Source organism: Heptranchias perlo, chromosome 5 (assembly GCF_035084215.1).
Source record: "Heptranchias perlo isolate sHepPer1 chromosome 5, sHepPer1.hap1, whole genome shotgun sequence".
Taxonomy (NCBI): domain Eukaryota; kingdom Metazoa; phylum Chordata; class Chondrichthyes; order Hexanchiformes; family Hexanchidae; genus Heptranchias; species Heptranchias perlo.
This window is the reverse complement of record NC_090329.1, coordinates 477,805-548,692: the sequence shown is the minus strand read 5'-3', so window position 1 is coordinate 548,692 and position 70,888 is coordinate 477,805.

Here is a 70,888-nt window from a genome sequence, read left to right as displayed (position 1 = left end):
GAGAGAAACACAGCGGGGAGGAGAGAGAAAAACACTGGTGATGAGAGAGAAACACTGGGGGAAGTAGACAGAGAAACTATGGGTGCAGAGAGGGTGAAACACTGGTGGGAGAGAGAGAGAGAGAAACACTGGGGGGTGGAGAGAGAGAAACACTGAGGAGAGAGAGAGACAAACACGGGGGGGAGAGAGAGAATCACTGGGGAGAGAGGGAGAGAGAGAAACACTGGGGGGAGAGAGAGAGAAACACTGGGAGAAAGAGAGAGAGAGAAAAACTGTGGGGAGAGAGGGAAACACTGGAGAGAGAGAGAAACACTGGGGGGAGAGAGAGAAACACTGGGGAGAGAGAATGAAACACTGGGGGTGGAGAGAGAAACAGTGGGGGAAGAGAGAGAGAAACACTGGGGGGGATAGTGAAACACTGGGGGTGGAGAGAGAGAGAAACACTGCGGGTAGAGAGAGAAAAACTGGGGAGAGAGCGAAACACTGGGGAGAGAGAGAAACACTGGGGAGAGAGACAGAAACACTGGGAGGAGAGAGGGAGAAACACAGGGGTGAGGAGAGAGAGAAACAATGGGGGGAGGAGAGAGAGAAACAATGGGGGGAGAGAGAGAAACACTGGGGGGAGGAGAGAGAGAGAAACACTGGGGGGAGAGAAAGACAAACACTGGGGGAGAGAGAGAGAGAAACACTGCGTGGGAGAGAGAGAGAAACACTGGGGGGGGAGAGAGAGAAACACTGGGGGGAGGAGAGAGAGAGAAACACTGGGGGGAGAGAAAGACAAACACTGGGGGAGAGAGAGAGAGAAACACTGCGTGGGAGAGAGAGAGAAACACTGCGGGGGGGAGAGAGAGAGAAAAACTGGGCTGAGGAGAGAGGGAAACACTGGGTGGAGAGAGAGAGAGAATCACTGTGGGGAGAGAGATAAACACTGGGGTGAGGAGAGATTGAGATACACTGGGGGAGAGAGTGAGAAACACTGGGGGGAGAGAGAGATAAGCAATGTGGGGAGAGAGAGAGAGGAACACTGGGGGGGAGAGAGAGAAACACTGGGGAGAGAGAGAGAGAAAAACACTGGGCGGAGAGAGAGAGAGAAAAACTGGGGGGAGAGAGAGAGAAACACTGGGGGGAGGAGAGATAAAGAAACAATGGGGGAGAGGGAGAGAAACACTGGAGGGAGAGAGAGAGAGAGCAACACTGGGGGGAGAGAGAGAAACACTGGGGTAGGAGAGATTGAGGTACACTGGGGAGAGAGAGAGAAACACTGGGGGAGAGAGAGAAAGGAACACTGGGGGAGAGAGGGAGAGAAACACTGGGTGGGAGAGAGAGAGAGAAGCACTGGGGGGAGAGAGAGAACAAAACTGGGGGGAGGAGAGAGGGAAACATTGGGTGGAGAGAGAAACACTGGGGGGAGAGAGAGAAACACTGGGTGGAGGAGAGATTGAGATACACTGGGGGGAGAGAGAGAGAGAAACACTGGGGGGAGGAGAGAGGGAAACACTGGGGGGAGAGAGAGAGAAATACTGGGGGGAGGAGAGAGAAACACTGGGTGGGGGAGAGAGAGAGAAACACTGGGTGCAGAGAGAGAGAGAAACACTTGGAAGAGAGAGAGAAACACTGGGGAGAGATAGAGAGAGAAACACTTTGGGGAGAGAGAGAGAAACACTGGGGGAGAGAGAGAGAGAAACACTGGGGGGAGGAGAGAGAATGAAACACTGGGAGAGAGAGAGAGAAACACGGGTGGGAGGAGAGAGATAAACACTGGGTGGAGAGAGAGAGAAACACTCGGGGGGAGAGAGATAGAAACCCTGGGGGAGAGGGCGAGAAACACTGGGGGGAGAGAGAGAAACACTGGGGGGAGAGAGAGAGAGAAACACTGGGGGGAGAGAGAGAAATACTATGTGGGGGAGGAGAGATTGAGATACACTGCGGGGAGAGAGAGAGAAACACTGGGGGGAGAGAGAGAGAAGCAATGTGGGGAGAGAGAGAGAGAGGAACACTGTGGGGGGAGAGAGAGAGAAAAACTGGGATGAGAGAGAGAAACACTGGGGCGATAGAGAGAGAGAAAATATGGGGGTGAGAGAGAGAGAAGCAATGTGGGGAGAGAGAGAGGAACACTGCGGGGAGAGAGAGAGAAACGCTGGGGGGAGAGAGAGAGAAGCAATGTGGGGAGAGAGAGAGAGGAACACTGGGGGGAGAGAGAGAGAAACACATGGTGTGGGAGAGAGAGAGCAACACTGGGGGGAGAGAGAGAAACACTGGGGGGAGGAGAGATTGAGATACATTGAGGGGAGAGGGAGAGAAACACGGGGGGGGAGAGAGAGAGAAGCAGTGGGGGAGAGAGAGAGAGGAACACTGGGGGGAGAGAGAGAGAAACACTGGGGAGAGAGAGAGAGAAACACTGGGGGGAGAGACAGAGTGAAACACTGGGGCTAGAGAGAGAGAAACACTGGGGGGAGGAGCGAGAAAGAAACAATGGGGGAGATAGAGAGAAGCACTGGGGGGAGAGAGAGAAACACTGGGGGGAGAAGAGAGGGAAACACTGGGTGGAGAGTAGAGAGAAACACTGGGGGGAGAGAGAGAGCAACATTGGGGTGAGAGAGTGAAAAAAAATTGGAGGAGGGAGAGAAACACTGGGGGGAGAGAGAGTAACACTGGGGGGAGAGAGAGAGAGCAACGCTGGGGGAGAGACAGAAACACTGGGGGTAGGAGAGATTGAGATACACTGGGGAGAGAGAGAGAAACACTGGGTGGAGAGAGAGAAACACTGGGGAGAGAGAGAGAGAGAAACACTGGGGGGAGAGAGAGAAACACTGGGGGGAGTTAGAGAAACACTGGGTGGAGAGAGAGAAACACTGGGGAGAGAGAGAGCGAGAAACACTAGAGGGAGAGAGAGAAGCACTGGGGGGAGAGAGAGAGACACTGGAGGGAGGAGAGCGAAATAAACACTGTGGGAGAGAGAGAGAGAAACACTGGGTGGGGGAGAGAGAGAGAAACACTGGAGGGAGAGAGAGAAGCACTGGGGGAGAGAGAGATAAACAATGGAGGGAGGAGAGCGAAAGTAACACTGTGGGAGAGAGAGAGAGAGACACTGGGTGGGGGAGAGAGAGAAACACTGGGGGGAGAGAGAGAGAGAGAAACACTGGGGAGAGAGATTGAAACACTGGGGAGAGAGAGAGAGAGAAACACTGGGGGGAGAGAGAGAGAAACACTGGGGGTAGGAGAGAGAATGAAACATTGGGGGAGAGAGAGAGAGAAACACTGGGCGGTGGAGAGAGAGAGAAACACTGGGGGTCGAGAGAGAGAAACACTGGGGGGATAGAGATAGAAACATTTGGGAGAGAGAGAGAAACACTGGAGAGAGAGAGAGAAACACTGGGGGGAGAGAGGGAGAAACACTGGGGGGAGAGAGAGAGAGACACTTGGTGGCGAGTAGAGAGAAACAATAGGGGGAGAAAGAGAGAGAAACATTGGGGTGAGAGAGAGAGAAACACTGGGAGGAGGGAGAGGAACACTGGGGGGAGAGAGAGAGAAAGGAACACTGGGGGAGAGAGAGAGAGAAACACTGGGTGGGAGAGAGAGAGAGAGAAACACTGGGGGGAGAGAGAGAAAAAAAAACTGGGGGGAGGAGAGAGGGAAACAATGGGTGGAGTGAGAAAGAGAAACACCGGGGGAAGAGAGAGAAACACTGGGTGGAGGAGAGATTGAGATACACTGGGGGGAGAGAGATAGAAACACTGGGGGGGGGAGAGAGAAATACTGGGGGGAGCAGAGAGAAACACTGGGTGGGGGAGAGAGAGAGAGAAACACTGGGGGTGAGAGAGAGAAAAACTGGGGGGAGAGAGAGAAAGGAACGCTGGGGAAGAGAGAGAGAGAAACACTGGGTGGTAGAGAGAGAGAGAAACACTGGGGAGAGAGAGAGAGAAAGACTGGGGTAGAGAGAGAGATAAACACTGGGGAAAGAGAGAGAAGCAGTGGGGGGAGAGAGAGAAACACTGGGGAGAGTGAGAGAGAGAGAGGGAAACACTGGGAGGGAGAGAGAGATAAACACAGGGGAGACAGTGAGAGAGAAACACTGGGGGCAGAGAGACAGAGAAACACTGGGGGGAGAGAGAGAAACACTGGGGAGAGAGAGAGAAGCACTGGGAGGAGAGAGGGAAATATTGGGGGGAGAGAGAGAAACACTGGGGGGAGAGAGAGAAAAACTGTGGGGAGGAGAGATTGGGATCCACTGGGGGGAGAGCAAGAAGCATTGGGGGTGAGGGAGAAACACTGGAGAGAGAGAGAGAAGTACTGGAGGGAGAGAGAAACATTGGGGGGAGAGAGAGAGAAACACTGGGGGGAGGAGAGAGAATGAAACACTGGGGGAGAGAGAGAGAAACACAGGGTGGGGGAGAGAGAGAGAAACACTGGGTGCAGAGAGAGAGAGAAACACTTGGGAGAGAGAGAGAAACACTGGGGAGAGAGAGAGAGAGAAACACTGGGGGGAGAGAGAGAGAAACACTGGGGGGAGAGAGAGAGAAACACTGGGGGGAGGAGAGAGAATGAAACACTGGGGGAGAGAGAGAGAAACACAGGGTGGGGGAGAGAGAGAGAAACACTGGGGGTAGAGAGAGAGAGAAACACGGAGGGGAGGAGAGAGATAAACACTGGGTGGAGAGAGAGAGAAACACTGGGGTGGAGAGAGATAGAATCCCTGGGGGAGAGGGAGAGATACATTGGGGGGAGAGAGAGAAACACTGGGAGGAGAGAGAGAAAGAGAAACACTGGGGGAAGAGAGAGAGGAACACTGGGGGGAGAGAGAGAGAAACACTGGGGAGAGAGAGAGAGAGAAACACTGGGGGTGATACAGAGTGAAACAATGGGGGAGAGAGAAACACTGGTGGGAGAGTGAGAAACAGTGGGGGGAGAAGAGAGGGAAACACTGGGTGGAGAGTGGAGAGAAACATTGGGGGGAGAGAGAGAGCAACATTGGGGTGAGAGAGAGAGAAACAATGGGAGGAGGGAGAGAAATAGTGGGGGGAGAGAGAGAAACACTGGGGGAGAGAGAGAGAGCAACGCTGGGGGAGAGACAGAAACACTGGGAGTAGGAGAGATTGAGATACACTGGGGAGAAAGAGAGAAAGACTGGGAGGAGAGAGAGAGAGAGAAACACTGGGGGGAGAGAGAAAAACACTGGGGGGAGGAGAGATTGAGATACACTGCGGGGAGAGAGGGAGAAACACTCGGGGGAGAGAGATAGAGAAAAGCTGGGGGGAGAGAGAGAAACACTGGGGGGATAGAGAGAGAGAGGAAATATGGGGGAGAGAGAGTTAAGCAATGTGGGGAGAGAGAGAGAGGAACACTGCGGGGAGAGAGAGAGAAACACTGGGGAGAGAGAGAGAAGCAATGTGGGGAGAGAGAGAGAGGAACACTGGAGGGAGAGAGAGAGAAACACATGGTGTGGGAGAGAGAGAGCAACACTGGGGGGAGAGAGGGAAACACTGGGGGAAGAGTGAGAGGAACACTGGGGGGAGAGAGAGAGAAACACTGGGGAGAGAGAGAGAGAGAGAAACTGGGGGGAGAGACAGAGTGAAACAATGGGGGAGAGAGAGAGAAACACTGGTGGGAGAGAGAGAAACAGTGGGGGGAGAAGAGAGGGAAACACTGGGTGGAGAGTAGAGAGAAACACTGGGGGGAGAGAGAGAGCAACATTGGGGTGAGAGAGAGAGAAACAATGGGAGGAGGGAGAGAAATAGTGGGGGGAGAGAGAGAAACACTGGGGGGAGAGAGAGAGAGCAACGCTGGGGGAGAGACAGAAACACTGGGAGTAGGAGAGATTGAGATACACTGGGGATAAAGAGAGAAACACTGGGGGGAGAGAGAGAAACACTGTTGGGAGAGAGAGTGCGAAACACTGGGGGGGGAGAGAGAGAGAGAAACACTGTGGGGAGAGAGAGAAATAGAAACATTGGAGGGAGAGAGAGAAACACTGGGTGGAGAGTGAGTTACACTGGGGAGAGAGAGGGAGAAACACTGGGGGGAGAGAGAGAAACACTGGGGGGAGAGAGAGAAACACTGGGTGGAGAGAGAGAAACACTGGGGAGAGCGAGAGAGAGAAACACTGGGGGGAGAGAGAGAAACACTGGGTGGAGAGAGAGAAACACTGGGGAGAGAGAGAGAGAGAAACACTGGAGGGAGAGAGAGAAACACTGGGGGAGAGAGAGAGAAGCACTGGGGGGAGAGAGAGAGAGATAGAAACACTGGGGGGAGATAGAGAGAAACACTGGAGGGAGGAGAGCGGAAGAAACACTGTGGGAGAGAGAGAGAGAAACACTGGGTGGGGGAGAGAGAGAAACACTGGGGGTAGGAGAGAGAGAGAGAAACATTGGGGAGGGAGAGAGAAACAGTGGGGAGAGAGAGAGAGAGAAACACTGGGGGGAGAGAGAGAGAAACACTGGGGTTAGGAGAGAGAATGATACATTGGGGGAGAGAGAGAGAGAAACACTGGGTGGGCGAGAGAGTGAGAAACACTGGGGGGAGAGAGAGAGAAACACTGGGGGGATAGAGAGAGCGAAACATTTGGGAGAGAGAGGGAAACACTGGGGAGAGAGTGAGAGAAACACTTGAGGGAGAGGGAGAGAAACACTGGGGAGAGAGAGAGAGAAACACTGGGGTGAGAGAGAGACAGAAAAACACTGGGGGGAGAGAGAGAGAGAAACACTGTGGGGGGAGAGAGAGAGAGAGAGAAACACTGGGGGAGAGAGAGAGAGAAACACTAGGGGGATAGAGAGAGCGAAACACTATGAATAGAGAGAAAAACACTGAGGGAGATAGAGAATCAATGGTGGGAGAGAGAGAGAAACACTGGGGGGAGAGAAAGAGAAACACTGGGGGGCGAGAGAGAGAGAAAAACATGGGGAGATAGAGAAACACGGGGGCGGAGAGAGAGAGAAACATTGGGGAGAGAGAGAGAAACACTGGGGGCAGAGAGAGAAAAACTGCGGGGTGAGAGGGAAACACTGGGGGGAGAGCGAGAGGAACACTGTTGGGAGGAGAGAGAGAAACTATGCGGGGGAGACAAAGAGAAACACTGCGGGGGGAGAGAGAGAGAAACATTTGGGGGAGGGAGAGAGAAACTCTGGGGGAGAGAGAGAGAAAAACTGGGGGGAGAGAGAGAGAGAAAGACTGGTGAGAGAGAGAGAGAAACGCTGGGGAGAGAGAGAGAGAGAAACACTGGGAGGCGAGAGAGAGAGAAACACTGGGGGAGAGAGAGAGAGAAACAGTGGGGGGAGAGAGAGAAACACTGGGGAGAAATAGAGAGAGAAACAGTGGGGAGGGGGACAGAGAGAGAAGCACTGGGGGGAGATACAGAGAGAAAATCTGGGGGCGAGAGGGAAACACTGGGGGAGAGAGATAGAAAGACTGGGGGGAGAGAGAGAGAGAAAGACTGGGGAGAGAGAGAGAAACGCTGGGGAGAGAGAGAGAGAGAAACACTGGGGGGAGGGAGAGAGAAACACTGGGGGAGAGAGAGAGAAACACTGGGGGAGAGAGAGAGAAAACTGGGGAGAGAGAGAGAGAAACGCTGGGGAGAGAGAGAGAGAAACACTGGGGAGAGAGAGAGAGAAACAGTGGGGGGAGAGAGAGAAACACTGAGGAGAGATAGAGAGAGAAACACTGGGGAGGGGTACAGAGAGAGAAACACTGGGGGAGTTACAGAGAGAAAATCTGGGTGGCGAGAGGGAAACACTGAGGAGAGAGAGAGAAAGACTGGGGGAGAGAAAGAAACAGTGGGGGTGAGAGAGAGAAACACTGGGGGGAGAAGGAGAAACACTGGAGAGAGAGAATCACTGAGGAGAGATAGAGAAACACTTGGGGGAGAGAGAGAAACACTGGGGGGAGAGAGAGAGAAACACTGGGGGGAGGGAGAGAGAAACACTGGGGGAGAGAGATAGAAAGACTGGGGGGCGAGAGAGAGAAAGACTGGGGAGGTAGAGAGAGAGAAACGCTGGGGAGAGAGAGAGAGAAACAGTGGGGGGTGAGAGAGAGACACCGGGGAGAGAGAGAGAGAGAGAGAGAAAAACAGTGGGGGGAGAGAGAGAGAGAAACACTGGGGAGAGAGAGAGAGAGAGAGGGAAACACTGGGGGGGGGGAGAGAGAAACACTGGGTGGAGAGAGAGGAACACTGGGGAGAGAGAGAGAGAAACAGTGGGGGGAGAGAGAGAAACACCGGAGAGAGAGAGAGAGAGAAAAACTGTGGGGGGAGAGAGAGAGAGAAACACTGGGGGGAGAGAGAGAAACACTGGGTGGAGAGAGAGGAACACTGGGGAGAGAGAGAGAGAAACACTGGGGGGAAAGCGAGAAACACTGGGGGGAGAGAGAGAAACACTGGGTGGAGAGAGAGAAACACTGGGGAGGGAGAGAGAGAGAAACACTGGGGGTAGAGAGAGTAACACTGGGTGGAGAGAGAGAAACACTGGGGAGAGAGAGAGAAACACTGGTGGGAGAGAGAGAAGCACTGGGGGAGAGAGAGAGAAGCACTGGGGGGAGAGAGAGAGAGAAACACTGTGGGAAGAGAGTGAGAAACACTGGGGGGAGGAGGGAGAATGAAACACTGTGGGAGAGAGAGAGAGAAACACGGGGGGGGGGAGAGAGAGTGAAACTGGGGGGTGAGAGAGGGAAACACTGGGTGGAGAGTAGAGAGAAACACTGGGGGGAGAGAGAGAGAAACAATGGGGGGAGAGAGACAGAGCAACGCTGGGGGAGTGAGCGAAACACTGGGGGTAGGAGAGATTGAGATACACTGGGGAGAGAGAGAGAAACACTGGGGGGAGAGCGAGAAACACGGGGGGGAGAGAGAGAAACACTGGGTGGAGAGAGAGAAACACTGGGGAGAGAGACAGAGAGAAACACTGGGGGGAGAGAGAGAAACACTGGGTGGAGAGAGAGAATCACTGGGGAGAGAGAGAGAAACACTGGTGGGAGAGAGAGAAGCACTGGGGGAGAGAGAGAGAAGCACTGGAGGGAGAGAGAGAGATAAACACTGGGGGGAGAGAGAGAGAAACACTGGGGGGAGTAGAGAGAGAGAAACACTGGGGGGAGGAGAGATTGAGATACACTGGGGGAGAGAGAGAGAAACACGGGGGGGGAGAGAGAGAGAAGCAATGGGGGAGAGAGAGATAGGAACACTGGGGGGAGAGAGAGAGAAACACTGGGGAGAGAGAGAGAGAGAAACACTGGGGGGAGGAGAGAGATAAACACTGGGTGGAGAGAGAGAGAAACACTGGGGGGGGAGAGAGATAGAAACACTGGGGGGAGAGGGAGAGAAAAACTGGGGGGAGAGAGAGAAACACTGGGGGGAGAGAGATCGAGAAACACTTGGGGGAGAGAGAGAGAAACACTGGGGGGAGGAGAGATTGAGATACACTGCGGGGAGAGAGAGAGAAACACTGGGGGGAGAGAGAGAGAAGCAATGTGGGGAGAGAGAGAGAGGAACACTGGGGGGATAGAGAGATAGAGAAAATATGGGGAAGAGAGAGAGATGCAATGTGGGGAGAGAGAGAGAGGAACACTGCGGGGAGAGAGAGAGAAACACTGGGTGGCGAGATAGAGAAGCAATGTGGGGAGAGAGAGAGAGGAACACTGGGGGGAGAGATAGAGAAACACATGGTGTGGGAGAGAGAGAGCAACACTGGGGGGATAGAGAGAAACACTGGGGGGAGGAGAGATTGAGATACACTGGGGGGAGAGAGAGAGAAACACGGGGGGGGGAAGAGGGAGAGAAGCAATGGGGGAGAGAGAGATAGGAACACTGGGGGGAGAGAGAGAGAAACACTGGGGAGAGAGAGAGAGAGAAAAACTGGGGGGAGAGACAGAGTGAAACACTGGGGGAAGAGAGAGAAACACTGGGGGGAGAAGAGAGGGAAACACTGGGTGGAGAGTAGAGAGAAACACTGCGGGGAGAGAGAGAGCAACATTGGGGTGAGAGAGAGGGAAACAATGGGAGGAGGGAGAGAAACACTGGGGGGAGAGAGAGAAACACTGGGGGGAGAGAGAGAGAGCAACGCTGGGGGGAGAGAGAGAAACACTGGAGGTAGGAGAGATTGAGATACACTGGGGAGAGAGAGAGAAACACTGGGGGTAGAGAGAGAAACACTGTTGGGATAGAGATAGAAACACTGGGGGGAGAGAGAGAGAAACACTGGGGGGAGGGAGAGAGAAACACTGGGGGAGAGAGATAGAAAGACTGGGGGGAGAGAGAGAGAAAGACTGGGGAGGTAGAGAGAGAGAAACGCTGGGGAGAGAGAGAGAGAAACAGTGGGGGGTGAGAGAGAAACACCGGGGAGAGAGAGAGAGAGAGAGAGAAAAACAGTGGGGGGAGAGAGAGAGAGAAACACTGGGGAGAGAGAGAGAGAGAGAGGGAAACACTGGGGGGGGGGGAGAGAGAAACACCGGGTGGAGAGAGAGGAACACTGGGGAGAGAGAGAGAGAAACAGTGGGGGGAGAGAGAGAAACACCGGAGAGAGAGAGAGAGAGAGAGAGAAAAACTGTGGGGGGAGAGAGAGAGAGAAACACTGGGGGGAGAGAGAGAAACACTGGGTGGAGAGAGAGGAACACTGGGGAGAGAGAGAGAGAAACACTGGGGGGAAAGCGAGAAACACTGGGGGGAGAGAGAGAAACACTGGGTGGAGAGAGAGAAACACTGGGGAGGGAGAGAGAGAGAAACACTGGGGGTAGAGAGAGTAACACTGGGTGGAGAGAGAGAAACACTGGTGGGAGAGAGAGAAGCACTGGGGGAGAGAGAGAGAAGCACTGGGGGGAGAGAGAGAAACACTGTGGGAAGAGAGTGAGAAACACTGGGGGGAGGAGGGAGAATGAAACACTGTGGGAGAGAGAGAGAGAAACACGGGGGGGGAGAGAGAGTGAAACTGGGGGGTGAGAGAGGGAAACACTGGGTGGAGAGTAGAGAGAAACACTGGGGGGAGAGAGAGAGCAACATTGGGGTGAGAGAGAGAGAAACAATGGGGGGAGAGAGACAGAGCAACGCTGGGGGAGTGAGCGAAACACTGGGGGTAGGAGAGATTGAGATACACTGGGGAGAGAGAGAGAAACACTGGGGGGAGAGCGAGAAACACGGGGGGGAGAGAGAGAAACACTGGGTGGAGAGAGAGAAACACTGGGGAGAGAGACAGAGAGAAACACTGGGGGGAGAGAGAGAAACACTGGGTGGAGAGAGAGAATCACTGGGGAGAGAGAGAGAAACACTGGTGGGAGAGAGAGAAGCACTGGGGGAGAGAGAGAGAAGCACTGGAGGGAGAGAGAGAGATAAACACTGGGGGGAGAGAGAGAGAAACACTGGGGGGAGTAGAGAGAGAGAAACACTGGGGGGAGGAGAGATTGAGATACACTGGGGGAGAGAGAGAGAAACACGGGGGGGGAGAGAGAGAGAAGCAATGGGGGAGAGAGAGATAGGAACACTGGGGGGAGAGAGAGAGAAACACTGGGGAGAGAGAGAGAGAGAAACACTGGGGGGAGGAGAGAGATAAACACTGGGTGGAGAGAGAGAGAAACACTGGGGGGGGAGAGAGATAGAAACACTGGGGGGAGAGGGAGAGAAAAACTGGGGGGAGAGAGAGAAACACTGGGGGGAGAGAGATCGAGAAACACTTGGGGGAGAGAGAGAGAAACACTGGGGGGAGGAGAGATTGAGATACACTGCGGGGAGAGAGAGAGAAACACTGGGGGGAGAGAGAGAGAAGCAATGTGGGGAGAGAGAGAGAGGAACACTGGGGGGATAGAGAGATAGAGAAAATATGGGGAAGAGAGAGAGATGCAATGTGGGGAGAGAGAGAGGAACACTGCGGGGAGAGAGAGAGAAACACTGGGTGGCGAGATAGAGAAGCAATGTGGGGAGAGAGAGAGAGGAACACTGGGGGGAGAGAGAGAGAAACACATGGTGTGGGAGAGAGAGAGCAACACTGGGGGGATAGAGAGAAACACTGGGGGGAGGAGAGATTGAGATACACTGGGGGGAGAGAGAGAGAAACACGGGGGGGGGGGAAGAGGGAGAGAAGCAATGGGGGAGAGAGAGATAGGAACACTGGGGGGAGAGAGAGAGAAACACTGGGGAGAGAGAGAGAGAGAAACACTGGGGGGAGAGACAGAGTGAAACACTGGGGGAAGAGAGAGAAACACTGGGGGGAGAAGAGAGGGAAACACTGGGTGGAGAGTAGAGAGAAACACTGCGGGGAGAGAGAGAGCAACATTGGGGTGAATGAGAGGGAAACAATGGGAGGAGGGAGAGAAACACTGGGGGGAGAGAGAGAAACACTGGGGGGAGAGAGAGAGAGCAACGCTGGGGGGAGAGAGAGAAACACTGGAGGTAGGAGAGATTGAGATACACTAGGGAGAGAGAGAGAAACACTGGGGGTAGAGAGAGAAACACTGTTGGGATAGAGATAGAAACACTGGGGGGAGAGAGAGAGAAATACTGGGGGGAGGAGAGAGAAACACTGGGTGGGGGAGAGAGAGAGAGGAACACTGGGGGTGAGAGAGAAAAACACTGGGGGGAGAGAGAAATAGGAACACTGGTGGAGAGAGAGAGAGAAACACTGGGTGGGAGAGAGAGAGAGAAACACTGGAGGGAGAGAGAGAAAGACTGGGGGAGAGAGAGAGATAAACACTGGGGAGAGAGAGAGAAACACTGGGGGAGAGAGAGAAATATTGGGGGGAGAGAGAGAAACACTGGGGGGAGAGAGAGATAAACACTGGGGGCGAGAGAGAGAATCACTGGTGGGAGAGAGAGAGAGAAACACTGTGGGGAGAGAGAGAGAAACACTGGGGGGAGAGAGAGAAACACTGGGGGGAGAGAGAGCGAAACACTGGGGGGAGAGTGAGAGAGAAACACTGGGGGCAGAGAGAGAAACACTTGGGGGAGAGAGAGAGGGAAAAACTCGGGGGAGAGAGAGAGAGAGAAACACTGTGGAAGAGAGAGAGAGAGATACTGGGGGGGAGAGAGAGAGAGAAACACTGTGGGGAGAGAGAGAGAAACACTGGGGGGAGAGAGAGAAGCACTGGGGGGAGAGAGAGCGAAACACTGGGGGAGAGAGAGAAACACTGGGGGGAGAGAGAGAGAGAGACACTGGTGGGAGAGAGAGAGACACTTGGGGGAGAGAGATTGAGAGAAACACTGGGGGAGAGTGAGAGAGAAACACTGGGGGCAGAGAGAGAAACACTTGGGGGCGAGAGAGAGAATCACTGGGGGGAGAGAGAGAGACACTGGTGGGAGAGAGAGAGACACTGGGGGGAGAGAGATTGAGATAAACACTGGGGGAAAGTGAGAGAGAAACACTGGGGGCAGAGAGAGAAACACTTGGGGGAGAGAGAGAGGGAAAAACTGGGGGGCGAGAGAGAGAGAAACACTGTGGGAGAGAGAGAGAGAGATTCTGGGGGGAGAGAGAGAGGGAGAGAGAGAGAGAATCACTGGGGGGAGAGAGAGAGAGAAACAATGTGGGGAGAGAGAGAGAAACACTGGGGGGAGAGAGAGCGAAACACTGGGGGGAGAGAGAGAATCACTGGGGGGGAGAGAGAGAGAGACACTGGTGGGAGAGAGAGAGACACTGGGGGGAGAGAGATTGAGAGAAACACTGGGGGAAAGTGAGAGAGAAACACTGGGGGCAGAGAGAGAAACACTTGGGGGAGAGAGAGAGGGAAAAACTGGGGGGAGAGAGAGAAACACTGTGGGAGAGAGAGAGAGATACTGGGGGGGGGGGAGAGAGAAACACTGGGGGGAGAGAGAGAAACACTGGGTGGAGAGAGAGAGGGAAACACTCGGGGGAGAGAGAGAGACAATGGTGGGAGAGAGATGGACACTGGGGGGAGAGAGAGAGAAACACTGCGGGGGGAGAGGGAGAAACACTGGGGGGAGAGAGAGAAACACTGGGGGGAGAGAGAGAAACACTGGGGGGAGAGAGAGAGGGAAACGCTGGGGAGAGAGAGAGAGAGAGAGAGACACTGTGGGAGAGAGAGAGAGAGACACTGGGGGGAGAGAGACGGGGAGAGAGAGAGAGAGAGAAACACTGGGGGGAGAGAGGGACAGAGAGAGAAACTGGGGGAGAGAGGGAGAGAAATACTGGAGAGAGAGAAACACTGGGGGGAGAGAGAGAAACTCTAGCGAGAGAGAAACACTGGGGGTGGAGAGAGAAACAGTGGGGGGAGAGAGAGAGAAACACTGGTGGGGATAGAGAAACACTGGGGGTGGAGAGAGAGAGAAACACTGCGGGTAGAGAGAGAAACACTGGGGAGAGAGCGAAACACTGTGGAGGGAGAGAAACACTGTGGACAGAGACAGAAACACTGGGGGGAGAGAGAGAGAAACACAGCGGGGAGGAGAGAGAAAAACACTGGTGATGAGAGAGAAACACTGGGGGAAGTAGACAGAGAAACTATGGGTGCAGAGAGGGTGAAACACTGGTGGGAGAGAGAGAGAGAGAAACACTGGGGGGTGGAGAGAGAGAAACACTGAGGAGAGAGAGAGACAAACACGGGGGGGAGAGAGAGAATCACTGGGGAGAGAGGGAGAGAGAGAAACACTGGGGGGAGAGAGAGAGAAACACTGGGAGAAAGAGAGAGAGAGAAAAACTGTGGGGAGAGAGGGAAACACTGGAGAGAGAGAGAAACACTGGGGGGAGAGAGAGAAACACTGGGGAGAGAGAATGAAACACTGGGGGTGGAGAGAGAAACAGTGGGGGAAGAGAGAGAAACACTGGGGGGGATCGTGAAACACTGGGGGTGGAGAGAGAGAGAAACACTGCGGGTAGAGAGAGAAAAACTGGGGAGAGAGCGAAACACTGGGGAGAGAGAGAAACACTGGGGAGAGAGACAGAAACACTGGGAGGAGAGAGGGAGAAACACAGGGGTGAGGAGAGAGAGAAACAATGGGGGGAGGAGAGAGAGAAACAATGGGGGGAGAGAGAGAAACACTGGGGGGAGGAGAGAGAGAGAAACACTGGGGGGAGAGAAAGACAAACACTGGGGGAGAGAGAGAGAGAAACACTGCGTGGGAGAGAGAGAGAAACACTGGGGGGGGAGAGAGAGAAACACTGGGGGGAGGAGAGAGAGAGAAACACTGGGGGGAGAGAAAGACAAACACTGGGGGAGAGAGAGAGAGAAACACTGCGTGGGAGAGAGAGAGAAACACTGGGGGGGAGAGAGAGAGAAAAACTGGGCTGAGGAGAGAGGGAAACACTGGGTGGAGAGAGAGAGAGAATCACTGTGGGGAGAGAGATAAACACTGGGGGGAGGAGAGATTGAGATACACTGGGGGAGAGAGTGAGAAACACTGGGGGGAGAGAGAGATAAGCAATGTGGGGAGAGAGAGAGAGGAACACTGGGGGGGAGAGAGAGAAACACTGGGGAGAGAGAGAGAGAAAAACACTGGGCGGAGAGAGAGAGAGAAAAACTGGGGGGAGAGAGAGAGAAACACTGGGGGGAGGAGAGATAAAGAAACAATGGGGGAGAGGGAGAGAAACACTGGAGGGAGAGAGAGAGAGAGCAACACTGGGGGGAGAGAGAGAAACACTGGGGTAGGAGAGATTGAGATACACTGGGGAGAGAGAGAGAAACACTGGGGGAGAGAGAGAAAGGAACACTGGGGGAGAGAGGGAGAGAAACACTGGGTGGGAGAGAGAGAGAGAAGCACTGGGGGGAGAGAGAGAACAAAACTGGGGGGAGGAGAGAGGGAAACATTGGGTGGAGAGAGAAACACTGGGTGGAGGAGAGATTGAGATACACTGGGGGGAGAGAGAGAGAGAAACACTGGGGGGAGGAGAGAGGGAAACACTGGGGGGAGAGAGAGAGAAATACTGGGGGGAGGCGAGAGAAACACTGGGTGGGGGAGAGAGAGAGAAACACTGGGTGCAGAGAGAGAGAGAAACACTTGGAAGAGAGAGAGAAACACTGGGGAGAGATAGAGAGAGAAACACTTTGGGGAGAGAGAGAGAAACACTGGGGGAGAGAGAGAGAGAAACACTGGGGGGAGGAGAGAGAATGAAACACTGGGAGAGAGAGAGAGAAACACGGGTGGGAGGAGAGAGATAAACACTGGGTGGAGAGAGAGAGAAACACTCGGGGGGAGAGAGATAGAAACCCTGGGGGAGAGGGCGAGAAACACTGGGGGGAGAGAGAGAAACACTGGGGGGAGAGAGAGAGAGAAACACTGGGGGGAGAGAGAGAAATACTATGTGGGGGAGGAGAGATTGAGATACACTGCGGGGAGAGAGAGAGAAACACTGGGGGGAGAGAGAGAGAAGCAATGTGGGGAGAGAGAGAGAGAGGAACACTGTGGGGGGAGAGAGAGAGAAAAACTGGGAGGAGAGAGAGAAACACTGGGGCGATAGAGAGAGAGAAAATATGGGGGAGAGAGAGAGAGAAGCAATGTGGGGAGAGAGAGAGGAACACTGCGGGGAGAGAGAGAGAAACGCTGGGGGGAGAGAGAGAGAAGCAATGTGGGGAGAGAGAGAGAGGAACACTGGGGGGAGAGAGAGAGAAACACATGGTGTGGGAGAGAGAGAGCAACACTGGGGGGAGAGAGAGAAACACTGGGGGGAGGAGAGATTGAGATACATTGAGGGGAGAGAGAGAGAAACACGGGGGGGGGGGAGAGAGAGAGAAGCAGTGGGGGAGAGAGAGAGAGGAACACTGGGGGGAGAGAGAGAGAAACACTGGGGAGAGAGAGAGAGAAACACTGGGGGGAGAGACAGAGTGAAACACTGGGGGTAGAGAGAGAGAAACACTGGGGGGAGGAGAGAGAAAGAAACAATGGGGGAGAGAGAGAGAAGCACTGGGGGGAGAGAGAGAAACACTGGGGGGAGAAGAGAGGGAAACACTGGGTGGAGAGTAGAGAGAAACACTGGGGGGAGAGAGAGAGCAACATTGGGGTGAGAGAGAGAAAAAAAATTGGAGGAGGGAGAGAAACACTGGGGGGAGAGAGAGTAACACTGGGGGGAGAGAGAGAGAGCAACGCTGGGGGAGAGACAGAAACACTGGGGGTAGGAGAGATTGAGATACACTGGGGAGAGAGAGAGAAACACTGGGTGGAGAGAGAGAAACACTGGGGAGAGAAAGAGAGAGAAACACTGGGGGGAGAGAGAGAAACACTGGGGGGAGTTAGAGAAACACTGGGTGGAGAGAGAGAAACACTGGGGAGAGAGAGAGCGAGAAACACTGGAGGGAGAGAGAGAAGCACTGGGGGGAGAGAGAGACACACTGGAGGGAGGAGAGCGAAATAAACACTATGGGAGAGAGAGAGAGAAACACTGGGTGGGGGAGAGAGAGAGAAACACTGGAGGGAGAGAGAGAAGCACTGGGGGAGAGAGAGATAAACAATGGAGGGAGGAGAGCGAAAGTAACACTGTGGGAGAGAGAGAGAGACACTGGGTGGGGGAGAGAGAGAAACACTGGGGGGAGAGAGAGAGAAACACTGGGGAGAGAGATTGAAACACTGGGGAGAGAGAGAGAGAGAATCACTGGGGGGAGAGAGAGAGAAACACTGGGGGTAGGAGAGAGAATGAAACATTGGGGGAGAGAGAGAGAGAAACACTGGGCGGGGGAGAGAGAGAGAAACACTGGGGGTCGAGAGAGAGAAACACTGGGGGGATAGAGATAGAAACATTTGGGAGATAGAGAGAAACACTGGAGAGAGAGAGAGAAACACTGGGGGGAGAGAGGGAGAAACACTGGGGGGAGAGAGAGAGACACTTGGTGGAGAGTAGAGAGAAACAATAGGGGGAGAAAGAGAGAGAAACATTGGGGTGAGAGAGAGAGAAACACTGGGAGGAGGGAGAGGAACACTGGGGGGAGAGAGAGAGAAAGGAACACTGGGGGAGAGAGAGAGAGAAACACTGGGTGGGAGAGAGAGAGAGAGAAACACTGGGGGGAGAGAGAGAAAAAAAAACTGGGGGGAGGAGAGAGGGAAACAATGGGTGGAGTGAGAAAGAGAAACACCGGGGGAAGAGAGAGAAACACTGGGTGGAGGAGAGATTGAGATACACTGGGGGGAGAGAGATAGAAACACTGGGGGGGGGGGAGAGAGAGAAATACTGGGGGGAGCAGAGAGAAACACTGGGTGGGGGAGAGAGAGAGAGAAACACTGGGGGTGAGAGAGAGAAACACTGGGGGGAGAGAGAGAAAGGAACGCTGGGGGAGAGAGAGAGAGAAACACTGGGTGGTAGAGAGAGAGAGAAACACTGGGGAGAGAGAGAGAGAAAGACTGGGGTAGAGAGAGAGATAAACACTGGGGAAAGAGAGAGAAGCAGTGGGGGGAGAGAGAGAAACACTGGGGAGAGTGAGAGAGAGAGAGGGAAACACTGGGAGGGAGAGAGAGATAAACACAGGGGAGAAAGTGAGAGAGAAACACTGGGGGCAGAGAGACAGAGAAACACTGGGGGGAGAGAGAGAAACACTGGGGAGAGAGAGAGAAGCACTGGGAGGAGAGAGGGAAATATTGGGGGGAGAGAGAGAAACACTGGGGGGAGAGAGAGAAAAACTGTGGGGAGGAGAGATTGTGATACACTGGGGGGAGAGAGAGAGAAGCATTGGGGGTGAGGGAGAAACACTGGAGAGAGAGAGAGAAGTACTGGAGGGAGAGAGAAACATTGGGGGGAGAGAGAGAGAAACACTGGGGGGAGGAGAGAGAATGAAACACTGGGGGAGAGAGAGAGAAACACAGGGTGGGGGAGAGAGAGAGAAACACTGGGTGCAGAGAGAGAGAGAAACACTTGGGAGAGAGAGAAAAACACTGGGGAGAGAGAGAGAGAGAAACACTGGGGGGAGAGAGAGAGAAACACTGGGGGGAGAGAGAGAGAAACACTGGGGGGAGGAGAGAGAATGAAACACTGGGGGAGAGAGAGAGAAACACAGGGTGGGGGAGAGAGAGAGAAACACTGGGGGTAGAGAGAGAGAGAAACACGGAGGGGAGGAGAGAGATAAACACTGGGTGGAGAGAGAGAGAAACACTGGGGTGGAGAGAGATAGAATCCCTGGGGGAGAGGGAGAGATACATTGGGGGGAGAGAGAGAAACACTGGGAGGAGAGAGAGAAAGAGAAACACTGGGGGAAGAGAGAGAGGAACACTGGGGGGAGAGAGAGAGAAACACTGGGGAGAGAGAGAGAGAGAAACACTGGGGGTGATACAGAGTGAAACAATGGGGGAGAGAGAAACACTGGTGGGAGAGTGAGAAACAGTGGGGGGAGAAGAGAGGGAAACACTGGGTGGAGAGTGGAGAGAAACATTGGGGGGAGAGAGAGAGCAACATTGGGGTGAGAGAGAGAGAAACAATGGGAGGAGGGAGAGAAATAGTGGGGGGAGAGAGAGAAACACTGGGGGAGAGAGAGAGAGCAACGCTGGGGGAGAGACAGAAACACTGGGAGTAGGAGAGATTGAGATACACTGGGGAGAAAGAGAGAAAGACTGGGAGGAGAGAGAGAGAGAGAAACACTGGGGGGAGAGAGAGAAAAACACTGGGGGGAGGAGAGATTGAGATACACTGCGGGGAGAGAGGGAGAAACACTCGGGGGAGAGAGATAGAGAAAAGCTGGGGGGAGAGAGAGAAACACTGGGGGGATAGAGAGAGAGAGGAAATATGGGGGAGAGAGAGTTAAGCAATGTGGGGAGAGAGAGAGACGAACACTGCGGGGAGAGAGAGAGAAACACTGGGGAGAGAGAGAGAAGCAATGTGGGGAGAGAGAGAGAGGAACACTGGAGGGAGAGAGAGAAACACATGGTGTGGGAGAGAGAGAGCAACACTGGGGGGAGAGAGGGAAACACTGGGGGAAGAGTGAGAGGAACACTGGGGGGAGAGAGAGAGAAACACTGGGGAGAGAGAGAGAGAGAGAAACTGGGGGGAGAGACAGAGTGAAACAATGGGGGAGAGGGAGAGAAACACTGGTGGGAGAGAGAGAAACAGTGGGGGGAGAAGAGAGGGAAACACTGGGTGGAGAGTAGAGAGAAACACTGGGGGGATAGAGAGAGCAACATTGGGGTGAGAGAGAGAGAAACAATGGGAGGAGGGAGAGAAATAGTGGGGGGAGAGAGAGAAACACTGGGGGGAGAGAGAGAGAGCAACGCTGGGGGAGAGACAGAAACACTGGGAGTAGGAGAGATTGAGATACACTGGGGATAAAGAGAGAAACACTGGGGGGAGAGAGAGAAACACTGTTGGGAGAGAGAGTGCGAAACACTGGGGGGAGAGAGAGAGAGAGAAACACTGTGGGGAGAGAGAGAAATAGAAACATTGGAGGGAGAGAGAGAAACACTGGGTGGAGAGTGAGTTACACTGGGGAGAGAGAGAGAGAAACACTGGGGGGAGAGAGAGAAACACTGGGGGGAGAGAGAGAAACACTGGGTGGAGAGAGAGAAACACTGGGGAGAGCGAGAGAGAGAAGCACTGGGGGGAGAGAGAGAAACACTGGGTGGAGAGAGAGAAACACTGGGGAGAGAGAGAGAGAGAAACACTGGAGGGAGAGAGAGAAACACTGGGGGAGAGAGAGAGAAGCACTGGGGGGAGAGAGAGAGAGATAGAAACACTGGGGGGAGATAGAGAGAAACACTGGAGGGAGGAGAGCGGAAGAAACACTGTGGGAGAGAGAGAGAGAAACACTGGGTGGGGGAGAGAGAGAAACACTGGGGGTAGGAGAGAGAGAGAGAGAAACACTGGGGAGGGAGAGAGAAACAGTGGGGAGAGAGAGAGAGAGAAACACTGGGGGGAGAGAGAGAGAAACACTGGGGTTAGGAGAGAGAATGATACATTGGGGGAGAGAGAGAGAGAAACACTGGGTGGGCGAGAGAGTGAGAAACACTGGGGGGAGAGAGAGAGAAACACTGGGGGGATAGAGAGAGCGAAACATTTGGGAGAGAGAGGGAAACACTGGGGAGAGAGTGAGAGAAACACTTGAGGGAGAGGGAGAGAAACACTGGGGAGAGAGAGAGAGAAACACTGGGGTGAGAGAGAGAGAGAGAAACACTGGGGGGAGAGAGAGAGAGAAACACTGTGGGGGGAGAGAGAGAGAGAGAGAAACACTGGGGGAGAGAGAGAGAGAAACACTAGGGGGATAGAGAGAGCGAAACACTATGAATAGAGAGAAAAACACTGAGGGAGATAGAGAATCAATGGTGGGAGAGAGAGAGAAACACTGGGGGGAGAGAGAGAGAAACACTGGGGGGCGAGAGAGAGAGAAAAACATGGGGAGATAGAGAAACACGGGGGCGGAGAGAGAGAGAAACATTGGGGAGAGAGAGAGAAACACTGGGGGCAGAGAGAGAAAAACTGCGGGGTGAGAGGGAAACACTGGGGGGAGAGCGAGAGGAACACTGTTGGGAGGAGAGAGAGAAACTATGCGGGGGAGACAAAGAGAAACACTGCGGGGGGAGAGAGAGAGAAACATTTGGGGGAGGGAGAGAGAAACTCTGGGGGAGAGAGAGAGAAAAACTGGGGGGAGAGAGAGAGAGAAAGACTGGTGAGAGAGAGAGAGAAACGCTGGGGAGAGAGAGAGAGAGAAACACTGGGAGGCGAGAGAGAGAGAAACACTGGGGGAGAGAGAGAGAAACAGTGGGGGGAGAGAGAGAAACACTGGGGAGAAATAGAGAGAGAAACAGTGGGGAGGGGGACAGAGAGAGAAGCACTGGGGGGAGATACAGAGAGAAAATCTGGGGGCGAGAGGGAAACACTGGGGGAGAGAGATAGAAAGACTGGGGGGAGAGAGAGAGAGAAAGACTGGGGAGAGAGAGAGAAACGCTGGGGAGAGAGAGAGAGAGAAACACTGGGGGGAGGGAGAGAGAAACACTAGGGGAGAGAGAGAGAAACACTGGGGGAGAGAGAGAGAAAAACTGGGGGGAGAGAGAGAGAGAAAACTGGGGAGAGAGAGAGAGAAACGCTGGGGAGAGAGAGAGAGAAACACTGGGGAGAGAGAGAGAGAAACAGTGGGGGGAGAGAGAGAAACACTGAGGAGAGATAGAGAGAGAAACACTGGGGAGGGGTACAGAGAGAGAAACACTGGGGGAGTTACAGAGAGAAAATCTGGGTGGCGAGAGGGAAACACTGAGGAGAGAGAGAGAAAGACTGGGGGAGAGAAAGAAACAGTGGGGGTGAGAGAGAGAAACACTGGGGGGAGAAGGAGAAACACTGGAGAGAGAGAATCACTGAGGAGAGATAGAGAAACACTTGGGGGAGAGAGAGAAACACTGGGGGGAGAGAGAGAGAAACACTGGGGGGAGGGAGAGAGAAACACTGGGGGGAGGGAGATAGAAAGACTGGGGGGAGAGAGAGAGAAAGACTGGGGAGGTAGAGAGAGAGAAACGCTGGGGAGAGAGAGAGAGAAACAGTGGGGGGTGAGAGAGAAACACCGGGGAGAGAGAGAGAGAGAAAAACAGTGGGGGGAGAGAGAGAGAGAAACACTGGGGAGAGAGAGAGAGAGAGAGGGAAACACTGGGGGGGGGGGGGAGAGAGAAACACTGGGTGGAGAGAGAGGAACACTGGGGAGAGAGAGAGAGAAACAGTGGGGGGAGAGAGAGAAACACCGGGGAGAGAGAGAGAGAGAAAAACTGTGGGGGGAGAGAGAGAGAGAAACACTGGGGGGAGAGAGAGAAACACTGGGTGGAGAGAGAGGAACACTGGGGAGAGAGAGAGAGAAACACTGGGGGGAAAGCGAGAAACACTGGGGGGAGAGAGAGAAACACTGGGTGGAGAGAGAGAAACACTGGGGAGGGAGAGAGAGAGAAACACTGGGGGTAGAGAGAGTAACACTGGGTGGAGAGAGAGAAACACTGGGGAGAGAGAGAGAAACACTGGTGGGAGAGAGAGAAGCACTGGGGGAGAGAGAGAGAAGCACTGGGGGGAGAGAGATAGAGAAACACTGTGGGAAGAGAGTGAGAAACACTGGGGGGAGGAGGGAGAATGAAACACTGTGGGAGAGAGAGAGAGAAACACGGGGGGGGGAGAGAGAGTGAAACTGGGGGGTGAGAGAGGAAAACACTGGGTGGAGAGTCGAGAGAAACACTGGGGGGAGAGAGAGAGCAACATTGGGGTGAGAGAGAGAGAAACAATGGGGGGAGAGAGACAGAGCAACGCTGGGGGAGTGAGCGAAACACTGGGGGTAGGAGAGATTGAGATACACTGGGGAGAGAGAGAGAAACACTGGGGGGAGAGCGAGAAACACGGGGGGGAGAGAGAGAAACACTGGGTGGAGAGAGAGAAACACTGGGGAGAGAGACAGAGAGAAACACTGGGGGGAGAGAGAGAAACACTGGGTGGAGAGAGAGAATCACTGGGGAGAGAGAGAGAAACACTGGTGGGAGAGAGAGAAGCACTGGGGGAGAGAGAGAGAAGCACTGGAGGGAGAGAGAGAGATAAACACTGGGGGGAGAGAGAGAGAAACACTGGGGGGAGTAGAGAGAGAGAAACACTGGGGGGAGGAGAGATTGAGATACACTGGGGGAGAGAGAGAGAAACACGGGGGGGGAGAGAGAGAGAAGCAATGGGGGAGAGAGAGATAGGAACACTGGGGGGAGAGAGAGAGAAACACTGGGGAGAGAGAGAGAGAGAAACACTGGGGGGAGGAGAGAGATAAACACTGGGTGGAGAGAGAGAGAAACACTGGGGGGGAGAGAGATAGAAACACTGGGGGGAGAGGGAGAGAAAAACTGGGGGGAGAGAGAGAAACACTGGGGGGAGAGAGATCGAGAAACACTTGGGGGAGAGAGAGAGAAACACTGGGGGGAGGAGAGATTGAGATACACTGCGGGGAGAGAGAGAGAAACACTGGGGGGAGAGAGAGAGAAGCAATGTGGGGAGAGAGAGAGAGGAACACTGGGGGGATAGAGAGATAGAGAAAATATGGGGAAGAGAGAGAGATGCAATGTGGGGAGAGAGAGAGGAACACTGCGGGGAGAGAGAGAGAAACACTGGGTGGCGAGATAGAGAAGCAATGTGGGGAGAGAGAGAGAGGAACACTGGGGGGAGAGAGAGAGAAACACATGGTGTGGGAGAGAGAGAGCAACACTGGGGGGATAGAGAGAAACACTGGGGGGAGGAGAGATTGAGATACACTGGGGGGAGAGAGAGAGAAACACGGGGGGGGGTGGAAGAGGGAGAGAAGCAATGGGGGAGAGAGAGATAGGAACACTGGGGGGAGAGAGAGAGAAACACTGGGGAGAGAGAGAGAGAGAAACACTGGGGGGAGAGACAGAGTGAAACACTGGGGGAAGAGAGAGAAACACTGGGGGGAGAAGAGAGGGAAACACTGGGTGGAGAGTAGAGAGAAACACTGCGGGGAGAGAGAGAGCAACATTGGGGTGAGAGAGAGGGAAACAATGGGAGGAGGGAGAGAAACACTGGGGGGAGAGAGAGAAACACTGGGGGGAGAGAGAGAGAGCAACGCTGGGGGGAGAGAGAGAAACACTGGAGGTAGGAGAGATTGAGATACACTAGGGAGAGAGAGAGAAACACTGGGGGTAGAGAGAGAAACACTGTTGGGATAGAGATAGAAACACTGGGGGGAGAGAGAGAGAAATACTGGGGGGAGGAGAGAGAAACACTGGGTGGGGGAGAGAGAGAGAGGAACACTGGGGGTGAGAGAGAAAAACACTGGGGGGAGAGAGAAATAGGAACACTGGTGGAGAGAGAGAGAGAAACACTGGGTGGGAGAGAGAGAGAGAAACACTGGAGGGAGAGAGAGAAAGACTGGGGGAGAGAGAGAGATAAACACTGGGGAGAGAGAGAGAAACACTGGGGGAGAGAGAGAAATATTGGGGAGAGAGAGAGAAACACTGGGGGGAGAGAGAGATAAACACTGGGGGCGAGAGAGAGAATCACTGGTGGGAGAGAGAGAGAGAAACACTGTGGGGAGAGAGAGAGAAACACTGGGGGGAGAGAGAGAAACACTGGGGGGAGAGAGAGCGAAACACTGGGGGGAGAGTGAGAGAGAAACACTGGGGGCAGAGAGAGAAACACTTGGGGGAGAGAGAGAGGGAAAAACTCGGGGGAGAGAGAGAGAGAGAAACACTGTGGAAGAGAGAGAGAGAGATACTGGGGGGGAGAGAGAGAGAGAAACACTGTGGGGAGAGAGAGAGAAACACTGGGGGGAGAGAGAGAAACACTGGGGGGAGAGAGAGCGAAACACTGGGGGAGAGTGAGTTACACTGGGGAGAGAGAGAGAGAAACACTGGGGGGAGAGAGAGAAACACTGGGGGGAGAGAGAGAAACACTGGGTGGAGAGAGAGAAACACTGGGGAGAGCGAGAGAGAGAAACACTGGGGGGAGAGAGAGAAACACTGGGTGGAGAGAGAGAAACACTGGGGAGAGAGAGAGAGAGAAACACTGGAGGGAGAGAGAGAAACACTGGGGGAGAGAGAGAGAAGCACTGGGGGGAGAGAGAGAGAGATAGAAACACTGGGGGGAGATAGAGAGAAACACTGGAGTGAGGAGAGCGGAAGAAACACTGTGGGAGAGAGAGAGAGAAACACTGGGTGGGGGAGAGAGAGAAACACTGGGGGTAGGAGAGAGAGAGAGAGAAACACTGGGGAGGGAGAGAGAAACAGTGGGGAGAGAGAGAGAGAGAAACACTGGGGGGAGAGAGAGAGAAACACTGGGGTTAGGAGAGAGAATGATACATTGGGGGAGAGAGAGAGAGAAACACTGGGTGGGCGAGAGAGTGAGAAACACTGGGGGGAGAGAGAGAGAAACACTGGGGGGATAGAGAGAGCGAAACATTTGGGAGAGAGAGGGAAACACTGGGGAGAGAGTGAGAGAAACACTTGAGGGAGAGGGAGAGAAACACTGGGGAGAGAGAGAGAGAAACACTGGGGTGAGAGAGAGAGAGAGAAACACTGGGGGGAGAGAGAGAGAGAAACACTGTGGGGGGAGAGAGAGAGAGAGAGAAACACTGGGGGAGAGAGAGAGAGAAACACTAGGGGGATAGAGAGAGCGAAACACTATGAATAGAGAGAAAAACACTGAGGGAGATAGAGAATCAATGGTGGGAGAGAGAGAGAAACACTGGGGGGAGAGAGAGAGAAACACTGGGGGGCGAGAGCGAGAGAAAAACATGGGGAGATAGAGAAACACGGGGGCGGAGAGAGAGAGAAACATTGGGGAGAGAGAGAGAAACACTGGGGGCAGAGAGAGAAAAACTGCGGGGTGAGAGGGAAACACTGGGGGGAGAGCGAGAGGAACACTGTTGGGAGGAGAGAGAGAAACTATGCGGGGGAGACAAAGAGAAACACTGCGGGGGGAGAGAGAGAGAAACATTTGGGGGAGGGAGAGAGAAACTCTGGGGGAGAGAGAGAGAAAAACTGGGGGGAGAGAGAGAGAGAAAGACTGGTGAGAGAGAGAGAGAAACGCTGGGGAGAGAGAGAGAGAGAAACACTGGGAGGCGAGAGAGAGAGAAACACTGGGGGAGAGAGAGAGAAACAGTGGGGGGAGAGAGAGAAACACTGGGGAGAAATAGAGAGAGAAACAGTGGGGAGGGGGACAGAGAGAGAAGCACTGGGGGGAGATACAGAGAGAAAATCTGGGGGCGAGAGGGAAACACTGGGGGAGAGAGATAGAAAGACTGGGGGGAGAGAGAGAGAGAAAGACTGGGGAGAGAGAGAGAAACGCTGGGGAGAGAGAGAGAGAGAAACACTGGGGGGAGGGAGAGAGAAACACTAGGGGAGAGAGAGAGAAACACTGGGGGAGAGAGAGAGAAAAACTGGGGGGAGAGAGAGAGAGAAAACTGGGGAGAGAGAGAGAGAAACGCTGGGGAGAGAGAGAGAGAAACACTGGGGAGAGAGAGAGAGAAACAGTGGGGGGAGAGAGAGAAACACTGAGGAGAGATAGAGAGAGAAACACTGGGGAGGGGTACAGAGAGAGAAACACTGGGGGAGTTACAGGGAGAAAATCTGGGTGGCGAGAGGGAAACACTGAGGAGAGAGAGAGAAAGACTGGGGGAGAGAAAGAAACAGTGGGGGTGAGAGAGAGAAACACTGGGGGGAGAAGGAGAAACACTGGAGAGAGAGAATCACTGAGGAGAGATAGAGAAACACTTGGGGGAGAGAGAGAAACACTGGGGGGAGAGAGAGAGAAACACTGGGGGGAGGGAGAGAGAAACACTGGGGGGAGGGAGATAGAAAGACTGGGGGGAGAGAGAGAGAAAGACTGGGGAGGTAGAGAGAGAGAAACGCTGGGGAGAGAGAGAGAGAAACAGTGGGGGGTGAGAGAGAAACACCGGGGAGAGAGAGAGGGAGAAAAACAGTGGGGGGAGAGAGAGAGAGAAACACTGGGGAGAGAGAGAGAGAGAGAGGGAAACACTGGGGGGGGGGGAGAGAGAAACACTGGGTGGAGAGAGAGGAACACTGGGGAGAGAGAGAGAGAAACAGTGGGGGGAGAGAGAGAAACACCGGGGAGAGAGAGAGAGAGAAAAACTGTGGGGGGAGAGAGAGAGAGAAACACTGGGGGGAGAGAGAGAAACACTGGGTGGAGAGAGAGGAACACTGGGGAGAGAGAGAGAGAAACACTGGGGGGAAAGCGAGAAACACTGGGGGGAGAGAGAGAAACACTGGGTGGAGAGAGAGAAACACTGGGGAGGGAGAGAGAGAGAAACACTGGGGGTAGAGAGAGTAACACTGGGTGGAGAGAGAGAAACACTGGGGAGAGAGAGAGAAACACTGGTGGGAGAGAGAGAAGCACTGGGGGAGAGAGAGAGAAGCACTGGGGGGAGAGAGATAGAGAAACACTGTGGGAAGAGAGTGAGAAACACTGGGGGGAGGAGGGAGAATGAAACACTGTGGGAGAGAGAGAGAGAAACACGGGGGGGGGGGAGAGAGAGTGAAACTGGGGGGTGAGAGAGGGAAACACTGGGTGGAGAGTCGAGAGAAACACTGGGGGGAGAGAGAGAGCAACATTGGGGTGAGAGAGAGAGAAACAATGGGGGGAGAGAGACAGAGCAACGCTGGGGGAGTGAGCGAAACACTGGGGGTAGGAGAGATTGAGATACACTGGGGAGAGAGAGAGAAACACTGGGGGGAGAGCGAGAAACACGGGGGGGAGAGAGAGAAACACTGGGTGGAGAGAGAGAAACACTGGGGAGAGAGACAGAGAGAAACACTGGGGGGAGAGAGAGAAACACTGGGTGGAGAGAGAGAATCACTGGGGAGAGAGAGAGAAACACTGGTGGGAGAGAGAGAAGCACTGGGGGAGAGAGAGAGAAGCACTGGAGGGAGAGAGAGAGATAAACACTGGGGGGAGAGAGAGAGAAACACTGGGGGGAGTAGAGAGAGAGAAACACTGGGGGGAGGAGAGATTGAGATACACTGGGGGAGAGAGAGAGAAACACGGGGGGGGAGAGAGAGAGAAGCAATGGGGGAGAGAGAGATAGGAACACTGGGGGGAGAGAGAGAGAAACACTGGGGAGAGAGAGAGAGAGAAACACTGGGGGGGGAGAGAGATAGAAACACTGGGGGGAGAGGGAGAGAAAAACTGGGGGGAGAGAGAGAAACACTGGGGGGAGAGAGATCGAGAAACACTTGGGGGAGAGAGAGAGAAACACTGGGGGGAGGAGAGATTGAGATACACTGCGGGGAGAGAGAGAGAAACACTGGGGGGAGAGAGAGAGAAGCAATGTGGGGAGAGAGAGAGAGGAACACTGGGGGGATAGAGAGATAGAGAAAATATGGGGAAGAGAGAGAGATGCAATGTGGGGAGAGAGAGAGGAACACTGCGGGGAGAGAGAGAGAAACACTGGGTGGCGAGATAGAGAAGCAATGTGGGGAGAGAGAGAGAGGAACACTGGGGGGAGAGAGAGAGAAACACATGGTGTGGGAGAGAGAGAGCAACACTGGGGGGATAGAGAGAAACACTGGGGGGAGGAGAGATTGAGATACACTGGGGGGAGAGAGAGAGAAACACGGGGGGGGGGAAGAGGGAGAGAAGCAATGGGGGAGAGAGAGATAGGAACACTGGGGGGAGAGAGAGAGAAACACTGGGGAGAGAGAGAGAGAGAAACACTGGGGGGAGAGACAGAGTGAAACACTGGGGGAAGAGAGAGAAACACTGGGGGGAGAAGAGAGGGAAACACTGGGTGGAGAGTAGAGAGAAACACTGCGGGGAGAGAGAGAGCAACATTGGGGTGAGAGAGAGGGAAACAATGGGAGGAGGGAGAGAAACACTGGGGGGAGAGAGAGAAACACTGGGGGGAGAGAGAGAGAGCAACGCTGGGGGGAGAGAGAGAAACACTGGAGGTAGGAGAGATTGAGATACACTAGGGAGAGAGAGAGAAACACTGGGGGTAGAGAGAGAAACACTGTTGGGATAGAGATAGAAACACTGGGGGGAGAGAGAGAGAAATACTGGGGGGAGGAGAGAGAAACACTGGGTGGGGGAGAGAGAGAGAGGAACACTGGGGGTGAGAGAGAAAAACACTGGGGGAGAGAGAAATAGGAACACTGGTGGAGAGAGAGAGAGAAACACTGGGTGGGAGAGAGAGAGAGAAACACTGGAGGGAGAGAGCGAAAGACTGGGGGAGAGAGAGAGATAAACACTGGGGAGAGAGAGAGAAACACTGGGGGAGAGAGAGAAATATTGGGGGGAGAGAGAGAAACACTGGGGGGAGAGAGAGAAAAACTGTGGGGAGGAGTGATTTGGATACACTGAGGGGAGAGAGAGAGAATCATTGGGGGGTGAGGGAGAAACACTGGAGAGAGAGAGAGTAGCACTGGAGGGAGAGAGAAACATTGGGGTAGAGAGAGAAACACTGAGGAGGAGAGAGAATGAAACACTGGGGGAGAGAGAGAGAAACACAGGGTGGGGGAGAGAGAGAGAGAAACACTGGGTGCAGAGAGAGAGAGAAACACTTGGAAGAGAGAGAGAAACACTGGGGAGAGAGAGAGAGAGAAACACTGGGGGGAGAGAGAGAGAAACACTGGGGGAGAGAGAGAGAGAAACACAGGGTGGGGGAGAGAGAGAGAAACACTGGGGGTAGAGAGAGAGAGAAACACTGGGGGGAGGAGAGCGATAAACACTGGGTGGAGAGAGAGAGAAACACTGTGGGGGAGAGAGATAGAAACCCTGGGGGAGAGGGAGAGAAACACTGGGGGGAGAGAGAGAAACACTGGGGGGAGAGAGAGAGAGAAACACTGGGGGGAGAGAGAGAAAAACTATGGGGGGGGAGGAGAGATTGAGATATACTGCGGGGAGAGAGAGAGAAACACTGGGGGGAGAGAGAGAGAAGCAATGTGGGGAGAGAGAGAGAGGAACACTGGGGGGGAGAGAGAGAGAAAAACTGGGGGGAGAGAGAGAAACACTGGGGCGATAGAGAGAGAGAAAATATGGGGGAGAGAGAGAGAAGCAATGTGGGGAGAGAGAGAGGAACACTGCGGGGAGAGAGAGAGAAACGCTGGGGGGAGAGAGAGAGAGAAGCAATGTGGGGAGAGAGAGAGAGGAACACTTGGGGGAGAGAGAGAGAAACATATGGTGTGGGAGAGAGAGAGCAACACTGGGGGGAGAGAGAGAAACACTGGGGGGAGGAGAGATTGAGAAACATTGAGGGGAGAGAGAGAGAAACACGGGGGGGGGGGAGAGAGAGAGAAGCAGTGGGGGAGAGAGAGAGAGGAACACTGGGGGGAGAGAGAGAGAAACACTGGGGAGAGAGAGAGAGAAACACTGGGGGGAGAGACAGAGTGAAACATTGGGGGTAGAGAGAGAGAAACACTGGGGGGAGGAGAGAGAAAGAAACAATGGGGGAGAGAGAGAGAAGCACTGGGGGGAGAGAGAGAAACACTGGGGGGAGAGAGAGAGCAACATTGGGGTGAGAGAGAGAGAAACGATGGGAGGAGGGAGAGAAACACTGGGGAGAGAGAGAGCAACGCTGGGGGGAGAGAGAGAAACACTGGAGGTAGGAGAGATTGAGATACACTAGGGAGAGAGAGAGAAACACTGGGGGTAGAGAGAGAAACACTGTTGGGATAGAGATAGAAACACTGGGGGGAGAGAGAGAGAAATACTGGGGGGAGGAGAGAGAAACACTGGGTGGGGGAGAGAGAGAGAGGAACACTGGGGGTGAGAGAGAAAAACACTGGGGGAGAGAGAAATAGGAACACTGGTGGAGAGAGAGAGAGAAACACTGGGTGGGAGAGAGAGAGAGAAACACTGGAGGGAGAGAGCGAAAGACTGGGGGAGAGAGAGAGATAAACACTGGGGAGAGAGAGAGAAACACTGGGGGAGAGAGAGAAATATTGGGGGGAGAGAGAGAAACACTGGGGGGAGAGAGAGAAAAACTGTGGGGAGGAGTGATTTGGATACACTGAGGGGAGAGAGAGAGAATCATTGGGGGGTGAGGGAGAAACACTGGAGAGAGAGAGAGTAGCACTGGAGGGAGAGAGAAACATTGGGGTAGAGAGAGAAACACTGAGGAGGAGAGAGAATGAAACACTGGGGGAGAGAGAGAGAAACACAGGGTGGGGGAGAGAGAGAGAGAAACACTGGGTGCAGAGAGAGAGAGAAACACTTGGAAGAGAGAGAGAAACACTGGGGAGAGAGAGAGAGAGAAACACTGGGGGGAGAGAGAGAGAAACACTGGGGGAGAGAGAGAGAGAGAAACACAGGGTGGGGGAGAGAGAGAGAAACACTGGGGGTCGAGAGAGAGAGAAACACTGGGGGGAGGAGAGCGATAAACACTGGGTGGAGAGAGAGAGAAACACTGTGGGGGAGAGAGATAGAAACCCTGGGGGAGAGGGAGAGAAACACTGGGGGGAGAGAGAGAAACACTGGGGGGAGAGAGAGAGAGAAACACTGGGGGGAGAGAGAGAAAAACTATGGGGGGGGAGGAGAGATTGAGATATACTGCGGGGAGAGAGAGAGAAACACTGGGGGGAGAGAGAGAGAAGCAATGTGGGGAGAGAGAGAGAGGAACACTGGGGGGGAGAGAGAGAGAAAAACTGGGGGGAGAGAGAGAAACACTGGGGCGATAGAGAGAGAGAAAATATGGGGGAGAGAGAGAGAAGCAATGTGGGGAGAGAGAGAGGAACACTGCGGGGAGAGAGAGAGAAACGCTGGGGGGAGAGAGAGAGAGAAGCAATGTGGGGAGAGAGAGAGAGGAACACTTGGGGGAGAGAGAGAGAAACATATGGTGTGGGAGAGAGAGAGCAACACTGGGGGGAGAGAGAGAAACACTGGGGGGAGGAGAGATTGAGAAACATTGAGGGGAGAGAGAGAGAAACACGGGGGGGGGGGAGAGAGAGAGAAGCAGTGGGGGAGAGAGAGAGAGGAACACTGGGGGGAGAGAGAGAGAAACACTGGGGAGAGAGAGAGAGAAACACTGGGGGGAGAGACAGAGTGAAACATTGGGGGTGGAGAGAGAGAAACACTGGGGGGAGGAGAGAGAAAGAAACAATGGGGGAGAGAGAGAGAAGCACTGGGGGGAGAGAGAGAAACACTGGGGGGAGAGAGAGAGCAACATTGGGGTGAGAGAGAGAGAAACGATGGGAGGAGGGAGAGAAACACTGGGGAGAGAGAGAGAAACACGGGGGGGAGAGAGAGAGAAGCAATGGGGGAGAGAGAGATAGGAACACTGGGGGAGAGAGAGAGAAACACTGGGGAGAGAGAGAGAGAAACACTGGGGGGAGAGAGAGAGCAACATTGGGGTGAGAGAGAGAGCAACAATGGGAGGAGGGAGAGAAACACTGGGGAGAGAGAGAGAAACACGGGGGGGAGAGAGAGAAAAGCAATGGGGGAGAGAGAGATAGGAACACTGGGGGAGAGAGAGAGAAACACTGGGGACAGAGAGAGAGAAACACTGGGGGGAGAGAGATCGAGAAACACTTGGGGGAGAGAGAGAGAAACACTGGGGGGAGGAGAGATTGAGATACACTGCGGGGAGAGAGAGAGAGAAACACTGCGGGGAGAGAGAGGGAAGCAATGTGGGGAGAGAGAGAGAGGAACACTGGGGGGATAGAGAGATAGAGAAAATATGGGGAAGAGAGAGAGAAGCAATGTGGGGAGAGAGAGAGGAACACTGCGGGGAGAGAGAGAGAAACACTCGGGGGCGAGATAGAGAAGCAATGTGGGGAGAGAGATGGAGGAACACTGGGGGGAGAGAGAGAGAAACACATGGTGTGGGAGAGAGAGAGCAACACTGGGGGGATAGAGAGAAACACTGGGGGAGGAGAGATTGAGATACACTGGGGGAGAGAGAGAGAAACACGGGGGGGGGAGAGAGAGAGAAGCAATGGGGGAGGGAGAGATAGGAACACTGGGGGGAGAGAGAGAGAAACACTGGGGAGAGAGAGAGAGAGAAACACTGGGGGGAGAGACAGAGTGAAACACTGGGGGAAGAGAGAGAGAAACACTGGGGGGAGAGAGAGAAACACTGGGGGGAGAAGAGAGGGAAACACTGGGTGGAGAGTAGAGAGAAACACTGCGGGGAGAGAGAGAGCAACATTGGGGTGAGAGAGAGGGAAACAATGGGAGGAGAGAGAGAAACACTGGGGGGAGAGAGAGGGAAGCAATGTGGGGAGAGAGAGAGAGGAACACTGGGGGGATAGAGAGATAGAGAAAATATGGGGAAGAGAGAGAGAAGCAATGTGGGGAGAGAGAGAGGAACACTGCGGGGAGAGAGAGAGAAACACTGGGGGGCGAGATAGAGAAGCAATGTGGGGAGAGAGATGGAGGAACACTGGGGGGAGAGAGAGAGAAACACATGGTGTGGGAGAGAGAGAGCAACACTGGGGGGATAGAGAGAAACACTGGGGGAGGAGAGATTGAGATACACTGGGGGAGAGAGAGAGAAACACGGGGGGGGGAGAGAGAGAGAAGCAATGGGGGAGAGAGAGATAGGAACACTGGGGGGAGAGAGAGAGAAACACTGGGGAGAGAGAGAGAGAAACACGGGGGGGGGAGAGAAGCAATGGGGGAGAGAGAGATAGGAACATTGGGGGGAGAGAGAGAGAAACACTGGGGAGAGAGAGAGAGAGAAACACTGGGGGGAGAGACAGAGTGAAACACTGGGGGAAGAGAGAGAGAAACACTCGAGGGAGAGAGAGAAACACTGGGGGGAGAAGAGAGGGAAACACTGGGTGGAGAGTAGAGAGAAACACTGCGGGGAGAGAGAGCGCAACATTGGGGTGAGAGAGAGGGAAACAATGGGAGGAGGGAGAGAAACACTGGGGGGAGAGAGAGAAACACTGGGGGGAGAGAGAGAGAGAAACAGTGGATGGGAGAGAGAGAGAGAAACACTGGGGGGAGAGAGAGAAAGACTGGGGGAGAGAGAGAGATAAACACTGCGGAGAGAGAGAAACACTGGGGGGAGAGAGAGATAGGAACACTGGTGGAGAGAGAGAGAGAAACACTGGATGGGAGAGAGAGAGCGAAACACTGGGGGGAGAGAGAGAAAGACTGGGGGAGAGAGAGAGATAAACACTGCGGAGAGAGAGAAACACTGGGGGGAGAGAGAGATAGGAACACTGGTGGAGAGAGAGAGAGAGAAACACTGGATGGGAGAGAGAGAGAGAAACACTGGGGGGAGAGAGAGAAACACTGGGGGAGGAGAGAGAATGAAACACTGGGGGAGAGAGAGAGAAACACTGGGGGGAGAGAGAGAGAAACACTGGGGGAGAGAGAGAGAAACACTGGGGGGAGGAGAGAGAATGAAACACTGGGAGAGAGAGAGAGAAACACAGGGTGGGGGAGAGAGAGAGAAACACTGGGGGTAGAGAGAGAGAGAGAAACACTGGGGGGAGGAGAGAGATAAACACTGGGTGGAGAGAGAGAGAAACACTGGGGGGGGAGAGAGATAGAAACGCTGGCGGAGACGGAGAGAAACACTGGGGGAGAGAGAGAAACACTGGGGGGAGAGGTAGAGAGAAACACTGGGGGGAGAGAGAGAAAAACTATGGGGGGGAGGAGAGATTGAGATACACTGCGGGGAGAGAGAGAGAAACACTGGGGGGAGAGAGAGAGAAGCAATGTGGGGAGAGAGAGAGGGGAACACTGTGGGGGGAGAGAGAGAAAAACTGGGAGGAGAGAGAGAAACACTGGGGCGATAGAGCGAGAGAAAATATGGGGGAGAGAGAGAGAAGCAATGTGGGGAGAGAGAGAGGAACACTGCGGGGAGAGAGAGAGAAACGCTGGGGGGAGAGAGAGAGAAGCAATGTGGGGAGAGAGAGAGGAACACTGGGGGGAGAGAGAGAGAAACACATGGTGTGGGAGAGAGAGAGCAACGCTGGGGGGAGAGAGAGAAACACTGGGGGGAGGAGAGATTGAGATACATTGAGGGGAGAGAGAGAGAAACACGGGGGGGGGGAGAGAGAGAGAAGCAGTGGGGGAGAGAGAGAGAGGAACACTGGGGGGAGAGAGAGAGAAACATTGGGGAGAGAGAGAGAGATACACTGGGGGGAGAGAGAGAGAAACACTGGGGGGAGAGAGAGAGAAACACTTGGTGGAGAGTAGAGAGAACAATAGGGGGAGAAAGAGAGAGAAACATTGTGGTGAGAGAGAGAGAAACACTGGGAGGAGGGAGAGAAACACTGGGGGGGGGGGAGAGAGAGAGAGCAACACTGGGGGGAGAGAGAGAAACACTGTGGTAGGAGAGATTGAGATACACTGGGGGGAGAGAGAGAGAAAAAAACTGGGGGGAGGAGAGAGGGAAACAATGGGTGGAGTGAGAAAGAGAAACACTGGGGGAAGAGATAGAAACACTGGGTGGAGGGAGATTGAGATACACTGGGGGGAGAGAGAGAGAAACACTGGGGGGGAGAGAGAGAAATACTGGGGGGAGCAGAGAGAAACACTGGGTGGGGGAGAGAGAGAGAGAAACACTGGGGGTGAGAGAGAGAAACACTGGGGGGAGAGAGAGAAAGGAACGCTGGGGGAGAGAGAGAGAGAAACACTGGGTGGGAGAGAGAGAGACAAACACTGGGGAGAGAGAGAGAGAAAGACTGGGGTAGAGAGAGAGATAAACACTGGGGAGAGAGAGAGAAGCAGTGGGGGGAGAGAGAGAAACACTGGGGAGAGTGAGAGAGAGAGAGAGAAACACTGGGAGGGAGAGAGAGATAAACACTGGGGAGACAGTGAGAGAGAAACACTGGGGGCAGAGAGACAGAGAAACACTGGGGGGAGAGAGTGAAACACTGGGGAGAGAGAGAGAAGCACTGGTAGGGGAGAGAGAAATATTTGGGGGAGAGAGAGAAACACTGGGGAGAGAGAGAGAAAAACTGTGGGGAGGAGAGATTGGGATACACTGGGGGGAGAGAGAGAGAAGCGTTGGGGGGTGAGGGAGAAACACTGGAGAGAGAGAGAGAGAAGCACTGGATGGAGAGAGAAACATTGGGGGAGAGAGAGAGAAACACTGGGGGGAGGAGAGAGAATGAAACAATGGGGGAGAGAGAGAGAAACACAGGGTGGGGGAGAGAGAGATAAACACTGGGTGCAGAGAGAGAGAGAAACACTTGGGAGAGAGAGAGAAACACTGGGGAGAGAGAGAGAGAAACAATGGGGGGAGAGAGAGAGAAACACTGGGTGGAGAGAGAGAGAAACACTGGGGGGAGGAGAGAGAATGAAACACTGGGGGAGAGAGAGAGAAACACAGGGTGGGGGAGAGAGAGAGAAACACTGTGGGTAGAGAGAGAGAGAAACACGGGGGGGGGGGGAGAGAGATAAACACTGGGTGGAGAGAGAGAGAAACACTGGGGTGGAGAGAGATAGAATCCCTGGGGGAGAGGGAGAGATACATTGGGGGGAGAGAGAGAAACACTGGGAGGAGACAGAGAGAGAGAGAAACACTGGGGGGAGAGAGAGAAAAACACTGGGGGGAGGAGAGATTGAGATACACTGCGGGGAGAGAGAGAGAAACACTGGGGGGAGAGAGAGAGCAGCAATGTGGGGAGAGAGAGAGGAACACTGCGGGGAGAGAGAGAGAAACACTGGGGGGAGAGAGAGAGAAACACATGGTGTGGGAGAGAGATAGAAACACTGGGGGGAGAGAGAGAGAGAATAACTGGGGGGAGGAGAGAGGGAAACACTGGGGGAGAGAGAGAAGTACTGGGGGGAGAGAGAGAGAGAAACACTGGGGGGGGAGAGAGAAACACTGCGGGGAGAGAGAGAAACAGTGGGGCGAGAGAGAGAGAAACAATGGAGGGAGATAGAGATACAATGGGGGGCGGAGAGAGCGAGAAACACTGGGGGTGACAGAGAAACATTGGGGCGAGAGAGAAACACTGGGCAGAGAGAGAGAAACACCGGGGAGAGAGAGAGAAATACTGGGGGGAGAGAGAGAAACACTGGTTGGAGAGAGAGAGAAACACTGGGGTGAGAGAGAGAGAGAGAAACATTGGGGGGGGGGGGTGAGAGAGAAACACTGGGGGGCGAGAGAGATTGAAACACTGCGGGGAGAGAGAGAAACACTGGGGGAAGAGAGAAAAACACTGGGGGGAGTAGAGATTGGGATACATTGGGGGGAGAGAGAGAGAAACACTGGGGGAGAGAGAGAAACACTGGGAAGAGATAGAGAAGTATGTGGATGGCCCGACTAGAGAGGGGGCAAAACTTGACCTCCTCTTGGGAAATAAGGAAGGGCAGGTGACAGAAGTGTTAGTGAGGGATCACTTTGGGACCAGTGATCATAATTCCATTAGTTTTAAGATAGCTATGGAGAAGGATAGGTCTGGCCCAAAAGTTAAAATTCTAAATTGGGGAAAGGCCAATTTTGATGGTATTAGACAGGAACTTTCAGAAGTTGATTGGGAGAGTCTGTTGGCAGGCAAAGGGACGTCTGGTAAGTGGGAGGCTTTCAAAAGTGTGTTAACCAGGGTTCAGGGTAAGCACATTCCTTATAAAGTGAAGGGCAAGGCTGGTAGAAGTAGGGAACCTTGGATGACTCGGGAGATTGAGGCACTAGTCAAAAATAAGAAGGAGGCATATGACATGCATAGGCAGCTGGGATCAAGTGGATCCCTTGAAGAGTATAGAGATTGCCGGAGTAGAGTTCAGAGAGAAATCAGGAGGGCAAAAAGGGGATATGAGATTGCTTTGGCAGATCAGGCAAAGGTGAATCCAAAGAGCTTCTACAAATACATAAAGGGCAAAAGGGTAACTAGGGAGAGAGTAGGGCCTCTTAAGGATCAACAAGGTCATCTATGTGCGGAACCACAAGAGATGGGTGAGATCCTGAATGAATATTTCACATCGGTATTTACGGTTGAGAAAGGCATGGATGTTAGGGAACTTGGGGAAATAAATAGTGATGTCTTGAGGAGTGTACATATTACAGAGAGGGAGGTGCTGGAAGTCTTAACGCGCATCAAGGTAGATAAATCTCCGGGACCTGATGAAATGTATCCCAGGACGTTATGGGAGGTTAGGGAGGAAATTGCGGGTCCCCTAGCAGAGATATTTGAATCATCCACCGCTACAGGTGAGGTGCCTGAAGATTGGAGGGTAGCAAATGTTGTGCCTTTGTTTAAGAAGGGCGGCAGGGAAAAGCCTGGGAACTACAGACCAGTGAGCCTGACATCTGTAGTGGGTAAGTTGTTAGAGGGTATTCTGAGGGACAGGATCTGCAGGCATTTGGAGAGGCAGGGACTAATTAGGAACAGTCAGCATGGTTTTGTGAGAGGAAAATCATGTCTCACGAATTTGATTGAGTTTTTTGAAGGGGTAACCAAGAAGATAGATGAGGGCTGTGCAGTAGACGTGGTCTACATGGACTTCAGCAAAGCATTTGACAAGGTACCGCATGGTAGGTTGTTACATAAGGTTAAATCTCATGGGATCCAAGGTGAGGTAGCCAATTGGATACAAAATTGGCTTGACGACAGAAGACAGAGGGTGGTTGTCGAGGGTTGTTTTTCAAACTGGATGCCTGTGTCCAGCGGTGTGCCTCAGGGATCGGTGCTGGGTCCGCTGTTATTTGTTATTTATATTAATGATTTGGATGAGAATTTAGGAGGCATGGGTAGTAAGTTTGCAGATGACACCAAGATTGGTGGCATTGTGGACAGTGAAGAAGGTTATCTAGGATTGCAACGGGATCTTGATAAATTGGGCCAGTGGGCCGAGAAATGGCAGATGGAGTTTAATTTAGATAAATGTGAGGTGATGCATTTTGGTAGATCGAATCGGGCCAGGACCTACTCCGTTAATGGTAGGGCGTTGGGGAGAGTTATAGAACAAAGAGATCTAGGAGTACAGATTCATAGCTCCTTGAAAGTGGAGTCACAGGTGGATAGGGTGGTGAAGAAGGCATTCAGCATGCTTGGTTTCATTGGTCAGAACATTGAATGCAGGAGTTGGGATGTCTTGTTGAAGTTGTACAGGGCATTGGTGAGGCCACACTTGGAGTACTGTGTACAGTTCTGGTCACCCTATTATAGAAAGGATATTATTAAACTAGAAAGAGTGCAGAAAAGATTTACTAGGATGCTACCGGGACTTGATGGTTTGACTTACAGGGAGAGGTTAGACAGACTGGGACTTTATTCCCTGGAGAGTAGGAGGTTAAGGGGTGATCTTATATAAGTCTATAAAATAATGAGGGGCATAGATAAGGTCGATAGTCAAAATCTTTTCCCAAAGGTAGGGGAGTCTATAACGAGGGGGCACAGATTTAAGGTGAGAGGGGAGAGATACAAAAGGATCCAGAGGGGCAATTTTTTCACTCAAAGGGTGGTGAGTGTCTGGAACGAGCTGCCAGAGGCAGTAGTAGAGGCGGGTACAATTTTGTCTTTTAAAAAGCATTTGGACAGTTACATGGGGAAGAAGGGTATCGAGGGATATGGGCCAAGTGCAGGCAATTGGGACTAGCTTAGTGGTATAAACTGGGCGACATGGACATGTTGGGCCGACGGGCCTGTTTCCATGTTGTAACTTCGATGATTCTAAGCACTGCGGGGGAGAGAGAAACATTGGGGGGAGAGACAGAAACACTGGGGGTGAGAGAGAGAGACACCGGGGAGAGGTAGAGAAATAGTGGGGTGAGAGAGAGAAAGGGAGAGAGAGAGAGAGAAACACTGAGGTGAGGGAGAGAGAGAGAGAAATTCTGCGGGGGGAGAGAGAGAGAGAGAAACACTGGGGGGAGAGAGAGAGAAACACTGGGGGGAGAGAGAAACACTGGGGGGCGGAGAGAGAGAGAAACACTGGGGGTGAGAGAGAGAGACACCGGGGAGAGGTAGAGAAATAGTGGGGGGAGAGAGAGAAACACTGGCGGGAGAGAGAGAGAGAGAAAAACTGGGGTGAGAGAGAGAGAGAGAGAAACACTGCGGGGGGAGAGAGAGAAACACTGGCGGGAGAGAGAGAGAAACACTGGGGGGAGAGAAAGGGAAACACTGGGGGATAGAGAGAGAAACAGTGGGGGGTGGAGAGAGAAAGACTGTGGGGGGAGAGAAACATTGGGGAGAGAGAGAAACACTGGGGAGAGAGAGAGAGAAACACCGGTGAGAGAGAGAGAAATACTGGGGGGAGAGAGAGACACACTGGGGGGAGAGAGAGATAAACACTGGGGTGAGAGAGAGAGAGAGAGAGAAACACTGCGGGGGGAGAGAGAGAGAGAGAAACACTGAGGGGAGAGAGAGAGAAAGACTGGGGGGTGAGAGAGAAACATTGCGGGGAGAGAGAGAAACACTGGGGGAAGAGAGAAAAACACTGGGGGGAGTAGAGATTGGGATACATTGGGGGGAGAGAGAGAGAAACACTGGGGGAGAGAGAGAAACACTGGGAAGAGATAGAGAAGCACTGGGGGGGAGAGAGAAACATTGGGGGGAGAGACAGAAACACTGGGGGTGAGAGGCAGAGACACCGGGGAGAGATAGAGAAATAGTGGGGTGAGAGAGAGAAACATTGGCGGGAGAGAGAGAGAGAGAAACACTGGGGTGAGGGAGAGAGAGAGAGAAGCACTGCGGGGGGAGAGAGAGAGAGAGAAACACTGGGGGTAGAGAGAGAGAAACACTGGGGTGAGAGAGAAACACTGGGGGGCGGAGAGAGAGAGAAACACTGGGGGTGAGAGAGAAACATTGGGGAGAGAGAGAAACACTGGAGAGAGAGAGAGAGACACCGGGGAGAGGTAGAGAAATAGTGGCGGGAGAGAGAGAAACACTGGCGGGAGAGAGAGAGAGAGAGAAACTGGGGTGAGAGAGAGAGAGAGAGAAACACTGCGGGGGGAGAGAGAGAAACACTGGCGGGAGAGAGAGAGAAACACTGGGGGGAGAGAGAGAGAAACACTGGGGGGATAGAGAGAGAGAGAAACACTGGGGGTGAGAGAGAGAAACAGTGGGGGGAGGAGAGAGAAAGACTGTGGGGGGAGAGAAACATTGGGGAGAGAGAGAAACACTGGGGAGAGAGAGAGAGAAACACCGGTGAGAGAGAGAGAAATACTGGGGGGAGAGAGAGACACACTGGGGGGAGAGAGAGATAAACACTGGAGTGAGAGAGAGAGAGAGAGAAAAACACTGCGGGGGGAGAGAGAGAGAGAGAAACACTGAGGGGAGAGAGAGAGAAAGACTGGGGGGTGAGAGAGAAACATTGTGGGGAGAGAGAGAAACACTGGGGGAAGAGAGAGAAACACTGGGTGGAGTAGAGATTGGGATACATTGCTGGGAGAGAGAGAGAAACACTGGGGGAGAGAGAGAAACACTGGGGAGAGAGAGAGAAGCACTGCGGGGGAGAGAGAAACATTGGGGGGAGAGAGAGAGAAACACTGGGGGGAGAGAGAGAAACAGTGGGGCGAGAGAGAGAGAAACAATGGGGGGAGATAGAGATACAATTGTGGGCGGAGAGAGAGAGAAACACTGGGGGAGAGAGAGAGAAACACTGGGGGGGAGAGGGAGAATCACTGGGGGGAGAGAGAGAGAGAGAGAAACACTGGTGGGCGAGAGGGAGAAACAGTGGGGGGAGGAGAGAGAAAGAAACACTGGGGGAGAGAGAGTGAGAAACACATGGTGTGGGAGACAGAGAGAAACACTGGGGGGAGAGAGAGAGAAAAAAAAACTGGGGGGAGGAGAGAGGGAAACACCAGGTGGAGAGAGAGAGAGAAACACTGGGGGTGAGAGAGAAACACTGGGGGGAGGAGAGATTGAGATACACTGGGGGGAGAGAGAGAGAAACACTGGGGGAGAGAGAGTGAGAAACACTGGGGGGAGAGAGAGAGAATCACTGGGGTGAGAGAGAGAGAGAGAGAGAGAAACACAGGTGGGAGGAGAGAGAGAAACACTGCGGGGGAGATAGAGAGATACACTGGGGCGGAGAGAGAGAGAAACACTGGGGGGGAGGGAGAGAGAAACACTGGGGGAGAGAGAGAGAAAGACTGGGGGGAGAGAGAGAGAGAGAAAGATTGGGGAGGGAGAGAGAGAGCATCGCTGGGGAGAGAGAGAGAGAGAAACACTGGGAGGAGAGGGAGAGAGAAACATTGGGGAGAGAGAGAGAAAAACAGTGTGGGGAGAGAGAGAAACACTGGGGAGAGAGAGAGAAACACTGGGGGAGAGAGAGAGAGAGAAACACTGGGGAGAGAGAGAGGGAGAGAGAAACACTGGGGTGAGAGAGATAAACACCGGGGAGAGAGATTGAAGCACTGGGGGGAGAGAGAGAAACATTGGGGGGAGAGTGAGAAACACTGGGGGAAGAGAGAGAAACACTGGGGGGAGTAGAGATTGAGATACATTGCGGGGAGAAAGAGAGAAACACTGGGGGAGAGAGAGAAACACTGGGGAGAGAGAGAGAAGCACTGGGGGGGAGAGAGAAACATTGGGGGGAGTGAGAGAAACACTGGGGGGAGGAGAGATTGAGATACACTGGGGGGGGAGAGAGAGAAACACTGGGGGAGAGAGCGTGAGAAACACTGGGGGGAGAGAGAGAGAATCACTGGGGGGAGAGAGAGAGAGAGAGAGAGAGAAACACAGGTGGGAGGAGAGAGAGAAACACTGCGGGGGAGATAGAGAGATACACTGGGGCGGAGAGAGAGAGAAACACTGGGGGGGAGGGAGAGAGAAACACTGGGGGAGAGAGAGAGAAAGACTGGGGGAGAGAGAGAGAGAGAAAGACTGGGGAGGGAGAGAGAGAGCATCGCTGGGGAGAGAGAGAGAGAGAAACACTGGGAGGAGAGGGAGAGAGAAACATTGGGGAGAGAGAGAGAGAAACAGTGTGGGGAGAGAGTGAAACACTGGGGAGAGAGAGAGAAACACTGGGGGAGAGAGAGAGAGAGAAACACTGGGGAGAGAGAGAGGGAGAGAGAAACACTGGGGTGAGAGAGATAAACACCGGGGAGAGAGATTGAAGCACTGGGGGGAGAGAGAGAAACATTGGGGGGAGAGTGAGAAACACTGGGGGAAGAGAGAGAAACACTGGGGGGAGTAGAGATTGAGATACATTGCGGGGAGAAAGAGAGAAACACTGGGGGAGAGAGAGAAACACTGGGGAGAGAGAGAGAAGCACTGGGGGGGAGAGAGAAACATTGGGGGGGAGAGAGAAACACTGGGGCGTGAGAGAGAAACACTGGGGGTAGGAGAGATTGGGATACACTGCGGGAAGAGAGAGAGAGAAACACTGGGGGAGAGAGAGAAACACTGGGGAGAGATGGAGAAGCACTGGGGGGGGGGGGGTAGAGAGAAACATTGGGCGGAGAGACAGAAACACTGGGGGTGAGAGAGAAACACTGGGGGTGAGCGAGAAACACTGGGGAGAGAGAGAGAGAAACACTGGGGGGAGAGAGAGAAAGACTGGAGGGAGTGAGATAGAGAAACACTGGGGGGAGAGTGAGAGAAACACTGGGGGTGAGAGAGAGAAACAGTGGGGGGGGGAGAGAGGAAGACTGGGGGGGAGAGAAACACTGGGGGTGAGCGAGAAACACAGGGGAGAGAGAGAGAGAGAAACACTGGGGGGAGAGAGAGAAAGACTGGAGGGAGTGAGATAGAGAAACACTGGGGGGAGAGAGAAAAACATTGCGGGGAGAGAGAGAAACACTGGGGGAAGAGAGAAAAACACTGGGGGGAGTAGAGATTGGGATACATTGGGGGGAGAGAGAGAGAGAAACACTGGGGGAGAGAGAGAAACACTGGGAAGAGATAGAGAAGCACTGGGGGGAGAGATAAACATTGGGGGGAGAGAGAGAGAAACACTGGGGTGAGAGAGAGAGAGAGAAACACTGGGGGGAGGAGAGAGAGAAACACTGGGGGCGAGAAAGAGAGAAACACTGCGGGGAGGAGAGAGGGAAACACTGGGGGGAGAGAGAGAAACATTGCGGGGAGAGAGAGAAACACTGGGGGAAGAGAGAAAAACACTGGGGGGAGTAGAGATTGGGATACATTGGGGGGAGAAAGAGAGAGTAACACTGGGGGAGAGAGAGAAACACTGGGAAGAGACAGAGAAGCACTGGGGGGGAGAGAGAAACATTGGGCGGAGAGACAGAAACACTGGGGGTGAGAGAGAAACACTGGGGGGAGGAGATATTGGGATAAACTGGGGGGGAGAGAGAGAGAACCACTGGGGGGAGAGAGAGAAACACTGGGGGGAGAGAGAGAGAAACACTGGGGGGATAGAGAGAGAGAGAAACACTGGGGGTGAGAGAGAGAAACAGGGGGGGGGAGGAGAGAGGAAGTCTGGGGGGAGAGAGAAACACTGGGGGTGAGCGAGAAACACTGGGGATAGAGAGAGAGAAAGACTGGAGGGAGCGAGATAGAGAAACACTGGGGGGATAGAGAGAGAAACACTGCGGGGAGAGAGAGAAACAGTGGGGCGAGAGAGAGAGAAACACTGGGGGTGAGAGAGAAACATTGGGGATAGAGAGAAACACTGGAGAGAGAGAGAGAGACTCCGGGGAGAGAGAGAGAAATAGTGGGTGGAGAGAGAGAAACACTGGCGGGAGAGAGAGAGAGAAACACTGGGGGGAGGGAGAGAAACACTGGGGGGAGAGAGAGAGAAACAGTGGGGGGAGGAGAGAGAAAGGAACACTCGGGGAGAGGGAGAGAGAGAAACACATGGTGTGGGAGAGAGAGAGAAACACTGGGGGGAGAGAGAAAGAGAGAATAACTGGGGTGAGGAGAGAGGGAAACACTGGGGGAGAGAGAGAAGTACTGGGGGGAGAGAGAGAGAGAAACACTGGGGGGAGAGAGAGAGAAACACTGGGGGGAGAGATAGAAACAGTGGGGCGAGAGAGAGAGAAACATTGGGGGAAATAGAGAAACACTGGGGGGCGGAGAGAGAGAGAAACACTGGGGGTGAGAGAGAAACATTGGGGAGAGAGAGAAACACTGGAGAGAGAGAGAGAGACACCGGGGAGAGAGAGAGAAATAGTGGGGGGGGGGGGGAGAGAGAAACACTGGCGGGAGAGAGAGAGAGAGAGAAACACTGGGGGGGAGGGAGAGAAACACTGGGGGGAGAGAGAGAGAGAATAACTGGGGGAGGAGAGAGGGAAACACCGGGGGAGAGAGAGAGAGAGAAACACTGGGGGGAGGAGAGAGAGAAACACTGGGGGCGAGAAAGAGAGAAACACTGCGGGGAGGAGAGAGGGAAACACTGGGGGGAGAGAGAGAAACATTGCGGGGAGAGAGAGAAACACTGGGGGAAGAGAGAAAAACACTGGGGGGAGTAGAGATTGGGATACATTGTGGGGAGAAAGAGAGAGTAACACTGGGGGAGAGAGAGAAACACTGGGAAGAGACAGAGAAGCACTGGGGGGGAGAGAGAAACATTGGGCGGAGAGACAGAAACACTGGGGGTGAGAGAGAAACACTGGGGGGAGGAGATATTGGGATAAACTGGGGGGAGAGAGAGAGAAACACTGGGGGGAGAGAGAGAAACACTGGGGGGAGAGAGAGAGAAACACTGGGGGGATAGAGAGAGAGAGAAACACTGGGGGTGAGAGAGAGAAACAGTGGGGGGAGGAGAGAGGAAGACTGGGGGGAGAGAGAAACACTGGGGGTGAGCGAGAAACACTGGGGATAGAGAGAGAGAAAGACTGGAGGGAGCGAGATAGAGAAACACTGGGGGGATAGAGAGAGAAACACTGCGGGGAGAGAGAGAAACAGTGGGGCGAGAGAGAGAGAAACACTGGGGGTGAGAGAGAAACATTGGGGATAGAGAGAAACACTGGAGAGAGAGAGAGAGACTCCGGGGAGAGAGAGAGAAATAGTGGGTGGAGAGAGAGAAACACTGGCGGGAGAGAGAGAGAGAAACACTGGGGGGAGGGAGAGAAACACTGGGGGGAGAGAGCGAGAAACAGTGGGGGGAGGAGAGAGAAAGGAACACTCGGGGAGAGGGAGAGAGAGAAACACATGGTGTGGGAGAGAGAGAGAAACACTGGGGGGAGAGAGAAAGAGAGAATAACTGGGGTGAGGAGAGAGGGAAACACTGGGGGAGAGAGAGAAGTACTGGGGGGAGAGAGAGAGAGAAACACTGGGGGGAGAGATAGAAACAGTGGGGCGAGAGAGAGAGAAACATTGGGGGAAATAGAGAAACACTGGGGGGCGGAGAGAGAGAGAAACACTTGGGGTGAGAGAGAAACATTGGGGAGAGAGAGAAACACTGGAGAGAGAGAGAGAGACACCGGGGAGAGAGAGAGAAATAGTGGGGGGGGGGGGGGGGAGAGAGAAACACTGGCGGGAGAGAGAGAGAGAGAAACACTGGGGGGGAGGGAGAGAAACACTGGGGGGAGAGAGAGAGAGAATAACTGGGGGAGGAGAGAGGGAAACACTGGGGGAGAGAGAGAAGTACTGGGGGGAGAGAGAGAGATAAACACTGGGGGGGGAGAGAGAAACACTGGGGGGAGAGAGAGAAACAGTGGGGGGAGGAGAGAGAGAGAAACACTGGGGGTGATAGAGATACAATGGGGGGCGGAGAGAGAGAGAAACACTGGGGGTGACAGAGAAACATTGGAGAGAGAGAGAAACACTGGGTAGTGAGAGAGAAAAACCGGGGAGAGAGAGAGAAATACTGGGGGGGAGAAAGAGAGAAACACTGCGGGGAGGAGAGAGAAACACTGGGGGAAGAGAGAAAAACACTGGGGGGAGTAGAGATTGGGATACATTGGGGGGAGAGAAAGTGAAACACTGGGGGAGAGAGAGAAACACTGGGAAGAGACAGAGAAGTACTGGAGGGGAGAGAGAAACATTGGGGGGAGAGACAGAAACACTGGGGGAGGAGAGATTGGGATAAACTGGGGGGAAAGAGAGAGAAACGCTGGGGGGGTTGGAGAGAAACACTGGGGGGAGAGAGAGAGAAACAGTGGGGGGAGGAAAGAGAAAGAAACACTGGGGGAGGAGAGAGGGAAACACTGGGGGAGAGAGAGAAGTACTGGGGGGAGAGAGAGAGATAAACACTGGGGGTGGAGAGAGATACACTGGGGGGAGAGAGAGAAACAGTGGGGCGAGAGAGAGAGAAACAATGGGGGGAGATAGAGATACAATGGGGGGGGGAGATAGAGATACAATGGGGGGCGGAGAGAGAGAGAAACACTGGGGGTGACAGAGAAACATTGGGGAGAGAGAGAAACACTGGGCAGAGAGAGAGAAAAACCGGGGAGAGAGAGAGAAATACTGGGGGGCGAGAGAGAGAGAGAAACACTGGCGGGGGTGAGAGAGAAACACTGGGAGGAGAGGGAGAGAGAAACATTGGGGAGAGAGAGAGAGAAACAGTGTGGGGAGAGAGAGAAACACTGGGGAGAGAGAGAAACACTGGGGGAGAGAGAGAGAGAGAAACGCTGGGGAGAGAGAGAGGGAGAGAGAAACACTGGGGTGAGAGAGATAAACACCATGGAGAGAGATTGAAGCACTGGGGGGAGAGAGAGAAACATTGGGGGGAGAGAGAGAATCACTGGGGGGAGTAGAGATTGAGATACATTGCGTGGAGAGAGAGAGAAACTTTGGGGGAGGGAGAGAAACACTGGGGAGAGAGAGAGAAACACTGGGGCGTGAGAGAGAAACACTGGGGGTAGGAGAGATTGGGATACACTGCGGGAAGAGAGAGAGAGAAACACTGGGGGAGAGAGAGAAACACTGGGGAGAGATAGAGAAGCACTGGGGGGGAGAGAGAAACATTGGGCGGAGAGACAGAAACACTGGGGGTAGGAGAGATTGGGATACACTGCGGGAAGAGAGAGAGAGAAACACTGGGGGAGAGAGAGAAACACTGGGGAGAGATGGAGAAGCACTGGGGGGGGGGGTAGAGAGAAACATTGGGCGGAGAGACAGAAACACTGGGGGTGAGAGAGAAACACTGGGGGAGAGAGAGAAACACTGGGGAGAGAGAGAGAAACACTGGGGGGATAGAGTGAGAGAGAAACACTGGGGGTGAGAGAGAGAAACAGTGGGGGGAGGAGAGAGGAAGACTGGGGGGGGAGAGAGAAACACTGGGGGTGAGCGAGAAACACTGGGGAGAGAGAGAGAGAGAGAGACTGGGGGGAGAGAGAGAAACAGTGGGGCGAGAGAGAGAAAAACACTGGGGGAAATAGAGAAACAATGGGGGGCGGAGAGAGAGAGAAACACTGGGGGTGAGAGAGAAACTTTGGGGATAGAAAGAAACACTGGAGATAGAGAGAGAGACACCGGGGAGAGAGAGAGAAATAGTGGGGGGAGAGAGAGAAACACTGGCGGGAGAGAGAGAGAGAGAAACACTGGGGGGAGGGAGAGAAACACTGGGGGGAGAGAGAGAGAAACAGTGGGGGGAGGAGAGAGAAAGAAACACTGGGGGAGAGAGAGAGAGAGCAACACATGGTGTGGGAGAGAAAGAGAAACACTGGGGTGAGAGAGAGAGAGAATAACGGTAGGGAGGAGAGAGGGAAACACTGGGGGAGAGAGAGAAGTACTGGGGGAGAGAGAGAGAGAAACACTGGGGGGAGAGAGAGAGAAACAGTGGGGGGAGAGAGAGAAACAGTGGGGCGAGAGGGAGAGAAACAATGGGGGGAGATAGAGATACAATTGGGGGGCGGAGAGAGAGAGAAACACTGGGGGTGACAGAGAAACATTGGGGAGAGAGAGAAACACTGGGCAGAGAGAGAGAAACACCGGGGAGAGAGAGAGAAATACTGGGGGGAGAGAGAGAAACACTGGGTGGAGAGAGAGAGAAACACTGGGGTGAGAGAGAGATAGAAACACTGGGGGGGGGGGAGAGAGAGAAACACTGGGGGGCGAGAAAGAGAGAAACACTGCGGGGAGGAGAGAGGGAAACACTGGGGGGAGAGAGAGAAACATTGCGGGGAGAGAGAGAAACACTGGGGGAAGAGATAAAAACACTGGGGGTAGTAGAGATCGGGATACATTGGGGGGAGAGAGAGAGAGAAACACTGGGGGAGAGAGAGAAACACTGGGGGGAGGAGAGATTGGGATTAACTGGGGGGAGAGAGAGAGAAACACTGGGGGGAGAGAGAGAGAAACACTGGGGGGAGAGAGAGAGAAACAGTGGGGGGAGAGAGAGAGAGAGAAACACTGGGGGGAGAGAGAGAGAAACACTGGGGGGAGAGAGCGAGAAACACTGCGGGGAGAGAGAGAAACAGTGGGGCGAGAGAGAGAAAAACACTGGGGGAAATAGAGAAACAATGGGGGGCGGAGAGAGAGAGAAACACTGCGGGTGAGAGAGAAACATTGGGGAGAGAGAGAAACACTGGAGAGAGAGAGAGAGACACCGGGGAGAGGTAGAGAAATAGTGGGGGGAGAGAGAGAAACACTGGCGGGAGAGAGAGAGAGAGAAACACTGGGGAGAGAGAGAGAAATACTGGGGGGAGAGAGAGAAACACTGGGTGGAGAGAGAGAGAAACCCTGGGGTGAGAGAGAGAGAGAGAAACACTGGGGGGGAAGAGAGAAAAACACTGGGGGGAGTAGAGATCGGGATACATTGGGGGGAGAGAGAGAGAGAAACACTGGGGGAGAGAGAGAAACACTGGGGGGAGGAGAGATTGTGATAAACTGGGGGGAGAGAGAGAGAAACACTGGGGGGAGAGAGAGAGAAACACTGGGGGGAGAGAGAGAGAAACACTGGGGGGAGAGAGAGAGAAACAGTGGGGGGATAGAGAGAAACATTGGGGGGAGGAGAGAGAAAGACTGGGGGGAGAGAGAAACACTGGGGGTGAGCGAGAAACAATGGGGGGAGAGAGAGAGAAACACTGGGGGGAGAGAGCGAGAAACACTGTGGGAGAGAGAGAAACACTGGGAAGAGACAGAGAAGTACTGGAGGGGAGAGAGAAACATTGGGGGGAGAGACAGAAACACTGGGGGTGAGAGAGAAACACTGGGGGAGGAGAGATTGGGATAAACTGGGGGGAGAGAGAGAAAAACACTGGGGGGGGAGGGAGAGAAACACTTGGGGGAGAGAGAGAGAAACATTGGGGGGAGGAAAGAGAAAGAAATACTGGGGGAGAGAGAGAGAGAAACACATGGTGTGGGAGAGAGAGAGAAACACTGGGGGGAGAGAGAGAGAGAAACACTGGGGGGGGAGAGAGAAACACTGGGGGAGAGAGAGAAACAGTGGGGGGAGAGAGAGAAACACTGGGTGGAGAGAGAGAGAAACACTGGGGTGAGAGAGAGAGAGAGAAACACTGGCGGGGGGTGAGAGAGAAACACTTGGAGGAGAAGGAGAGAGAAACATTGGGGAGAGAGACAGAGAAACAGTGTGGGGAGAGAGAGAAACACTGGCGGGGGGTGAGAGAGAAACACTGGGAGGAGAAGGAGAGAGAAACATTGGGGAGAGAGACAGAGAAACAGTGTGGGGAGAGAGAGAAACACTGGGGAGACAGAGAGAAACACTGGGGGAGAGAGAGAGAGAGAAACCCTGGGGAGAGAGAGAGGGAGAGAGAAACACTGGGGTGAGAGAGATAAACACCGGGGAGAGAGATTAAAGCACTGGGGGGAGAGAGAGAAATATTGGGGGTAGGGAGAGAAACACTGGGGGAAGAGAGAGAAACACTGGGGGGAGTAGAGATTGAGATACATTCCGTGGAGAGAGAGAGAGAACCACTGGGGGGGAGAGAGAAACATTGGGTGGAGAGACAGAAACACTGGGTGTGAGAGAGAAACACTGGGGGGAGGAGAGATTGGGATAAACTGGGGGGAGAGAGAGAAAAACACTGGGGAGAGAGAGAGAGAAACACTGGGGGGAGAGGGAGAGAAACACTGGGGGGATAGAGAGAGAGAGAAACACTGGGGGTGAGAGAGAGAAACAGTGGGGGGAGGAGAGAGGAAGACTGGGGGTGGAGAGAGAAACACTGGGGGTGAGCGAGAAACACTGGGGAGAGAGAGAGAGAGAAACACTGGGGGGAGAGAGAGAAAGACTGGAGGGAGCGAGATAGAGAAACACTGGGGGGAGAGAGAGAGAAACACTGCGGGGAGAGAGAGAAACAGTGGGGGGCGGAGAGAGAGAGAAACACTGGGGTGAGAGAGAAACTTTGGGGATAGAGAGAAACACTGGAGAGAGAGAGAGACACCGGGGAGAGGTAGAGAAATAGTGGGGGGAGAGAGAGAAACAGTGGCGGGAGAGAGAGAGAGAGAAACACTGGGGGGAGAGAGAGAGAAACAGTGGGGGGAGGTGAGAGAAAGAAACACTGGGGGAGAGAGAGAGAAACACATGGTGTGGGAGAGAGAGAGAAACACTGGGGGGAGAGAGAGAGAGAATAACTGGGGGGAGGAGAGAGTGAAACACAGGGTGGAGAGAGATAGCGAAACACTGGGGGGAGAGAGAGAACCACTGGGGGAAGGAGAGATTGAGATGCACTGGGGAGAGAGAGAGAAACATCGGGGAGAGAGAGAGAAATACTGGGGGAAGAGAGAGAAATACTGGGTGGAGTAGAGATTGGGATACATTGCGGGGGGAGAGAGAGAAACACTGGGGGAGAGAGAGAAACACTGGGGAGAGAGAGAGAAGCATTGGGGGAGAGAGAGAAACACTGGGGAGAGAGAGAGAAGCACTGGGGGGAGAGAGAAACATTGTGGGGAGAGAGAGAAACAATGGGGGGTGAGAGAGAAACACAGGGGGGAGGAGAGATTGGGATACACTGGGGGGAGAGAGAGAGAAACACTGGGGGGATAGAGAGAAACACTGGGGGGTGAGAGAGAAACACTGGGGGGAGGAGAGATTGGGATACACTGGGGGGAGAGAGAGAGAAACACTGGGGGGAGAGAGAGAGAGAAACACTGGGGGAGAGAGAGAGAGAAACAAATGGTGTGGGAGACGGAGAGAAACACTGGGGGGAGAGAGAGAGAGAAAAACTGGGGGGAGGAGAGAGGGAAACACCAGGTGGAGAGAGAGAGAAAAACACTGGGGGGTGAGAGAGAAACACTGGAGGGAGGAGAGATTGAGATACACTGGGGGGAGAGAGAGCGAAACACTGGGGGAGAGAGAGTGAGAAACACTGGGGGGAGAGAGAGAGAATAACTGGGGGGAGAGAGAGAGAGAGAGAAACACAGGTGGGAGGAGAGAGAGAAACACTGCGGGGGTGATAGAGAGATACACTGGGGCGGAGAGAGAGAGAAAGACTGGGGGGAGAGAGAGAGAGAGAACGACTGGGGAGGGAGAGAGAGAGCAACGATGGGGAGAGAGAGAGAAACACTGGGAGGAGAGAGAGAGAGAAACATCGGGGAGAGAGAGAGCGAGAAACAATGTGGGGAGAGAGAGAAACACTGGGGAGAGAGACAGAAACACTGGGGGAGAGAGAGAGAGAGAAACACTGGGGAGCGAGAGAGGGAGAGAGAAACACTTGGGTGAGAGAGATAAACACCGGGGAGAGAGATTGAAGCACTGGGGGAGAGAGAAACACTGGGGAGAGATAGAGAAGCACTCGGGGGGAGAGAGAGAGAAACACTGGGGGGAGAGAGAGAGAAACACTGGGGGGAGAGAGAAACATTGGGGATAGAGAGAAACACTGGAGAGAGAGAGAGAGAGACACCGGGGAGAGAGAGAGAAATATTGGGGGAGAGAGAGAAACACTGGTGGGATAGAGAGAGAGAGAAACACTGGGGGGGAGGGAGAGAAACACTGGGGGCAGAGAGAAACATTGGGGATAGAGAGAAACACTGGAGAGAGAGAGAGACACCGGGGAGAGAGAGAGAAATATTGGGGGGAGAGAGAGAAACACTGGTGGGATAGAGAGAGAGAGAAACACTGGTGGAGCGAGAGAGAAACAGTGTGGGGAGGAGAGAGAAAGAAACACTGGGGGAGAGAGAGAGTGAGAAACACATTGTGTGGGAGAGAGAGAGAAACACTGGGGGGAGAGAGAGAGAATAACTGGGGGGAGGAGAGAGGGAAACACTGGGGGAGAGAGAGAAGGACTGGGGGGAGAGAGAGAGAGAAACATTGGGGGGAGAGAGAGAGAAACACTGGCGGGAGAGAGAGAAACAGTGGGGCGAGAGAGAGAGAAACAATGGAGGGAGATAGAGATACAATGGGGGGCGGAGAGAGAGAGAAACACTGGGGGTGACAGAGAAACATTGGGGATAGAGAGAAACACTGGGCAGAGAGAGAGAAACACCGGGGAGAGAGAGAGAAATACTGGGGGGAGAGAGAGAGAAACAGTGGGGGGATAGAGAGAGCGAGAAACACTGGGGGTGACAGAGAAACAATGGGGATAGAGAGAAACACTGGGCAGAGAGAGAGAAACACCGGAGAGAGAGAGAGAAATACTGGGGGGAGAGAGAGAGAAACAGTGGGGGGAGGAGAGAGAAAGAAACACTGGGGGAGAGAGAGAGAGAAACACATGGTGTGGGAGACAGAGAGAAACACTGGGGTGTGAGAGAGAGAGAGAAACACTGGGGGGGGGGAGAGAGAGAGAAACACTGGGGGGCGAAAAAGAGAGAAACACTGCGGGGAGGAGAGAGGGAAACACTGGGGGGAGAGAGAGAAACATTGCGGGGAGAGAGAGAAACACTGGGGGGAGTAGAGATCGGGATACATTGGGGGGAGAGAGAGAGAGAAACACTGGGGGAGAGAGAGAAACACTGGGGGGAGGAGAGATTGGGATAAACTGGGGGGAGAGAGAGAGAAACACTGGGGGGAGAGAGAGAGAAACACTGGGGGGAGAGAGAGAGAAACAGTGGGGGGATAGAGAGAGAGAGAAACACTGGCGGTGAGAGAGAGAAACATTGGGGGGAGGAGAGAGAAAGACTGGGGGGGAGAGAGAAACACTGGGGGTGAGCGAGAAACACTGGGGGGAGAGAGAGAGAAACACTGGGGGGAGAGAGCGAGAAACACTGCGGGGAGAGAGAGAAGCAGTGGGGCGAGAGAGAGAAAAATACTGGGGGTGAGAGAGAAACATTGGGGAGAGAGAGAAACACTGGAGAGAGAGAGAGAGACACCGGGGAGAGGTAGCGAAATAGTGGGGGGAGAGAGAGAAACAGTGGCGGGAGAGAGAGAGAGAGAAACACTGGGGGGAGAGAGGGAGAAACAGTGGGGGGTGGTGAGAGAAAGAAACACTGGGGGAGAGAGAGAAACACATGGTGCGGGAGAGAGAGAGAAACACTGGGGGGAGAGAGAGAGAGAATAACTGGGGGGAGGAGAGAGTGAAACACTGGGTGGAGAGAGATAGCGAAACACTGGGGGGAGAGAGAGAACCACTGGGGGGAGGAGAGATTGAGATACACTGGGGAGAGAGAGAGAAACATCGGGGAGAGAGAGAGAAATACTGGGGGAAGAGAGAGAACTACTGCGTGGAGTAGAGATTGGGATAAATTGCGGGGAGAGAGAGAGAAACACTGGGGGAGAGAGAGAAACAATGGGGAGAGAGAGAGAAGCACTGGGGGAGAGAGAGAAACACTGGGGAGAGAGAGAGAAGCACTGGGGGGAGAGAGAAACATTGTGGGGAGAGAGAGAAACACTGGGGGGTGAGAGAGAAACACTGGGGGGAGGAGAGATTGGGATACACTGGGGGGAGAGAGAGTGAAACACTGGGGGGAGAGAGAGAGAGAAACACTGGGGGGAGAGAGAGAGAGAGAAACATTGTGGGGGGAGAGGGAGAATCACTGGGGGGAGAGAGAGAGAGAGAGAGAGAGACACTGGTGGGCGAGAGGGAGAAACAGTGGGGGGAGGAGAGAGAAAGAAACACTGGGGGAGAGAGAGAGAGAAACACATGGTGTGGGAGACAGAGAGAAACACTGGGGGGAGAGAGAGAGAGAAAAACTGGGGGGAGGAGAGAGGGAAACAGCAGGTGGAGAGAAAGAGATAAACACTGGGGGGTGAGAGAGAAACACTGGAGGGAGGAGAGATTGAGATACACTGGGGGGAGAGAGAGCGAAACACTGGGGGAGAGAGAGTGAGAAACACTGGGGGGAGAGAGAGAGAATCACTGGGGGGAGAGAGAGAGAGAGAGAAACACAGGTGGGAGGAGAGAGAGAAACACTGCGGGGGAGACAGAGAGATACACTGGGGCGGAGAGAGAGAGAAAAACACTGGGGGGAGGGAGAGAGAAACACTGGGGGAGAGAGAGAGAAAGACTGGGGAGGGAGAGAGAGAGCAACGCTGGGGAGAGAGAGAGAGAAACACTGGGAGGAGAGAGAGAGAGAAACATCGGGGAGAGAGAGCGAGAAACAATGTGGGGAGAGAGAGAAACACTGGGGAGAGAGACAGAAACACTGGGGGAGAGAGAGAGAGAGAAACACTGGGGAGCGAGAGAGGGAGAGAGAAACACTTGGGTGAGAGAGATAAACACCGGGGAGAGAGATTGAAGTACTGGGGGGAGAGAGAAACACTGGGGAGAGATAGAGAAGCACTCGGGGGGAGAGAGAAACATTGGGCGGAGAGACAGAAACACTGCGGATGAGAGAGAAACACTGGGGGGAGGAAAGATTGGGATAAACTGGGGGGAGAGAGAGAGAAACACTGGGGGAGAGAGAGAAACACTGGGAAGAGATAGAGAAGCACTGGGGGGGAGAGAGAAACATTGGGGGGAGAGACAGAAACACTGGGGGTGAGAGAGAAACACTGGGGGGAGGAGAGATTGGGATAAACTGGGGGGAGATAGAGAGAAACACTGGGGGGAGAGAGAGAGAAACACTGGGGGGAGAGAGAGAGAAACACTGGGGGGATAGAGAGAGAGAGAAACACTGAGGGTGAGAGAGAGAAACAGTGGGGGGAGGAGAGAGAAAGACTGGGGGGGAGAGAGAAACACTGGGGGTGAGCGAGAAACACTGGGGGGAGAGAGAGAGAAACACTGGGGGGAGAGAGAGAAAGACTGGAGGGAGAGAGAGAGAGAAACACTGGGGGGAGAGAGCGAGAAACACTGCGGGGAGAGAGAGAAACAGTGGGGCGAGAGAGAGAAAAACACTGGGGGTAATAGAGAAACACTGGGGGGCGGAGAGAGAGAGAAACACTGGGGGTGAGAGAGAAACATTGGGGAGAGAGAGAAACACTGGAGAGAGAGAGAGAGACACCGGGGAGAGGTAGAGAAATAGTGGGGGGAGAGAGAGAAACACTGGCGGGAGAGAGAGAAAGAGAAACACTGGGGGGGAGGGAGAGAAACACTGGCGGGAGAGAGAGAGAAACAGTCGGGGGAGGTGAGAGAAAGAAACACTGGGGGGAGTAGAGATTGGGATACATTGCGGGGAGAGAGAGAGAAACACTGGGGGAGAGAGAGAAACACTGGGGAGAGAGAGAGAGAGAGAAACACAGGTGGGAGGAGAGAGAGAAACACTGCGGGGGAGATAGAGAGATACACTGGGGCGGAGAGAGAGAGAAAAACACTGGGGGGAGGGAGAGAGAAACACTGGGGGAGAGAGAGAGAAAGACTGGGGGGAGAGAGAGAGAGAGAGAAAGACTGGGGAGGGAGAGAGAGAGCAACGCTGGGGGGAGAGAGAGAAACACTGGGAGGAGAGAGAGAGAGAAACATCGGGGAGAGAGAGCGAGAAACAGTGTGGGGAGAGAGAGAAACACTGGGGAGAGAGATAGAAACACTGGGGGAGAGAGAGAGAGAGAAACACTGGGGAGCGAGAGAGGGAGAGAGAAACACTTGGGTGAGAGAGATAAACACCGGTGAGAGAGATTGAAGCACTGGGGGGAGAGAGAAACACTGGGGAGAGATAGAGAAGCACTCGGGGGGAGAGAGAAACATTGGGCGGAGAGACAGAAACACTGGGGGTGAGAGAGAAACACTGGGGGGAGGAGAGATTGGGATAAACTGGGGGGAGAGAGAGAGAAACACTGGGGGGAGAGAGAGAAACACTGGGGGGAGAGAGAAACATTGGGGATGGAGAGAAACACTGGAGAGAGAGAGAGAGACACCGGGGAGAGAGAGAGAAATATTGGGGGGAGAGAGAGAAACACTGGTGGGACAGAGAGAGAGAGAAACACTGGGGGGAGGGAGAGAAACACTGGGGGGAGAGAGAGAGAAACAGTGGGGGGAGGAGAGAGAAAGAAACACTGGGGGAGAGAGAGAGTGAGAAACACATGGTGTGGGAGAGAGAGAGAAACACTGGGGGGAGAGAGAGAAACAGTGGGGCGAGAGAGAGAGAAACAATGGAGGGAGATAGAGATAAAATGGGGGTGCGGAGAGAGAGAGAAACACTGGGGGTGACAGAGAAACATTGGGGATAGAGAGAAACACTGGGCAGAGAGAGAGAAACACCGGGGCGGGGGGAGAGAGAAACACTGGCGGGCGAGAGAGAGGGAAACACTGCAGGGAGGAGAGAGGGAAACACTGGGGGGAGAGAGAGAAACGTTGTGGGGAGAAAGAGAAACACTGGGGGAAGAGAGAAAAACACTGGGGGGAGTAGAGATTGGGATACATTGGGGGGAGAGAGAGAGAGAAACACTGGGGGAGAGAGAGAAACACTGGGAAGAGATAGAGAAGCACTGGGGGGGGGAGAGAGAAACATTGGGGGGAGAGACAGAAACAGTGGGGGTGAGAGAGAAACACTGGGGGGAGGAGAGATTCGGATAAACTGGGGGGAGAGAGAGAAACACTGGGGGGAGAGAGAGAGAAACACTGGGGGGAGAGAGATAGAAACACTGGGGGGATAGAGAGAGAGAGAAACACTGGGGGTGAGAGAGAGAAACAGTGGGGGGAGGAGAGAGAAAGACTGGGGGGGAGAGAGAATCACTGGGGGTGAGCGAGAAACAATGGGGGGAGAGAGCGAGAAACACTGCGGGGAGAGAGAGAAACAGTGGGGCGAGAGAGAGAAAAACACTGGGGGAAATAGAGAAACACTGGGGGGCGGAGAGAGAGAGAAACACTGGGGGTGAGAGAGAAACATTGGGGAGAGAGAGAAACACTGGAGAGAGAGAGAGAGAGAGAGAGAGACAAAGGGGAGAGGTAGTGAAATATTGGGGGGAATGAGAGAAACACTGGCGGGAGAGAGAGAAAGAGAAACACTGGGAGGGAGGGAGAGAAACACTGGGGGAAGAGAGAGAGAAACAGTGGGGGGAGGTGAGAGAAAGACACACTGGGGGAGAGAGAGAGAGAGAAACACATGGTGTGGGAGAGAGAGAGAGACACTGGGGGGAGAGAGATAGAGAAACACTGGGGGGAGAGAGAGAACCACTGGGGGGAGGAGAGATTGAGATACACTGGGGAGAGAGAGAGAAACATCGGGGAGAGAGAGAGAAATACTGAGGGGGGAGAGAGAGAAACACTGGGGGGGGGGGAGAGATTGAGATACACTGGGGGGAGAGAGAGAGAGAAACACTGGGGGAGAGAGAGAGAAAGACTGGGGGCAGAGAGAGAAACAGTGGGGCGAGAGAGAGAAACACTGGGTGGAGATAGAGAAACAATGTGGGGCGGAGAGAGAGAGAAACACTGGGGGTGAGAGAGAAACATTGGGGAGAGAGAGAAACACTGGAGAGAGAGAGAGAGAGAGAGACACCGGGGAGAGGTAGAGAAATAGTGGGGGGTGAGAGAGAAACACTGGCGGGAGAGAGAGAGAAACCGTGGGGGCAGGTGAGAGAAAGAAACACTGGGGGAGAGTGAGAGAGAGAAACACATGGTGTGGGATAGAGAGAGAATAACTGGGGGGAGGAGAGAGTGAAACACTGGGTGGAGGAGAGATTGAGATACACTAGGGAGAGAGAGAGAAACATCGGGGAGAGAGAGTGAAATACTGTGGGGGGAGAGAGAGAAACACTGGGGGGGGAGAGATTGAGATACACTGGGGGGAGAGAGAGAGAAACACTGGGGGGAGGAGAGAGGGAAACACTGGAGGAGACAGAGATACACTGGGGGGAGAGAGAGAGAAACACTGTGCGGAGAGAGAGAGAAACACTGGGGGGATAGAGAGAGAGAGAGAAACACTGGGGGGGCAGTGAGTGAAACACTGGGTGGAGAGAGAGAGAAACATTGGGGGGAGCAGAGAGAAAGAAACACTGGGGGAGAGAGAGAGACAGAAAGATTTGGTGTGGGAGAGAGAGAGAAACACTGGGGGGAGAGAGGAAGAGAATAACTGGGGGGAGGAGAGAGGGAAACACTGGGTGGAGAGAGAGAGACAAACAGTTGGGGAAGGGAGGGCAACACTGCGGGGAGGAGTGATTGAGATCCACTGGGGGTGAGAGGGAGAAACACTGGGGGAGAGAGAGAGAGAAACACTGGGGGGTGGGGGAGAGAGAGAGAAACACTGGGGGGCGAGAGAGAGAGAAACACTGCGGGGAGGAGAGAGGGACACACTGGGGGGAGAAAGGGAAACATTGCGGGGAGAGAGAGAAACACTGGGGGAAGAGAGAAAAACACTGGGGGGAGCAGAGATTGGGATACATTGGGGGGAGAGAGAGAAACACTGGGAAGAGATAGAGAAGCACTGGGGGGAGAGAGAAACATTGGGGGGAGAGACAGAAACACTGGGGGTGAGAGAGAAACACTGGGGGGAGGAGAGATTGGGATAAACTGGGGGGAGAGAGAGCGAAACACTGGGGGGAGAGACAGAGAAACACTGGGGGGAGAGAGAGAGAAACACTGGGGGGATAGAGAGAGAGAGAAACACTGGGGGTGAGAGAGAGAAACAGTGGAGGGAGGAGAGAGAAAGAGTGGGGGGAGAGAGAAACACTGCGGGTGAGCGAGAAACACTGGGGGGAGAGAGAGAGAAACACTGGGGGGAGAGAGCGAGAAACACTGCGGGGAGAGAGAGAAACAGTGGGGCGAGAGAGAGAAAAACACTGGGGGAAATAGAGAAACAGTGGGGGGCGGAGAGAGAGAGAAACACTGGGGGTGAGAGAGAAACTTTGGGGAGAGAGAGAAACACTGGAGAGAGAGAGAGACACCGGGGAGAGGTAGAGAAATAGTGGGGGCGAGAGAGAAACACTGGCGGGAGAGAGAGAGAGAGAAACACTGGGGGGGAGGGAGAGAAACACTGGGGGGAGAGAGAGAGAAACAGTGGGGGGGGAGGTGAGAGAAAGAAACACTGGGGGAGAGAGAGAGAGAGAAACACATGGTGTGGGAGAGAGAGAGAAATACTGCGGGGAGAGAGAGAGAGAATAACTGGGGGGGGAGGAGAGAGCGAAACACTGGGTGGAGAGAGATAGAGAAACACTGGGGGGAGAGAGAGAACCACTGGGGGGAGGAGAGATTGAGATACACTGGGGAGAGAGAGAGAAACATCGGGGAGAGAGAGAGAAATACTGGGGGGAGAGTGAGAAGCACTGGGGGGGAGAGATTGAGATGCACTGGGGGGAGAGAGAGAGAAAGAGAGAAACACTGGGGGGAGTAGAGAGGAAAACACTGGGGGAGACAGAGAAACACTGCGGGGAGAGAGAGAGAAACACTGTGCGGAGAGAGAGAGAATCACTGGGGGGATAGAGAGAGACAGAAAGTCATGGTGAGGGAGAGAGAGAGAAACACTGGGGGGAGAGAGAGAGAGAATAACTGGGGGGAGGAGAGAGGGAAACACTGGGTGGAGAGAGAGAGACAATCAGTCGGGGAAGGGAGGGAAACACTGCGGGGAGGAGAGATTGAGATACACTGGGGGGAGAGAGGGAGAAACACTGGGGGAGAATGAGAGAGAGGAACACTGGGGGGAGAGAGAGAGAAATACTGGGGGGAGGAGAGAGAAACACTGGGGTGGGAGAGATAGAGAGAAACACTGGGGGGAGAGAGAGAAAAACTGGGGGGAGGAGAGATTGAGATACACCGGGGGAGAGAGAGAGAGAAACACTGGGGTGAGCAGAGAGGGAAACACTGGGGGAGAGAGAGAAACACTGGGGGAGAGAGAGCGAGAAACACTGGGGGGAGAGAGAGAGAAAGACTGGGGGGAGAGAGAGAGAGAAACACTGAGGGGGAGAGAGAGAGAAAGACTGGGGGTGAGAGAGAAACATTGCGGGGAGAGAGAGAAACACTGGGGTAAGAGAGAGAAACACTGGGGTGAGTAGAGATTTGGATACATTGGTGGGAGGGAGGGAGAAACACTGTGGGAGAGAGAGAAACACTGTGGAGAGAGTGAGAAGCACTGGGGGAGAGAGAGAAATACTGGGGGGAGAGAGAGAAACACTGGGGGGAGGAGAGAGAAAGACTGGGGCGAGAGAGAGAGAGAAACACTGAGGGGAGAGAGAGAGAAAGACTGAGGGGTGAGAGAGAAACATTGGGGGGAGAGAGAGAAACACTGGGGGAAGAGAGACAAACACTGGGGTGAGTAGAGATTGAGATACATTGGTGGGAGAGAGTGAGAAACACTGTGGGAGAGAGAGAAACACTGGGGAGTGAGAGAGAAGCACTGGGGGAGAGAGAGAAATACTGGGGGGAGAGAGAGAAACACTGGGGGGAGGAGAGAGAAAAAAACACTGGGGGAGAGAGAGAGAGAGAACCACATGGTGTGGGAGAGAGAGAGAAACACTGGGGGGAGAGAGAGAGAGTAAAACTGGGGGGAGGAGAGAGGGAAACACTGGGTGGAGAGAGAGAGAGAAACACTGGGGGGAGAGAGAGAAACACTGGGGAGAGGAGAGATTGAGATACACTGGGGAGAGAGAGAGAGAAACACGGGGGGAGAGAGAGAGAGAGAAACTCTGGGGGGAGAGAGAGAGAAATACTGGGGGGAGGAGAGAGAAACATCGTGGAGAGAGAGAGAAATACTGGGGGGAGAGAGAGAGAGAAAGACTGGGGGAGAGAGAGAAACACTGCGGGGAGGAGAGAGGGAAACACTGCGTGGAGAGAGAGAGAGAAACAATGTGTGAGAGAGAGAGAGAAACACTGGGGGAAGAGAGAGAGATGGAAACACTGGCGGGCGAGAGAGAAACACTGCGGGGAGGAGAGAGGCAAACACTGGGAGGAGAGAGAGAGAGAAAGAATGGGGGAGAGAGAGAGAGAAACACTGGGGCAGAGAATGATTTAAACACTAGGGAGAGAGAGAGAGAAACACTGGGGGAGAGAGAGAGAAACATTGGGGGGAGATAGAGAAACACTGGGGGGCGGAGAGGGAGAGAAACACTGGGGGTGAGAGAGAAACACTGGGGAGAGAGAGAAACACTGGGGAGAGAGAGAGAAACACCGGGGAGAGAGAGAGAAATACTGGGGGAGAGAGAGAAAAACTTGGGGGAGGAGAGAGTGAAACACTGGGGAGGGGGACAGAGAGAGAAACACTGGGGAGAGAGAGAGAGAAACACTGGGGGAGGAGAGAGAGATAAAAAACTGGGGGGACAGAGAGAGAGAGTGAAAAACTGGGGAGAGAGAGAGAGAAACACTGGGGGGAGAGAGAGAGAAAACACTGTGGGGAGAGAGAGAGAAACACTGGGGGGAGGAGAGAGAGAGAAACAATTGGGAGAGAGAGATAGTGAAACAAAGGGGGGAGAGAGAGAAACACTGGGGGAGAGAGAGAAACACTGGGCGGCGGAGAGAGAGAGAAACACTGGGGGGAGGGAGAGAAACACTGGGGAGAGAGCGAAAAACTGGGGAGAGAGAGAGAAACACTGGCGAGAGAAAGAGAAACTCTGGGGAGAGAGAGAGAGAAATACTGGGCGGAGGAGAGAGGGAATCACTGGGGGGAGAGAGAGCGAGAAACATTGGGGAAGAGAAAGATTTAAACACGAGGGGGAGAGTGAGAGAGAAACACTCGGGGGAGAGAGAGGATGAAACACTGGGGGAGAGACAGAAACACTGGTGGGAGAGAGAGAGAGAAAGACTGGGGGGAGAGAGAGAGAAAGACTGGGGGGGTGAGAGAGAGTTCTGGTCGCCGCACTACAGTAAGGATGTGATCGCTTTGGAGAGGGTGCAGAGGAGATTCACCAGGATGTTACCAGGGCTGGAGCGCTTCAGCTATGAAGAGAGACTGGGAAGATTGGGTTTGTTTTCCTTGGAGCAGAGGAGGCTGAGGGGGGACATGATTGAGGTGTACAAAATTATGAGGGGCACAGATATGATAGATACTAAGGAGCTTTTTCCCTTCGTTGAGGGTTCTATAACAAGGGAACATAGATTCAAGGTAAAAGGCGGGAGGTTTAGAGGGGATTTGAGAAAGAACTATTTCACCCAGAGGGTGGTTGGAGTCTGGAACTCACAGTCTGAAAGGGTTGTGGAGGCAGGAACCCTCACAACATTCAAGAAGCATTTGGATGAGCACTTGAAATGTCACAGCATACAAGGCGACAGACCAAATGCTGGAATATGGGATTAGAGGAGACAGGGCTGATGGCCGGCGAGGACACGATGGGCCGAAGGGCCTCTATCCGTGCTGTATAACTCTATGACTCTATGACTCTATGAGAGATAGAAACACTGGGGGGAGAGAGAGAGAGAAACACTGGGGGGAGAGAGAGAAAAACTGGGAGGAGAGAGAGAAACACTGGGGGGAGGAGAGAGAGAAACACTGGGGAGGGGGACAGAGAGAGAAACACTGGGGGAGAGAGAGAGAGAAACACATGGTGTGGGAGACAGAGAGAAACACTGGGGGGAGAGAGAGAGAGAAAAACTGGGGGGAGGAGAGAGGGAAACACCAGGTGTAGAGAGAGAGAGAAACACTGGGGGGTGAGAGAGAAACACTGGGGGGAGGAGAGATTGAGATACACTGGGGGGAGAGAGAGGGAAACACTGGGGGAGAGAGGGTGAGAAACACTGGGGGGAGAGAGAGAGAATCACTGCGGGGAGAGAGAGAGAGAGAGAGAGAAACACAGGTGGGAGGAGAGAGAGAAACACTGCGGGGGAGATAGAGAGATACACTGGGGCGGAGAGAGAGAGAAACACTGGGGGGAGGGAGAGAGAAACACTGAGGGAGAGAGAGAGAAAGACTGGGGGAGAGAGAGAGAGAGAAAGACTGGGGAGGGAGAGAGAGAGCAAAGCTGGGGAGAGAGAGAGAGAAAAACACTGGGAGGAGAGAGAGAGAGAGAAAAACATTGGCGAGAGAGAGAGAGAAACAGTGTGGGGAGAGAGAGAAACACTGGGAGAGAGAGAGAAACACTGGGGGAGAGAGAGAGAGAGAAACACTTGGGAGAGAGAGAGGGAGAGAGAAACACTGGGTGAGAGAGATAAACACCGGGGAGGGAGATTGAAGCACTGGGGGGAGAGAGAGAAACATTGGGGGGAGAGAGAGAAACACTGGGAGAAGAGAGAGAAACACTGGGGGGAGTAGAGATTGAGATACATTGCGGGGAGAGAGAGAGAAACACTGGGGGGAGAGAGAGAAACACTGGGGAGAGAGAGAGAAGCACTGGGGGGGAGAGAGAAACATTGGGGGGAGTGAGAGAAACACTGGGGCGTGAGAGAGAAACACTGGGGGTAGGAGAGATTGGGATTCACTGCGGGAAGAGAGAGAGAGAAACACTGGGGGAGAGAGAGAAACACTGGGGAGAGATAGAGAACCTCTGGGGGGGAGAGAGAAACATTGGGCGGAGAGACAGAAACACTGGGGTGAGAGAGAAACACTGGGGGGAGGAGAGATTGGGATAAACTGGGGGGAGAGAGAGAGAAACACTGGGGGAGAGAGAGAGAAACACTGGGGGGAGAGAGAGAGAAACACTGGGGGGATAGAGAGAGAGAGAAACACTTGGGGTGAGAGAGAGAAACAGTGGGGGGAGGAGAGAGGAAGCCTAGGGGGGGGGAGAGAAACACTGGGGGTGAGCGAGAAACACTGGGGAGAGAGAGAGAGAGAAACACTGGGGGAAGAGAGAGAAAGACTGGAGGGAGCGCGATGGAGAAACACTGGGGGGAGTGAGAGAGAAACACTGCGGGGAGAGAGAGAAACAGTCGGGCGAGAGAGAGAGATACAATGGGGGAAATAGAGAAACACTGGGGGGCGGAGAGAGAGAGAAACACTGGGATAGAGAGAAACACTGGAGAGAGAGAGAGAGACACCGGGGAGAGAGAGAGAAACAGTGGGGGGAGAGAGAGAAACACTGGCGGGAGAGAGAGAGAGAGAGAACACTGGGGGATAGAGAGAGAGAGAAACACTGGGGGTGAGAGAGAGAGAGAGAAACACATGGTGTGGGAGAGAGAGAGAAACACTGGGGGGAGAGAGAGAGAGACTAACTGTGGGGAGGAGAGAGGGAAACACTGGGGGAGGGAGAGAAGTACTGGGGGGAGAGCGAGAGAGAAACACTGGGGGGGAGAGAGAGAGAAACACTGGGGGGAGAGAGAGAAACAGTGGGGCGAGAGAGAGAGAAACAATGGGGGGAGATAGAGATGCAATGGGGGGCGGAGAGAGCGAGAAACACTGGGGGTGACAGAGAAACATTGGGGCGAGAGAGAAACACTGGGCAGAGAGAGAGAAACACCGGAGAGAGAGAGAGAAATACTGGGGGGAGAGAGAGAAACACTGGGTGGAGAGAGAGAGAAACACTGGGGTGAGAGAGAGAGAGAGAAACACTGGGCGGGGGGGGGGGAGAGAGAGAAACACTGCGGGTAGGAGAGAGGGAAACACTGGGGGGAGAGAGAGAAACATTGCGGGGGGAGAGAGAAACTCTGGGGGAAGAGAGAAAAACACTGGGGGGATTAGAGATTGGGATACATTCGGGGGAGAGAGAGAGGGAAACACTGGGGGAGAGAGAGAATCACTGGGAAGAGATAGAGAAGCACTGGGGGGGAGAGAGAAACATTGGGGGGAGAGACAGAAACACTGGGGGTGAGAGAGAGAGACACCGGGGAGAGGTAGAGAAATAGTGGGGTGAGAGAGAGAAACACTGGCGGGAGAGAGAGAGAGAGAAACACTGGGGTGAGGGAGAGAGAGAGAGAAACACTGCGGGGGGAGAGAGAGAGAGAGAAACACTGGGGGGAGAGAGAGAGAAACACTGGGGGGCGGAGAGAGAGAGAAACACTGGGGGTGAGAGAGAAACATTGGGGAGAGAGAGAAACACTGGAGAGAGAGAGAGAGACACCGGGGAGAGGTAGAGAAATAGTGGGGGGGTGAGAGAGAAACACTGGGGTGAGAGAGAGAGAGAGAGAGAAACACTGCGGGGGGAGAGAGAGAAACACTGGGGGGATAGAGAGAGAGAGAAACACTGGGGGTGAGAGAGAGAAACAGTGGGGGGAGGAGAGAGAATGACTGTGGGGGGAGAGAAACATTGGGGAGAGAGAGAAACACTGGGGAGAGAGAGAGAGAAACACCGGTGAGAGAGAGAGAAATACTGGGGGGAGAGAGAGACACACTGAGGGGAGAGAGAGAGAGAGAGAAACACTGCGGGGGGAGAGAGAGAGAGAGAAACACTGAGGGGAGAGAGAGAGAAAGACTGGGGGGTGAGAGAGAAACATTGGGGGGAGAGAGAGAAACACTGGGGGAAGAGAGAGAAACACTGGGGGGGAGAGGGAGAATCACTGTGGGGAAAGAGAGAGAGAGAGAAACACTGGTGGGCGAGAGGGAGAAACAGTAGGGGGAGGAGAGAGAAAGAAACACTGGGGGAGAGAGAGTGAGAAACACATGGTGTGGGAGACAGAGAGAAACACTGGGGGGAGAGAGAGAGAAAAAAAACTGGGGGGAGGAAACAGGGAAACACCAGGTGGAGAGAGAGAGAAACACTGGGGGTGAGAGAGAAACACTGGGGGGAGGAGAGATTGAGATACACTGGGGGGAGAGAGAGAGAAACACTGGGGGGAGAGAGAGTGAGAAACACTGGGGGGAGAGAGAGAGAATCACTGGGGGGAGAGAGAGAGAGAGAAACACAGTGGGAGGAGAGAGAGAAACACTGCGGGGGAGATAGAGAGATACACTGGGGCGGAGAGAGAGAGAAACACTGGGGGGGGAGGGAGAGAGAAACACTTTGGGAGAGAGAGAGAAAGACTGGGGGGAGAGAGAGAGAGAGAGAAAGACTGGGGAGGGAGAGAGAGAGCAACGCTGGGGAGAGAGAGAGAAACACTGGGAGGAGAGAGAGAGAAACATTGGGGAGAGAGAGAGAAACACTGGGGGAGAGAGAGAGAAACACTGGGGAGAGAGAGAAACAGTGTGGGGCGAGAGAGAAACACTGGGGAGAGAGAGAGAAACACTGGGGGAGAGAGAGAGAAACACTGGGGAGAGAGAGAGGGAGAGAGAAACACTGGGGTGAGAGAGATAAACACCGGGGAGAGAGATTGAAGCACTGGGGGGAGAGAGAGAAACATTGGGGGGAGAGTGAGAAACACTGGGGGAAGAGAGAGAAACACTGGGGGGAGTAGAGATTGAGATACATTGCGGGGAGAAAGAGAGAAACACTGGGGGAGAGAGAGAAACACTGGGGAGAGATAGAGAAGCACTGGGGGGGGGGGGGGGGAGAGAGAAACATTGGGCGGAGAGACAGAAACACTGGGGGTGAGAGAGAAACACTGGGGGGAGGAGAGATTGGGATAAACTGGGGGGAGAGAGAGAGAAACACTGGGGGAGAGAGAGAGAAACACTGGGGGGAGAGAGAGAGAAACACTGGGGGGATAGAGAGAGAGAGAAACACTTGGGGTGAGAGAGAGAAACAGTGGGGGGAGGAGAGAGGAAGACTAGGAGGGGGAGAGAAACACTGGGGGTGAGCGGGAAACACTGGGGAGAGAGAGAGAGAGAAACACTGGGGGAAGAGAGAGAAAGACTGGAGGGAGCGCGATGGAGAAACACTGGGGGGAGTGAGAGAGAAACACTGCGGGGAGAGAGAGAAACAGTCGGGCGAGAGAGAGAGAAACACTGGGGGAAATAGAGAAACACTGGGGGGCGGAGAGAGAGAGAAACACTGGGGGTGAGAGAGAAACACTGGCGGGAGAGAGAGAGAGAGAAACACTGGGGGGATAGAGAGAGAGAGAAACACTGGGGGTGAGAGAGAGAGAGAGAAACACATGGTGTGGGAGAGAGAGAGAAACACTGGGGGGAGAGAGAGAGAGAATAACTGTGGGGAGGAGAGAGGGAAACACTGGGGGAGGGAGAGAAGTACTGGGGGGAGAGAGAGAGAGAAACACTGGGGGGAGAGAGAGAGAAACACTGGGGGGAGAGAGAGAAACAGTGGGGCGAGAGAGAGAGAAACAATGGGGTGAGATAGAGATGCAATGGGGGGCGGAGAGAGCGAGAAACACTGGGGGTGACAGAGAAACATTGGGGCGAGAGAGAAACACTGGGCAGAGAGAGAGAAACACCGGAGAGAGAGAGAGAAATACTGGGGGGAGAGAGAGAAACACTGGGTGGAGAGAGAGAGAAACACTGGGGTGAGAGAGAGAGAGAGAAACACTGGGCGGGGGGGGGCGGGGGAGAGAGAGAAACACTGCGGGGAGGAGAGAGGGAAACACTGGGGGGAGAGAGAGAAACATTGCGGGGGGAGAGAGAAACTCTGGGGGAAGAGAGAAAAACACTGGGGGGATTAGAGATTGGGATACATTCGGGGGGAGAGAGAGAGGGAAACACTGGGGGAGAGAGAGAATCACTGGGAAGAGATAGAGAAGCACTGGGGGGGAGAGAGAAACATTGGGGGGAGAGACAAAAACACTGGGGGTGAGAGAGAGAGACACCGGGGAGAGGTAGAGAAATAGTGGGGTGAGAGAGAGAAACACTGGCGGGAGAGAGAGAGAGAGAAACACTGGGGTGAGGGAGAGAGAGAGAGAAACACTGCGGGGGGAGAGAGAGAGAGAGAAACACTGGGGGGAGAGAGAGAGAAACACTGGGGGGCGGAGAGAGAGAAACACTGGGGGTGAGAGAGAAACATTGGGGAGAGAGAGAAACACTGGAGAGAGAGAGAGAGACACCGGGGAGAGGTAGAGAAATAGTGGGGGGTGAGAGAGAAACACTGGGGTGAGAGAGAGAGAGAGAGAGAAACACTGCGGGGGGAGAGAGAGAAACACTGGGGGGATAGAGTGAGAGAGAAACACTGGGGGTGAGAGAGAGAAACAGTGGGGTGAGGAGAGAGAATGACTGTGGGGGGAGAGAAACATTGGGGAGAGAGAGAAACACTGGGGAGAGAGAGAGAGAAACACCGGTGAGAGAGAGAGAAATACTGGGGGGAGAGAGAGACACACTGGGGGGAGAGAGAGAGAGAGAGAGAGAAACACTGCGGGGGGAGAGAGAGAGAGAGAAACACTGAGGGGAGAGAGAGAGAAAGACTGGGGGGTGAGAGAGAAACATTGGGGGGAGAGAGAGAAACACTGGGGGGGAGGGAGAATCACTGGGGGGAGAGAGAGAGAGAGAGAAACACTGGTGGGCGAGAGGGAGAAACAGTGGGGGGGGAGGGAGAATCACTGGGGGGAGAGAGAGAGAGAGAGAAACACTGGTGGACGAGAGGGAGAAACAGTGGGGGGAGGAGAGAGAAAGAAACACTGGGGGAGAGAGAGTGAGAAACACATGGTGTGTGAGACAGAGAGAAACACTGGGGGGAGAGAGAGAAAAAAAACTGGGGGGAGGAGACAGGGAAACACCAGGTGGAGAGAGAGAGAAACACTGGGGGTGAGAGAGAAACACTGGGGGGAGGAGAGATTGAGATACACTGGGGGGAGAGAGAGAGAAACACTGGGGGAGAGAGAGTGAGAAACACTGGGGGGAGAGAGAGAGAATCACTGGGGGGAGAGAGAGAGAGAGAGAAACACAGTGGGAGGAGAGAGAGAAACACTGCGGGGGAGATAGAGAGATACACTGGGGCGGAGAGAGAGAGAAACACTGGGGGTAGGGAGAGAGAAACACTGGGGGAGAGAGAGAGAAAGACTGGGGGGAGAGAGAGAGCGAGTGAAAGACTGGGGAGGGAGAGAGAGAGCAACGCTGGGGAGAGAGAGAGAAACACTGGGAGGAGAGAGAGAGAGAAACATTGGGGAGAGAGAGAGAAACACTGGGGGAGAGAGAGAGAAACACTGGGGAGAGAGAGAAACAGTGTGGGGAGAGAGAGAAACACTGGGGAGAGAGAGAGAAACACTGGGGGAGAGAGAGAGAAACACTGGGGAGAGAGAGAGGGAGAGAGAAACACTGGGGTGAGAGAGATAAACACCGGGGAGAGAGATTGAAGCACTGGGGGGAGAGAGAGAAACATTGGGGGGAGAGTGAAAAACACTGAGGGAAGAGAGAGAAACACTGGGGGGAGTAGAGATTGAGATACATTGCGGGGAGAAAGAGAGAAACACTGGGGGAGAGAGAGAGAAACACTGGGGAGAGAGAGAGAAGCACTGGGGGGGAGAGAGAAACATTGGGGGGAGTGAGAGAAACACTGGGGCGTGAGAGAGAAACACTGGGGGTAGGAGAGATTGGGATACACTGCGGGAAGAGAGAGAGAGAAACACTGGGGGCGAGAGAGAAACACTGGGGAGAGAGAGAGAAACACTGGGGGAGAGAGAGAGAAACACTGGGGAGAGAGAGAGGGAGAGAGAAACACTGGGGTGAGAGAGATAAACACCGGGGAGAGAGATTGAAGCACTGGGGGGAGAGAGAGAAACATTGGGGGGAGAGTGAGAAACACTGGGGGAAGAGAGAGAAACACTGGGGGAGTAGAGATTGAGATACATTGCGGGGAGAAAGAGAGAAACACTGGGGGAGAGAGAGAAACACTGGGGAGAGATAGAGAAGCACTGGGGGGGGGGGAGAGAGAAACATTGGGCGGAGAGACAGAAACACTGGGGGTGAGAGAGAAACACTGGGGGGAGGAGAGATTGGGATAAACTGGGGGGAGAGAGAGAGAAACACTGG